We start from the raw sequence: 72089 nt of genomic DNA on the forward strand, positions 1-72089 counted from the left end.
AATGACTGACCTAATCCCCTCCTTCCAAGAATTCACATTATGTAACAATATGCCCTGGGAGTCCTTGCTGGGCTGTTCTCACAGACATCGTGCGGCTGCTGTGTTAAGGCCAGGGTTTCTCAGCCTCTAGGACTACTGGCATTCGGGACCCACAAATTCTGTTTGCGGCAGCCATCCTGAGCTCTGTAGGATCTTGGGTCATCCCTGGCCTCCATCCACTAGGGGTCAGTAGTGCACATTGGCCCCCAGTTGTGACAACTAAAAATGTCTCCTCTGGGATATGCAGGAGATATCCAGGATACCAGATATCCTAGGAGGCAAAATTCCCTCCAGCTGAAAACCACTGGATTCAACAATTCAAAAATTGTTTTATTTTCCCTATTTCTTGCTGTCTTGTCCTTTAAATCCACCCCAAGGCAACTGCATACCAGGAGGTGGGAGTGGTCCCCCAGCTTCCCGAAGAAGGAGTGCTTTATCACTAACATTGATTGTTCAATTTTGCCAGCACGGGGATAATAAAAAGCAGATAAACTATTGTTTACTACTGTGTTTACCTTCTTTATAGACAATGCACCCCTTTATTGCAGCACCCAGTGTCCCCTTGGTGTGCCGTTGTTCTATGTGCCTGGTGTTCCCCTGGTCCTGTTACTCTTATGTAACAAAAAACATCCTGCTGTCCCTTTAAGTCACTGCATATGATCCAGTATGTCAAGTCTTAAGAAATTGAAAAAAAAAATTATTTCAGTTTGCACCAGCTGCAGACTAGACCTTTGAGAAGGGACATCTGGCAAGATTGGCTACTTCTATTTCCTGGTGTATTTGCTTCCTAGAACGGCTATAAGCAAGGACCACAGACTGCATGGCTTTGAAGCAATGTAAAGTTTCACAGCCTGGAGGCTGGAAGTGTTGACAGGCGGGTTCCTTCCGAGGGCTGTGAGAGACACTCTGTGCCAGGCCCCTACCCCAGCTTCTGGGGGATTTGCTAGCCATTTTTGGTGTCGCTTGACTTGTAGATGCACTACCCCATCTTTGCTTTCGTCTTCCCATGGCTTTATTCTCCCTGTGTGTGTGTCTGTCTCTATGTCCAAATTCCCCCTTTTTATAAGGACCCCACCCTAATGACTGCATCTTAATTTGATTACTTCTGTAAATATCTTATTTCCAAATATGCTTACATTCTGCGGCATTGGAGATTAGAGCATTAACCTGTCATTTGGTAGAAGGGGGATGTAACAGACAGAATTCAATCCATAACACCTGCCTAAGTGCCTACCTCTATTCTTCCATAAGTAGTATAAAAATGTAATTTGTTATCCAAAAGGAGACCCTTTTGGAAGTGAAAGAGGGTGCTGTCGATACTTATACCAGGGCCTCAGATGTAAATCAGAACTGTCCTGGTCAAACTTGGCCACATGGTTCTCCCCACTCACGAAGTATCACACCTTAGAGGTGGAGAGTGGGGTATGTGAGCCACAAAGTGGTGACTCAACCATCATTGCCGATAGATGCTGGCACTTTCTGGGTGCAGCAGATATTTCATGCCGACTCTTACTCTCATGGACCACTGGCAATATCTCAACAGTTCACTGGATTGGGGCCAATGCCTCTCTATTTAAGGCAGGTGACTTGAGGATTCCTTCCTTTAGAATCGGAGGATCCAGGAGTCCATGGTCTGCTGAGGTCTCCTCATACTACCAGGAAGCCTCCAAGGATGAAACGGAAGACAGTCCCACCCCAGTTCCCTCCACAGATGATCCACAGCCCAGGGGACCCCTTGAACACACTCAACCATACTTGGCCTCACAAACCATGGGCACAAAGACTGTCCCTAGTGTGGTAGTATCTTCTCATCAGAATAGCTAGCCAACCTCATGCCACATGTTTTAGATTATACAAGCAGGAGTCCACTGCATCGCTCAGCCTCTCCGAGGGGTTCATTTAAAGCCCCTTTCCCCAGCTTTAAGCTGACAATTAGGTACCCCCACAAATCTCCTCACTGGAGGTGAGGGTGGGGGAAGGGCTCAACTCACCAACAGCTGTCTCCAAACACTGTCCTTTCCTTTAATTTCCCTCTCTGGGCCCCTTTTCCACGCTCTCTGGGGCGAAGGGCTCGGCATCTCAAAGCCATCCCTTCTGCAAGTACTGCAAGGCGACCTCACGTTTCACGTTGAGATGTGACCTTATTATTTTGGCACTTCGGCCAAAACCAGAACAAAATGGTTTCATCGTAACCATCTTGTACTCGATTATTATGGACCAGACTGAGGCCGGGATTATCTTGCTCAACCTGGCACCCCAGCGTCCAGCTCTGGGTCTGACATCTGGTTAGGAAGGTCTGCAAGTGTTTCCCAATGAGGGAAGTAACAGCCGGTTTCCGGTCCTCTCAACAGCGCGATCTGTCTCTCCCTTGACAGCGTTTCCATTTGGTTTGATTGAACTCCTAAATCAACCTTTGATAATGGAATAAAGAGACAGGGGTAGAACACGGAGATATACGTGCACTTCTGCCCAGCTTCGGAAAGGACCCCTCCCATTTCCGCTGGCTGGCTTCGCCGGCAGCCAGCGGGGCCGAAGGGATGAGCCCCCGCGGCGAGGCTTCCCACGGTCTCCGCGCCGACGCCGCTGCCTTTTAGCTCCAGCTGGCGGCTGCAGGGCGCACTGCAGGGGCTCCTCTTGGCTGCGAGAGGCTGGAGCCGCGTTCTGACGCGCAGTGGGATCGTCGGGAGGCTGGGGAAGGTTTTCATCCGCTGCCAAACCAAGTTCAAAGGCGGCCTGCAAGCCTTCAGGATGGACACGTCGGTCTAAAATACCCCAGGCGTTGACCAGGCCTAGGCAGGTGGTCTGCTCTGCCGATGTTCTGGGGGAGGACTGAATCAGGGCATCCAAAGAAAACTCTGTTAATAACATCTGGCTCTGCATACTGCTCTGGGGCCAAAAATATGCTATGGAACAGAAGCATTTATTTATTTATTTTAAAAGATTATTTATTTATTTAAAAGAGAGATAGTGAACACAAACAGGCAGAGCAGCAGACAGAGGGAGAGGGAGAAGCAGGCTCTCCGCTGAGTAGAGAGCCCGGCTGAGCCAAAGGCAGCCGCTCAACTGACTGAGCCACCCAGGCACCCCAAACAGAAGCACTTAAAGAGACGTTTAAGTTTTTTGTTGTTGCTGTTGTTTTTAAGAGTTCGTTGTTATTTTGTCGGGGAAGATAAAGGCACCTGGGAAAATAAATTTTGGCACAAGAGGTATTTTCTAGAAAATAATTTACATAATTTGTATTAGCCCGAGGGTCTGATTGGTGTAAAATACTTCCAACAGCTCAGATGTGTGTGATGTGAAGTAGAAAATACACTCACCATCCCCTTCCTCACCCTCCAGCTTCACTTCCTAGAGGTAATTTCTCCTGACAGTTTGGTTAGTTTTCTTAGTAACAGTAGTAGTAGTATCTGTAGTAGTAATAATAATAGTTTTCTTTAGGAATGGTAGTAGTATCAATAGTAATAATAATAGCAAAAATGGATCAAGGACTCACTTCTGTGTCAGACACAAGCCAACTGCTTCATATAGACTGTTTGATTTAATCTTTACATCCTTTCTATGTCAGAGATACTCTTAGTACACCTGCTTTACAAATGTAGGAACCAAGGGTTAGAGAAGATTGGTAACTTACCCAAAGTTATGCAGCTTTCTGCATATTTTTAGCATGTGTTTACAAACATCTATTATGTGAGTACATATATATGGGCTTATTATGTATATTTTCTATTAATGAGATTAAGTATAACATACTTTTTTGAACCTTGCCTTTTTGCATTGAACATATAGACCCCCCCTTTTTTAAAAAAAGATTTTATTTATTTATTTGTCAGAGAGAGAGAGAGCACAAGCAGGGGAAGTGGCAGACCGAGGGATAGGGAGAAGCAGTTTAGCCACTGAGCTAGGCGTCTGATATGGGACTCCATCCCAGGCCCTTGGGATCATGACCTGAGCCGAAGGCAGATGCTTAACAAACTGAGCCACCCAGGCACCCTCATAGACACTTTTATATCAGGATTTATGACTGCCTCCTTCCACTGAGCAAGACAGTCTCTCTAAATCTCAGTTTCCCTGTTATTACCAACCCAAAAGTTAACCTATGTATATATAATACCTGGCTGGCACAAGAAATTACGACTATAAATATAATGTTTCACATTACTAGTTAATGTTCAGGCAGACATCCATTAAAGGAGGTGTTTTTTGTTTGTTTGTTTGTTTTTTTTTTAAAGATTTTATTTATTTATTTGACAGACAGATCACAAGTAGGCAGAGAGGCAGGCAGAGAGAGAAGGGAGGAAGCAGGCTCCCTGCTGAGCAGAGAGCCCGATGCAGGGGCTTGATCCCAGGACGCTGCAGCGGCTTTAACCCACTGAGCCACCCAGGCGCCCCTGTTTGTTTTAATTTAATGTGATCTTCCTAATGCAACTAAAATCTACTTAATTTAAATGACCTGCTAGTTCCCTCCGAGTGTTTTGCTTTGAGGGTTTTGTTGTTATGGACTCAGAAAGAAAAGAGGGAAAAAATAAACATCTGGGAATGAATGTTTAAGGAACTAATCGGGCTCAGAGAAGCAAATGAAAAATGCAAAACAAGCAAAATTCTGAGAAAAAACTCTGACAACAGGAGATCAAGACCAAAGTGTCTCCTTTCATCTATAAATCCCTCTGGTCACTTGAGATGAGTTCTTGGGTTTAGGTGAACTCTGCCCAGAGCCCATCACCAAGTGAAACTTTAATTGGAGCCTCTCTCACAGAGCTCAAATGCCATCTAGAATAATGTGGACACGCTTATGTTTTTGTCCAATCTGTAGTATACTGTTCCTTCATGAAATAGGAAATTGCAGCTGGCCTTGATCAGGGATTGCAAACCGCAATCACTGATTTTTAAGTTCCAATGGAGATTCCCACTGTTGCAAGGGGTAGGTATTCTGGATGCTGTGGCTTCCATGTAGGAAATATATTTGTTACCTCCTGCTAATTTCTTCTTACCTCTGCTGAGATAAAACAACAAATCAAGAATCCTTTGAAATTGTGGTTTCATGCAACAAACATTTTTTGAGCATCTGCTGTGTTCTAGGCACTGTTCTGGGCAATGAGACATCAGTGAACAAAACAGAAAAAAAAAAAAAAGAAAAGAAAAGCTTCTTGGAGTGTCCATCCTCATGGTCTGAATTTCAAATAGCTAGGAAAATCACAGTTCTTGATGATCTGTTTTCATTAACACAACAATCCATCTGCGGCATACATAGTAATTAAATTAAAAAAGTCATTTCTTATGCTTATTTAACCAACATGAATTGCCTCATGATCCCTGGGTTAGTAGCGATTTTATGTCTTTATTTTTGAAATTGAATTAGGACCAGCTCATGGCCTTGTATATCAAGATTAAAAGGGAGTCTGGTATCTGTCTCTTGGGGTGTTCTCTCTACCTTGGCATGTCAGGATTCCAGAAGGGACCTCAAAATTTAAGAAAGGGGTCTGCTGGAATTCCAATAAGTAGCATCCTGAATTCTCAGTCCAGAGTTTACCCAGGCTGCTACTGTTCCAAACTACCATTTGATATTATTGTCAGAAACAAGTCACCCACTACAGATGTAACCTAAAATAATCAAACCATCCATAGAACATGGGCACCAACCAATGAGAAGACAAGCCAGCTGTAGTGCCAGCTCAGGGTGCCAGAAACCCACCATGCCTGGCATTTGCTTTTATTTTTTTTTTTTTAAGATTTATTTATTTATTTATTTATTTGACGAGAGAGAGAGAGAGAGAGAGAGAGAGAGATATCACAAGTTGCAGAGAGGCAGGCAGAGAGAGGGGAAAACAGGCTCCCGGCAGAGCAGAGAGCCTGATGTGGGGCTCGACCCTGGGATTATGACTTGAGTCAAAGGCAGAGAGCCAACCCAATGAGCCGCCCTGGCGCCCCCTGGCCTTGGCTTTTGATCACTGGATCATGGACACTGGAGGGAGCTGGTTGAGAGCAGTAAGAGAGAGGGAACAATCAAGGGGTGGGGGTTGAGGCAATGGCTACTGAACAACAATTACAAAACTATTTCAATGCTTTGACTTCTCATATAACTGTACCTTTGCATATAGTTCAATAGCCTGCTCACGGCTTGTCTGTTAAGTGCGGCTGCTTACTGTGGGAGTGGGTTCTTCCTTGCCCAGTTTCATGGCCTAGACAGTGGGTCCTTTGAAGAAAGGTAGATCATGCCTGTTCTTTTCCTTTGATGCCTACGTTGACCCAAGGAGCCCTTCACTACACTCTGTAATATTTGAACACAATTCTTACAAACATTCTCCTCAAAAGGTAATCCCTTCTCAAAAGGGCTGCTTCTGTGTGGGCTCAGCAAGGATTTGCTGATTTTACTCACCTTTCTAGGCCATATCATTGGCCCCACCACAAAAGCCCTTGACACACAGGTTGTGCATATGCCCTACACACACACACACACACACACAAACACACACACACACCATTCAAAGAAAGCTACCTGTATTACAGGGGTTCTCAAACTTCAGTGCACACAGGGACACTTGAGGAAACTTAAAATGTAGATTTCCAGGGATTTCTCTCCCACATCCCCAGAGTTTCTAGTTAATTAGGTATTGAGTGGTAGATGTGATACAGACAGCAGACAGAAACAAATACCAGTGGGTCATTAGCAAGGACTTCAGCTCCGTTTATAAATCACTTTGTTTTTTTTGCAAAGCAACAGATGTGTTTCCCTTTCCAAAGCCCTAATGCTGAACAGAGCAGTAAATGACAAACTTCATCTTTGGTTCTTATGTTTCATTCTATTAGCCTGTTTCCTTTTAAGTCATCTGTGCTAAATATGCCCAGAAATTTACTTTGAAATTGGAAGTTAGCGCAAGGGTACAATGGAACTAGAAGTAGCATGGTACATTTCCCCAGCCATACAATCTCTCTACCTCATGCTGCTTTGATGGATATCCATAGAGACCTGAGGCTCAGGAGGTAACTTGAGTCAAGTACCCATCCTTATGTTTGTTCATTTAGTATATATATTTCTTATGAAAGAGGTCATAATTTGTCTCCACCACACAAAGTGGAATGCTTCTTCTGAATGGTTTCATGCCCCATACAGCCTCAGAGGGTTGAGCTGCATATTTTCAGACAGTTTTGGCACAATGTCTGATCCAATGAGACATGGGCTGAGATGTGAGTTGATTTTTCAAATAACATGACAGTTCTTGGAAGAAAGCCTCTCATGGGAATATTTTCCTCAGAAGGAGCTAAGAACAAGACAGTCTCTTGAAAGTTCATGGAGGCCTCCTAACTTCTCCATGTATTCTCCCATTGACTGGGGACATATGGCATATACATGCAATGGAATGTTATTCGACCTTTATTTTTCTGTATGTATGTATGTATGTAATCTCTACACCCAACATGGGGCTTGAACTCATGACCCTAAGATAAAGAGTCACTTGCTCTTCCAACTGAGCCGGCCAGGTGTTCCCTATTTCACCATTATTGAGAAGGAAATTCTGCCACATGTGACAGCATGGATGAACTGGAGGACATTATACTAAGTGAAATAACCAGTCACAGACAGACAAGTACTACATGATCCCACTCGTATGAGGTATCTAAAACAGTCAAATTCAGAAAATCAGAGGCTGGAATAGTGATTCCCAGGGGGTGGGGGACAGGGAAATGGGGAGTTATTTATCAATAGTCAAAAAGTCTGGGATGCCTGGGTGGCTCAGTCGGTTAAGCGGCTGCCTTTGGCTCAGGTCATGATCCCAGCGTCCTGGGATCCAGTCCCACATCGGGCTCCTTTTCCTCATGGAGCCTGCTTCTCCCTCTGCCTCTGCCTGCCACTCTGCCTGCCTGTACTCTCTCTATCTCTCTGACAAATAAATAAATAAAATCTTTAAAAAAAATAGTCATAAAGTCTCAGTTAAGATGAATAAACTCTAAAAATCTATAGTACAACATTGTATCAATAGTCAACAATAATGCATTGTTGACTTATATTTGTTAAAAGAATAGATCTTATGTTAAGTGTTTTTTTTTTAAGATTTTATATATTTATTTGTCAGAGAGAGAGAAAGAGAGAACAAGCAGGGGGACCAGCAGGCAGAAGGAGGGGGAAAAGAAGGCTCCCCACCAAGCAAGGAGCCTGACACAGGGCTCGATCCCAGGACTCTAGGGTCATGACATGAGCTGAAGGCAGATGCTTAACCAACTGAGCCACCCAGGCATTCATGTTAAGTGTTCTTATCAAAATAAAGAAGGTTTTCAAACCTGAACATTGCATTCCATCATGTTCATCGTTCACTTCCCTCAATTCTCAGTCCAGAACTTCAAAATTCATTACTTGAGATTGACCAAAAAATTCTCTTCATTCAATTATTTCATCCCCCTTCTTCCACACAGATTTTATTCCATTTTGAAAATGTGTGTGTGTGTGTTACTTTTTCAAGATTTCTAGTCAAGTGAGCATAGGATTTGGTCTTCCAAGCTCTATTGAGAAGACAAAAAAGATTTATTTTATACCACTGAAACTATAACCATGAAAGAAAACAAAATAAGGGAGCCAGGAACAGAATTAAAAATTTGGGGGCAAATCTAAAAGATAGAAGGGAAATGGAATTTGATGAATGGAGAGGAGAGTGGAAGGAAAGCTCTTGAATAAAGAGCAACCCTTCCCAAAGCGAAGGAGAGAAAGCTTGAGAGTGGGAGTCTGCAGGAAAAGATGGTTTGAAGGCCATGACTGGGATTAAGAACAGTGTTCTGGTTATCTACTCATTGTTACAGACTACCAAAAACTTAAAATATTACTACTTATTTAGGCAGAATTCAGCAGGGACATCTTGTGTCTACTCCTCTCAGCACTAGAGCAGTTTCACTGTGGGGACTGGACCCCCAAGGTCTTACTGGGCATCTCCATCCCTAGATGGTCTCTCCAGTGTGGTGGCTTCAGGACAGCGAGGCTTATTACACAACAGCTTAGGGCTCCAAAGGGGGATGTCCTGAGAGAGAGCCAGACAGAAAATGCATTGCCTTTATGATTTAGCTTCGGAAGCCATGTGGCATCACTCTCATTGTAGACAGGCCCGCCTCAACTCAAGCAGAGGGAACATAGATCCCACTTGTTGTTGTTGTTTTTTAAGATTTTATTTATTTATTTATTTGACAGAGAGCGAGAGAGAATACAAATGGTGGGGGGGCAGGAAGAGGCAGAGGGAGAGGGAGAAGCAGGCTCCCCACTGAGCAGGAAGCCCAATGCTGGGCTCAATCCCAGGACTCTGGGATCATGACCTGAGGTGAAGGCAAATGCTTAACACAGGTGCTCCTCAAGATGGAACTTAAAAAAAAAAAAAAAGATTTTATTTATTTTCCCATGTGTACGCAAGAGAAAGAGAGAGAGAGAGCTTGCACATGAACAGAGACGAGAAGCAGAGGGAGAAGCAGACTCCCCACAGAGCAGGGAGACCAACACTGGACTGGATTCCAGGACTCTGGAATCATGACCTGAGCCAAAGGCAGACACTTAATAGACTATGCCACCCAGGCACCCCTAAATCCCACCTCTTGATGGAATAGTGTCAGCATCATGTGATGAGAAGAGTACATGAGATGGGATATATTTATATGGCCATCTCTGAATAACACAAACTGCCACAAATTATATTTAGACCAGGTGGACCTGGTAATTAGGGAAAACCAAAAACAGTGAAGAGAAGGATCAAGATGGATATACAATTGACCTGAGGGAAAAAAAAGTCCAAGGAACACAAATCCAATTTTTAAATAAGAACAAATTAGTATCATCAAAATTATTTGAGAGTATTTTATATCCATAAATAATTAAGTTGATATGGAAAAGAAATAAGCAGAATAAAAGAAGGGGACCAAAAAAGAAAAAAAAGAATCTGACCAAAATAGCCAAAACTAAATATTGAATGGACTGAGTGAACACTAGAACAGATGAGGTGAGGGCTGAGACACTAATCTAAAACATAAGCTGGAATAAATCCCCTATGATGTAGAGCAAAAACAAAGAGGTAAAAAATACTTTCTCAAAGTTAAAATTGGGATTTACCCAAAGGAGTTAAAAGCCTATATCCATGAGGCACCTGGGTGGCTTGGTTGGCTGAGCATCTGACTCTTGATTTCAGCTCAGGTCATGATCTCAGGGTCATGAGATAGAGCCCTGTGTTGGGCTCCATACAGGGTGTGAAGCCTGCTTAAAATTATCTTTCTCCCTCTCCCTCTGCCCCGCCCCCTGCTCTTTCACTCTAAAAAAGGAAATTACAGTCTGGTAAGTGATGTTGATAATGAAGGAGGCTGTGGGGAAAAAAAAAAAAGGTAACATACAAGGTAAGTCCACTGGGTCCCAACTTGTGTGTAGTAAAAGGATCAGAAACAGAAAGCAGAGACAGCAGAGCAGAGGAAATCATCCCCACAAAGAAGAAAATGTCCTCAACATGTCTTCAACGTGAAGAAAGGTGTGACCCTTTGGGAGTCCAGAAGATCTCTGAGTGCTAAATTGGATGAGTAAACATGGGTTTTATACTGTTGAACTTTCGGAAGTTGGAGGACAAAATAAAAAGAGAAAATTGTTCAAGAAACATCCATATTCTTTGTACCAGAAAGGTTAAATAGGTGACCTACAAAGCAAAGAACCACACTGGCATTAAACTTCTGTACAGCAAATGTGAATTCTAGAAGTCCGTAATGTTTTCTAACTATAAAGGAACAGGTTTTCAACCGTAGATTTCTATACACAGCCCTCATGAATCAGACAACATGAAGATATATCCATATATGCTAAGATGCTTGTTCTCCCAATTTAAAAGTAAAATTATAAAAGAAGTATTCATCTGCAATAAGATACTACTGTACACATACCACAATGGTTACAATGAAAAAGACCAAACTCTCAGTGTTGGTGAAGATATGGATCAGTTGGAAACCTCATACACTGCTAATGAGGGTACCAAATGGTACACCACAAGAGAAAAACTCTATGGCACCTTTTTCTAAACTCCAACATGCACTTACTCTATAACCTAACAAACAGCACTCCGAGGTACATACACAAAAAGAAATAAAAGCATAGGTACACCAAAAGATTTGTACACAAGTGTTTATAGTAGCTTTATTCCTAATAGTCAAAATCCAGGAAAAATTTTAAAAAATAAATAACTCAACAGAAGAACAGAAAAAATTTTTTGATATACTCATGAAATACAATTCATTTGTAGAAAAGAATGAAGTACAGACACTCTCAACAACATGGGTAAATCTTTAAAACACGTTGAGCAAAAGAAGCCAGACAATACAGTACATAGGTCTGGCTCCATTTAAATGGAGAAGGCAAAAATAAACTGTGGTGAACTAAGTCAAAACAGTGGTACCAGGAAGGGAAGGGAGCATAATTGACTAGAAAGGAGCACAAGGGTGTTCTCTAGAACAGTAAGAATGTTGTGTGTGTGTGTGTGTGTATGCATGTATGTATGTATACAGACATACAGACATACATATGTTGAATGGACTGAGTGAATACTAGAACAGATGAGGTGAGGGGTGAGACACTAATCTAAAAGATAAGCTAGAATAAATCCCCTATGATGTAGAGCAAAAACAAGAAAAAAAAATGTGTGTGTGTGTGTGTGTGTGTGTGTGTGTGTGTGTGTGTGTATAAAGTTGAGTCCATGCCCAGGGTGGAGCGCAACATGGGGGCTTGAACTCACAACCCTGAGATCAAGACCTGAGGGGAGATGGAGAGTCAGACACTTAACCAACTCAGCCACTCAGGCACGCTGAGCATGTTATATGTCTTGATCTTGGTGTTCTGTACATATGTAAAAAGTTAATAAGCTATATACACTTAAGATTTTGCATTTTCCTGTATGTAAACTATACCTCCATAAAGAACTGTTAAAAGAAAAAAAAAATTAGGAGATAAAAATTCATTAGTTTTAAAGACTGGATGTAAAAAGGGAAAGAGATGGGAGAGCTGAGTTTGTCACTTGAAGATGATTCTCAGGAATCTTTGGTGTTGTCAGTTGAGACAGAGATGAAAGGACCATAAGCAAGGGTCTGAGAGCTGGAGTTCTTAGTCAATAGCACAGGATGGCAGGGTGGATTCTGTTGCAAGTAATTCCTTACCACCACTAGCTACCAAAGTTGTAAATAGCATGTTTTAGTATCTTTAAGTCAGCAATTGTGAATTTTAGATTATTCCTATAATGAGAACATTCTAACATACTTACATTCCAGTGTATAATCGCTCATGGGAAATCAAGGGGTGAAGTTCAGCCAGCAAAATAGGAATGTGAATCATCTATAGTTTATGCCCAAGTGACTTGCTGGAGAGATTAAAGTACTCACATGTTTATAGGACACCTTGATGGTTACTATGCAATAAGATAAACCAAAATACAGAACAAAATAAGTGAAAATGAGACATGCAAACACAGTGAGAAAGAAATTTGGGAAAGAAGGTAGGGTAGGATAAAAGAAGCAGTGGCAGTTAACTAAGTCCCAGAAAAAGAGAAACCCAAGAAACAACGAAGGGAAATAGCCCTGAGCACTGGTGCTCAGGACACCTGCCAAGTAGCTGAAGTTGAAGGGCACAGAATTACATTCCCTTCTCTATGGGTCTGATCAGACTGATTCATTCTGTGATAAATGGTAATTGCTTATGGTAAGACTGCAATCGTTTTCTTCAGTTTATAATTTTAGAGGAATAATAAAAGAATTATAATCTTGTCAGTAAAAAAATAAAAAAGATGAGAATTGGAGAGCATGGTGGAGGTAAGAATTGGATGAAAATGTTAATGGGCTAATTTCCATTTTGTTCACTGGGGAGTATCAAGAGGTAACTGTCTAAATTTCAAAAATAAACTGAGATTGAATTATATTATTTTAGGTCATAAATATCACCACTGTAAGAATTAAAAATAACACCTAAGGGGAAGAAAGAGTGGTGGATATATAGGCGACAGAGAGGCCCCACTGAGTTCTTCATAACTCCTGGTGTGAAGGCAACAGATTCCACCTCCAGCTGATGAAACAGGATGAGAGTTTACTATTTGAAATAAATATTAACTACTTGTAGGATTTCCAAATATCATGAGAACTCATTTCAAATACTGTGACATCTCAGGGAAATTTCGTGATACATGTCCCAATCTCATGAGATTTCAGTCAAATCCCATGAGATCTCAGTCCAGATCGCCAGAGATTGTGGTGAAAATCTTGTGAGATCTCAGACCAAATCTCGTGAGAACTTGAGCACATCCCACAAGATTTCTACACAAATTTCATGAGAAATCATTCCAAATATCATGAGATCTAAATCAAACCCCATGAGATCTCTGTCAAAATCTCATGATATCTCAGTCCAAAAACTCCTGAGATCCCACGCACATCTAACAAGATTTCTTCCCAAATCTCGTGAGAGCTCTGTCCAAATCTCATGAGATCTCTGTCCAAATCGCATGAGAACTCAGTCAAAACCTGTGAGATCTCAGTCCAAATCTCAAGAGATCTTGGTGAAAATCTCATGAGATCTCAGACCAAATATCATGATTACTCAGACACTTTTCATGAGATTTCTACCGAAACCTCTGAGAACTAATTCCAGATCTTGTGAGATGTCAGTTCAGTCTTGTGAGAACTCACTCCAAATCTCATGAGATTTCAGGCAAATCCCATGAGATCTCAATCTAAATCTTCTGAGATCTCAGTCCAAATCAGGTGAGAAGTCAGGCTCTTCTCACAAGATTTCTATGCAAATCTCATGAGAACTTATTCCCAATATTGTGAGAACTCAGTGCAAATCTCAAGAGATTTCTGTCCAAAAGTCTTGAGATCTTACTCCAAATCTTGTGGGATCTTAGTCAAAATCTCCTGAGACAATAAGGCTAAGTCTTGTGAGAACTTGGGGACTTCCTACCAGATTACTAAACAAATCTTGTGAGAACTTGTTCCAAATATCCTGAAATATCATACATACATACCATACATATGTTCTCCAATAACCAACCTAATTTCACATGGGAAAGAAGTGGGAAAGAACGCCCCATAACAGTAGAAATAAGGAAGTAACAAAAAAGTAACATAAATCCAATGGAGACAAAAAAGACAAAAGATCAATGAAAATACAATCTGCCCTTTTTGGAAAGATAAACAAAACTGATGAACCTTTAGCTAGACGCATCAAGAAAGAGAGAGGACTCAAGTACATTGGGAAAGAAAGATAATTGATTCCTGTCTCACATCAAGTTCCTAGAGGAGGACACATGCAGCAACCTCTTTGACCTTGGACACTGCAACTTCTTGCAAGACATATCTCTAAAGGCCAGGGAAACAAAAGCAAAAATGAACTATTGGAACTTCATCAAGATAAAAAGCTTCTGCACATCAAAGGAAACAACTAACAAAACTAAAAGGCAACCTACAGAATGGTAGAAGATATTTGCAAATGGCATTACAGATAAAGGTCTGGTATCCAAGATCTACAAAGAACTTCTCAAACTCAACATGCAAAAAACAAAGAATCCACTCAAGAAATGGGCAGAAGACAGGAAGAGACACTTCTCCAAAGAAGACATCCAAGTGGCCAACAGACCATGAAAAAACTGCTCCACATCACTTGTCATCAGGGAATTCAAAACCACAATGAGATAACACCTTCCAGCAGTTAGAATGGCTAAAATTAACAAGATATGAAAAAACAAGTGTTGGTGAGGATGTGGAGAAAGGGGAACCCTCTAACACTGTTGGTGGGAATGCAAGCTGTTGCAGTCATTATGGAAAAGAGCATGGAGGTTCCTCAAAGAGTTAAAAATAGAGCTGCCCTATTACCCAGCAATTGCACTCTTAGATATTTACTCCAAAGGTACAGATGCAGTGAAAAGAAGTGGCACATGCTCCCCAATGTTCATAGCAGCAATGTCCACAAGAGCCAAACTGTGGAAGGAGTTGAGATGTCCCTCAACAGAGGAATAGATAAAGAAGTTGTGGTACATATGTACCATAGAATATTACTCAGAAGGGATGAATGTCCACCATTTGCATCAACATGGATGGAACTGGAGGGGGTTATGCTGAATGAAATAAGTCAAGCAGAGAATGGCAATAATCATATGGTTTCATTCATAAGTGGAACACAAGAAAGAGTGTGGAGTACCACAGAGGAAGGGAGGGAAAACTGAATGGGAAGAAATCAGAGAGGGAGACAAACCACGAGAGACTCTTACTCATAGAAAACAAACTGGAGAGAGTTAGGTTGTGGAGTGGGGTAACTGCGTGATGGGTATTAAGGAGGGGACATGGGGCACCTGGGTGGCTCAGTGGGTTAAAGCCTCTGCTTTTGGCTCAGGTCATGATCCCAGGGTCCTGGGATCGAGCCCCGCATCAGGCTCTCTGCTCGGCTGGGAGCCTGCTTCCTCCTCTCTCTCTGCCTGACTCTCTGCCTACCTGTGATCTCTGTCTGTCAAATAAAAAAAAAAATTTAAAAAAAAGGAGGGGACATGTGGTGATGAGCACTGAATATTATATGAAACTAATGAATCATTGACCACTACATCAAAAACTATACCTTGGCTAACTGAATTTAAATTAAAAAATGTGAAAAACTTAAAAAAAAAAGAAAGAAAGATGAGCTATTACAATGAATACCACAAAAATAGAAAGGGTTGTAAGAGAATACTATGAGCAAATAGACACCAACACCTTGGACAACCTAGAAGGAATGGGTAAGTTCCTAGCAACAACCTAGAATGACTGAACTGTGAAAAAAAAATCTGAACAGACTGATTATTAGTGAAAAGACTGATTCCATAAGCAAATCCTCCCAAAAAACAAATGCCCAAGACGAGACAGTTTCATTGAGGAGTTCAACCAGACGGTAGAAGAATTAATACCAACACTTATCAAACTGTTTTTAAGAAAGGAGAGAAGAGCATACATCCAAACTCATTTTATGAAGGCAGCATTACCCCACTACCAAAACAAGACAAGGATGCGACGAGAAAAGAAAAGCCCAATATCCCTCATGGACAGAGATGCAAAAATCCTCAACAAATTATCGGCAAAATTAATTCAACAATACTTCAGGAGACTCACACAACAGGATCCAGTGGGATTTATTCCAGGGATGCAAGGATGAGTTCACATCTGCACATCAACCAATGGGATACATCACCTTAACAAAACAAAAGATAAAAATCCTAGGATTGTTACTATAGATGCAGAAAGAACACTTGACAAGATTCAGCATTTATGATAAAGACTTCAAACCATCTGGGTATTGCGGGAACACACCTCAACCAAACAAAGACCCTATATGAAACCTCGGCTGACATACTCAAGGGTGAAATGCTGAAAACTTTTCTGCTGTGATCAAGAACAAGATAAAGATGACCACTCTTAGCACTTTCATTCCTCATAGTATTGAAAGCCCCAGCCAAGCCATTTAGACAAAAACAAAACAAAACAAAACAAAACAAAAGATATGATATCTAAATAGGAAAAGAAAACAGTCACTCTTTGCAGATGACATGATACTATGTATAGAAATCCCAAAAGAGTCTACCAAATAACTGTTAGAATAAACAAATCTCAGTAAAGCTGCAGGATACAAAGTCAATAAACAGAGAACTGTTGCATTTCTGTTTTTTAAAGATTTTATTTATTTACTTGACAGAGAGAGAGAGAGAGCGTGAGCACAAGCAGGGGGAGAGTTGGAGGGTTAGAGAAATGCAGACTCCATGCTGAGTGAGGAGCCCAATGCTGGGCTCAGTCCCTGTACCCTGGGATCATGACCTGACCTGAAGGCAGACTCTTAACTGACTGAGCCACCCAAGCAGTCCAACTTGTTGTATTTCCATATACTGATTACCAAGTTTCACAAAGAAAATTTAAGAAAGCAATGCCATTGACAATTGCACCAAGAAAAAAAGAATCTAGGAATAAAAGTAACCAAGAATGATAAATACCTGGTATCATGAATACATGGTGCAAAAGAAAGGAAAAATATGTATGTGTTGGGGAAGGGGTGACTGTATGGGCCAAATATTTGGAAGAACACAAATGAATGGAAGGATATTCCATGCTCATTATCTGGAAGAGTTAATACTGTTAACATGTCCACTGTACCAAAGCAAATCTACAGATGTGATGAAATCCCTATCTGAATCCCAATGACATTTTTCAAAGAAATAGAAGACAATCCTAAAAGTCGTATGGAATCATGAAAGACCCCAAATACCCAAAGCAATCTGGAGGAAAAAGAAGAAAGAGAGATTTCAAGATGGTGGCAGAGTAGGAGAACTTAATTTCGTCTGGTCCGAGGAATTCAGCTAGAAACCTATGAAACCATTCTGAACACCTGCAAACTCAAGCAGAGATCAAAGAAAAGAATAGCTGCATCTCTACAAACAGAAAAGCGACCACTTTCTGCAAGGTAGGAGGTGCAAAGAAGTGAATCCCAGGTAATACATGGGAAGATAGACTGCATGGGGAGGGAGCCTCTGTCAGCCAGCTACTGACAAGTGCTAGTGGCAGCGGAGCACCAAATCAGAACTTTTAGAAGTCTGCTCTGGTGAGAGACATCACTCTGGCAGCTAAGCAGAAGGTGGAACGTTTGATGGGACAGTGTGGTCTCGGGATCCTTGGGGGTCCCAGGAAGACCAAGGGTTCTTGAGGGCAGCAGAGCTCCCAGGTATCAGAGTGGGGAAGCTGGCTGCAAAGAGTGAGCCCAGAAGTGGGCTCTAAGCTGGAGGTTGCCATAAAGTGTGATCCATGGCACAGTGTGGCCACTGCTCTTTGAGAAGGGAACCAAGAAGCGGCAGAACCAGGGAGAGTCCCTTCCTCCCCCAGGAGGAGCTGTGCAGGGGCATGCTGCAGGAGTCTGCTGGGTTTGGAGACTCCAACTGGGTTTTGTGCCACAGGTATAAATGCTTGGTCACAGGCCCAGTGAGCATGGAGTGTGAACAGAGACCAGGGAGACACAAATGACTGACCACTTTTCTCTGAGGGTGCACTGAGGAGTGGGGCCCTGAGCTCTCAGCTCCAGGGCCAGAGATTGGGAGGCTGCCATGTTCATGCTCCTCCTCTAAGGCTGTGCAGAAAGCCTTTCAGGGAACAAAAACTACAGAGAGCAAACCTGAGCAGAGTACTTAGCCTGGACCCTGGCAAGGGCAGTGCAATTCTGACTTGGGCAAAAACATTTCAGAGTCAATGCAATAGGCCTTCCCCCAGAAGATCAGCAAGAATATCCAGACAAGACCAAGTGTACCAATCAATGAGAACTGCAAAACGCCAGCACTAAGGGAATACAGCACATAGAATTCATGGCTTTTCCTCCAATGATTCTTTGATGATTCAACTTTAATTTTTTAATTTTCTTTTTTTTTAAATTTTTCCTCTTTCCTTTTTCAATCAGCTTCTCAATGCCTTTCTTCAAATCCCTTTTAATTTTCATTTTTACTGTCATATTCTATCCCTTCATTGTATTTAACCTTATTTTTGTATATATATACACATACATATATTTTTGTATATATACATATAATTTTTGTGTATATATACATAGACATATTTTGTATATATGTATACATATGTATTGTTTTGTATGTATGCATATACACACATATATGTGTGCATATATACATGTATATGTGTGCATATATACAAGTATACGTGTGCATACATGTATGTGTGTGTATATTTATGTATATATACATATATCGTTTGTTCTTTCTTTCTTTCTTTCTTTAAAATTTTGGGATGCTATTTCTTCTAACACACCAATACTCCCCAAATCTAGTGTATGGCTTTGTTCCAATCACCTGCCTGATCATATACTCATTTCCACCACCGCCCCCCTTGGTTTTGGGTCTCTTCTGTTTACTGTGTATTTCTCTGGGGTTGTTGTTACCACTGGAGTATTTTTGTTCTCTTATTCATCTCTTCTTCTCTGGACAGAATGACAAGATGGAAAAACTCACCTTAAAAAAGAGAACAAGAGGCAGAATTTACTACTAATCAATATGGACATTCATAAGATGTCAGAATGAGAGTTCAGGATAACAACTATAAAGACACTACCTGGGCTTGAAAACACTAGAGAATCCCTTTCTAGAGAAATAAAAGAACTAAACACTAACCAAGTCAAAATCAAAATGGCTATTAATGAGGTGCAATCCAAAATGGAGTCTCTAGGTGTGCCTGGGTGGCTCAGTGAGCTAACCATCTTCCTTCAGCTCCAGTCATGATACCAGGGTCCTGGGATTGATCCTATATTGGGCTCCCTGCTCAGCAGACAGCCTACTTTTCCCTCTGCTGCTCCCTCTGCTTGTACGCTCTCTCTCTTTCTGTCAAATAAATAAATAAAATATATTTTTTAAAAAAAACCAGAGGCTCTAACTGCTAAGACAGATGAGGCAGAAGAGAGAATTAGTGATCCAGAAGACCCAATGGTGGAGAATAAAGAAGTTGAGAGAAAGAGAGATAAACAAATACTGGATCATGACGGGCTAATTTGAGAGAGACCTGATACCAGAAAGTGAAACAATATTAGAATAATTGGGATCCCAGAAGAAGAAGAAAGAGAGAGAAGGGCAGAAGGTATATTGGAGCAAATAATAGCAGAGAATTTCCCTACTTTGGGGATGGAAACAGGCATCAAAATCCAGAATACACAGAGAATGCCCCTCAAAATCAATCAAAATGGGTCAAATCCCCAATATCTACTAGGAAAACTTAAAAAACTCAGAGAAAAAGAAAATCCTCAAAGCAGGCTGGGACATGAGGTTGGTAACCTACAAGAGTAGAAACATTAGATTGGCAGGAGACTTAGCCACAGAGATCTGACAGGCCAGAAAGGACTGGTATGATCTATTCAGGGTACTCAACAAGAAAAATATACAACCAAGAATACTTAATGCAGTTAGGCTGTCCTTGAAAATAGAAGGAGTGATCAAAAGTTTCCAGGATAAACAGAAACTCAAACAATTTGTGGCCACCAAATCAGCCCTCCAGGAAGTATTGAAAGGGGTCCTCTAAGCAAAGAGAGAGCCCAAAAGAACATAGACCAGAAAGGAACAGAGACCATATACAGTAATTGTCACCTTACAGGCAAATACAATGGCATTAAATTCATACCTTTCCACAGTTGTCCTGAATGTAAATAGGCTGAATGACCCAACTAAAAGACGCAAGGTATCAGATTGGATCAATATGCAAGACCCATTGGATATGCTGTCTGCAAGAGATGTGTTTTAGACCCAGAGACACCTCCAGATTGAAAGTGAGGGGGTGGAAAATAATTGATCATGCTAATGATCACCACCAAAGGCAAGGGAAGCAAGGGAAAAAATGAACTATTGGGACTTCATCAAGATCAAAAGCTTTTGCACAGCAAAGGAGACAGTCAACAAAACCAAAAGACAACTGACAGAATGGGAGAAGATATTCTCAAAAGACATATCAGATTAAGGGCTAGTATCCGAAATCTATAAAGAACTTATCTAACTCAACACCCAAATAACAAATAATCCAGTCAAGAAATGGGCAGATGACACGAACAGACATTTCTGCAAAGAAGACATCCAACAGATGGCCAACAAACACATGAAAAAGTGCTCCACATCACTTGGCATCAGGGAATTACAAATCAAAACCACAGTGTGATACCACCTCATACCAGTCAGAATGGCTCAAATTAACAAGTCAGAAAATGACAGATGTTGGCGAGGATGCAGAGAAAGGGGAACCCTCCTACACTGTTGTAGGAATACAAGCTGGTGAAGCCACCCTGGAAAACAGTATGGAGGTTCCTCAAAAAGTTGAAAATAGAGCTGCTCTACAACCCAGGAATTACACTACTGGGTATTTACCCCAAAGATATAAATGTAATGATATGAAAGGGCACCTGCACCCCAATGCCTATATCAACAATGTCCACAATAGCCAAAGTATGGAAAGAGCCCAGACATCCAAGGACACATGAATGGATAAAGAACATTTTATATATTTATATATATACATCCATCAAAAAATGAAATCTTGCCATTTGCAATGACATGGGTGGACCTAGAGGGTGTTATGCTAAGCGAAATAAGTTAATCAGAGAAGGACAATTATCATATAATCTCACTGATACGCAGAATTTAAAAAACAGTACAGAAGATCATAAGGGAAGAGAGGAACAAAGGAAGCAAGATGAAACCAGGGACTGAGACAAACCATAAGACACACTTTATCTAGGAAGCAAACTGAGAGTTGCTGGAGGGGGTTGGGTGGGTGGATGGGGTGGCTGGAAGATGGGCATTGGGGAGGGTAAGTGTTGTGGTGAGCACTGTGTGTTGTGTATGACTGATGGAAACAGGGTCCCATGTGGTCACGGCCCTGCAATGGCTTTCTGTCACCCTACTGTCACCTCCCTGAGGTCATGTCCTAAGCTGTCTCCTGTGGCCACAGGGCCTTCTTTCTGTTCCTGGACATACCTGGTATGCTCTTGCCCCAGGGTCTTTGCATATGCTTTCCTTTCATTTAGAAAGCTCTTGATGTGATATCACTCACCTTCTTTAGAACTTGACTCAATGGTGAGTAGGTTAAAAAAATTAAAAATACAAGAATCATGAGAATGAGTTTTAAAAAAAAGTTGTATCTATGAAATATACAGGCTTTAGGGCAATACCGGGAGCTTAATATATTATTTTCCCTGATATTGGGGTTTTACAGTTTTATGGGGACCCTGTGGTGGTAGTCCTCTCATTCTTTTGGCTTGTCTCCAGGGGGAGGAGCCTGCTGAATTGCTCTCCTGTCAATCTTGCTTGGGTTGAGTCACCCTGCAGGCTATCAAGGGGCTGGGCTCTGTGAAAACTGGTTTTTCAGGCTTTTGTTCTCTGGAGATTTTTGTTCTTTGGCAGCTTTGTGGGTTTTCAGAAGGTTAGAGCAAAGAAAGAATCTGTCTGCACCCAGACCTCCGCCCCAGAGAGAAGCCTCAGACTGTTCCCCTCTGGGTGGTCCAGAACACACTGACTCCCTCTCTGCAAACTCTGCTGCACAGCGCAACCTCCCATAGGCAGTGCACACCCCCAGCCACAGTTCCAGTGGTCACCCGAGGCCCCTGCTTGTCTCTGCACCCCGTGCCACTAAAACTGCAAGTGATACTGGTCTGGGAGCCCATTTCCTGTGGCTACCTTTGCCAAGACTGCTGTGTGGAGTCCAGGCCCAGACCGGGTGCACTCAGACCCTGCAGTCACACAGGTTTCAGAAGGCTGCCCACGGAGGGATCCCGACCAGAGATTGTGCCTGGTTCTCTCAAGCACAGGCTGGGAGTGTTCAGTCACCATGGCCAGTAACAGAAGGCTGTGGTCCTAAAGACCACCAGCTGGTGCCCCCACCAGGCTCTCTCAGGCATGGGTGGGAGTGTGCCCAGCCAAACAGTGGTGTAAGCAGTGGAAAGCAACGGGCTCAGGGACTATGGAATGAGGGCCCCACCAGACTCTCTCTGGCATAGATGGTCTCTGGCAATGACTGTTCTGGGAACATGGGCTTAGGTCCATGCCTGCAAGCACCCAATTCTACTAGTTGCCTCTGAAGATCTTTTGTTCTTTTTGAGTGCTTTTAACCAGACTCCAAGTTAATGCTGGTCCCCAATCACAGGGCACTTTTGTATTGAGGTATTACTTTCTAATGGGTCACTTCTGGTGGCTCCCTCCCCCTTCTGTTTATCCTCCGATATCAGTCCAAGTGCTCCCAATATGGTTTACCTCTCCACTGGTGTCTTCTGCCCCCGTAGAGATCCAGAAGTGTATAATCTTACATCTCAGGCTGTTTTCATGGTGTTCAGTGTTCTGGTAGGTATTTGGCTCACTTTAGGGGACCGGTTGAAATAGGGTCTCCTACTTCTCCACCATCTCATCCCTCCTCTCAAGTGCTGGAACAAACAATCCTAAAATTTGTATGGGACCAGAAAAGACCCTGAATTACTAAGGAAATGTTGAAGAAGAAAAACAAAACCGGGGGCATCACGTTGCCTGATATCAAGCTTTACTATAAAGCTGTGATCACCAGACAGCATGGTACTGGCATAAAAACAGACACATAGACCAGTGGAACAGAGTAGAGAGCCCAGATATGGTCCTCAACTCTATGGTCAAACAATCTTTGACAAAGCAGGAGAAAATATACAGTGGAAAAAAGACAGTGTCTTCAATAAATGGTGCTGGAAAAATTGGACAGCTATGTATAGAAGAATGAAACTTGACCATTCTCTTACACCATACACAAAGATAAACTCAAAATTGATAAAAGACCTCGAAATGGATAAAAGGGTCTATCAAAATCCTAGAGAAGAACATAGGCAGTAACCTCTTTGACATTGGCCACAGCAACTTCTTTCAAGACATGTCTCCAAAGGCAAAGGAAACAAAAGCAAAAATGAACTTTTGGGACTTCATCAATATCAAAAGTTTCTGCACAGCAAAGGAAGCAGTCAACAAAACAAAGAGGCAACCCACGGAATGGGAGAAGATATTCATAAATGACACTACAGACCAAGGGCTGATATCCAAGATCTATAAAGAATTCCTCAAACTCAACACCCAAAACAACAGATAAAATGGGCAGAAGACATGAACAGACACTTCTCCAAAGAAGACCTACAAATGGCTAACAGACACATGAAAAAATGTTCATCATCATTAGCCATCAGGGAGATTCAAATCAAAACCACATTGAGATATCACCTTACACCAGCTAGAATGGCCAAAATTAACAAGCCAGTAAACAAAATAGCATTGGAAAGGATGTGGAGAAAGGGGAACCCTCTTACATTGTTGGTGGGAATGCAAATTGGTGCAGCCACTTTGGAAAACAGTGTGGAGATTCCTTAAGAAACTAAAAACGGAGCCCTGCAATTGCACTACTGTGTATTTACCCCAAAGAAATAGATGGAGTGAAAAGAAGGGCCATCAGTACCCCAATGTTCATAGCAACAATGGCCACAATTGCCAAACTTTGGAAAGAGCCAAGGTGCCCTTCAACAGACGAATGGATAAAGAAGATATGGCCCATATATGCAATGGAATATTATGCCTCCATCAGAAAGGATGAATACCCAACTTTTTTTTATCAACGTGGACAGTACTGGAGGAGATTATGCTGAGTGAAATAAGTCAAGCAGAGAGAGTCAATTATCATATGGTTTCACTTACTTGTGGAGCATAAAGAATAACATGGAGGACATCGGGAGATGGAGAGAAGTGAGTTGGGGGAAATCGGAGGGGGAGACAAACCATGAGAGACCGTGGACTCTGAGAAACAAACAGCGGGTTTTGGAGGGGAGGGGGTGGGGGGCTAGGTGAGCCTGGTGGTGGATATTAAGGACGACACATATTGCATGGAACACTGGGTGTGGTGCATAAACAATGAATATTGGAACACTGAAAGAAAAAAAAAAAGAACTTGACTTAAGCATCACCTTCCTAGTGATGTCCCACTTGGCCCCTATCTGAATAGCAAGCACCACCACCACCTCCCCTTCAGCACCCAGCACTGTCTACTGATTTCTATTTCCAGAGCAGTTATCACAGTCACCAGTCCATCTCAGCAAGGGAGAAATGGGGGCCTACTCAGATGGCTTCACCACTGACTCCCTCCAATTTCCTAGTCCAGAGCCCCAGGTGAAAAGGTGACCAGAGCTCTTGCACAGCCAGGATGCCAGGGACAAGGGGTCCACCGACTGCACCCTGAAGACCATCAGGAAAATGAGCGCTAAGAGGAATGCACTTGCACATGAAACCTGAAACCAGACACCTTCCTCGATTCCAGGTAAGCACACACACTTCCTCCTCTTGCCTGATGTGCTCACCTGAGAAAGCTGAGCAGAGAAGCATCCCAGGGTCCAAATCTCCCTCTGGCCGAGGTCCTGGGAAACAGACAGCTCTCTTCTCTGCACCAGCCAGCTGTGATTGACGTCCGGCATCCTCCTGTGCTGGGGCAGAATGGTGCACCTGTCCCTCTTTTCTGGGATGTCATCACAAACCAGGCTTTGCTGCACACTTTTCAGGAAGGAACCTGCAGCAGCACCAGCAGGCTGCCCAGGATCAGTCTCAGTCTCACACGTCAGGCCCCAGGTGGAACTAGAGCTTCAAGGAGACTGGTGTGATATATGGCCTTGGAACCTAATGGCAGGAGATGAGATTTCAGTTAAAAAAAAAAAAAAAACTGGCCTCTTCCACACAGCACAGGAAAGTGGAGGATTTCTCAGGATTGAAGCTCTGGAAAAAGGGCTTCTGCTGGCTGAATTCACAGACACCAGGCAGAGGACACCTGCACTGGGCAAGAATCCATAATGCTGCCTGTGGGCTGCTTCCCATCAAGCCCCTGCTGAGACGAGGGCTGGAGAACCCAACAGGAAGCAACTTTCATATCATTTGCAGCAGGGGGGCTGGCCAGGAAGCAGAGCCCTGTCCCTGGAGCAAGCTGGTCTGCCCATCCAGAGCGATGGCCCACCACCATGGCCTTGAAGTCTCCCGGCTATCTGATCTGACTGCTCTGCCAGGCTCACACCTGCTGACGTGGTGACTCCTAAGACTCAGAGATGCTTTCCACCCCAGCTCAATGCTGCTCACAGAGAAGAAAACTCCAGCCTCAGAAACGTGTTGATCATTAGTTCTGGATTTCCCTGGGTTTGTCTACACTGGCCCAACCAGGTGCCCTTCCAGATCATTCCTCAAGTGCCCTAGGGTTTTAAGCCACTTTCAGGCTGCCCTTCAAAAGGCAGGAACTAGGGCGCCTGGGTGGCTCAGTGGGTTAGAACCTCTGCCTTCGGCTTGGGTCATGATCCCGGGGTCCTGGGATCGAGCCCCGCATTGGGCTCTCTGCTCTGCGGCGAGCCTGCTTCCTCCTCTCTCTCTGCCTGTCTCTCTGCCTACTTGTGATCTCTGTCTGTCAAATAAATAAATAAAATCTTAAAAAAACAAAACAAACAAACAAACAATCAAAAAAGCCAAAAGGCAGGAACTAGTCCGATGAGGCAGACCAGCCTAGAGACAACTCTGTGTGCAGGAAACTCAGACCACATCTTCCCTGAACACCAACGCTTCCAAGTCCAAGCTTCAAACCCTCACTCCCTGGACATGGAGCACCATGTCAGCATGAATACTGCTCTTTCAAATATCTTGTCTCCTATTCCTTCAAATCAGAAACCAAGCTCCAGTCACCACTCCATTTTCCCTTCAGAAAAGAAAGGGAAAGAATAGCATAAAAGTCCACATGTGCACAGCACACTTCTATCCAAATAGAATTCCTTGTTCTTTCTCATACGGGCAGCCCTGCATTACCCATTCTAATGAGAGATACCACAAGTTCAGTCCTTATATATATCTATTTGTCCTTACTTTTTCCTTTGGATATTTGTATCTCGAAGTCAATGTTTAGATTGCCTTCTTAAAATAACAAGAATAATAATGACATGGTCATGTAAAGGTCTGGATCTCCATAACCAGACAACATGGCTCTGGTTCAGATAAAGATGAAGACACAACTTCATCCCATGAAGCAAAGCCCACAGCCTCGGAGACCCTGACACGACTCACAGGTGACAAGTTCCTTTGCTCCATGGAGTTGTCCAAGTGCAAAGAATACTGGCACCCTCCAGGGTTCCTTCTGTTTTCTTCATAAATTCCCCAGTTCAAGTCACAAGTGATTCACCGGGCCAGGTTTCAGAGCCCAGGATGGGCCACCCGGTGAGCAGTACCCTCCCCGCCACTGTCAGGGAAGGCAAACAGGGGCTTGAGCTCCAGTGGGAGCACAATGAGCCACTCCACAGGCTCCTAAACAACCTACACTCCTCCTCCATTTCTCACAGAGGGCACTGCACCCAGTTACAGCTCTGAGGCTGTGCTTTACTTTAAAAACTAATTTCTATTTTTAAAAAAGATTTTATTGGGGCACCTGGGTGGCTCAGTGGGTTAAAGCCTCTGTATTCGGCTCAGGTCATGATCCCAGGGTCCTGGGATCGAGCCCCACATCGGGCTCCCTGCTCAGCGGGGAGCCTGCTTCCTCCTTGCTCTCTGCCTGCCTCTCTGCCTACTTGTGATCTCTGCCTGTCAAATAAATAAATAAAATCTTTTAAAAAAAGATTTTATTTATTTATTTGACAGAGAGAGACACAGCAAGAAAGGGAACATAAGCAGGGGGAGTGGGAGAGGGAGGAGCAGGTTTCTCGCCAAGCAGGGGGCCCAATGCAGGGCATGATCCCAGGGTCCTGGGATCATGACCTGAGCAGAAAGCAGATTCTTAATGACTGATCCACCCAGGCCCCCCTAAAAAATAATTTCTAATATCAGAAAATGGTTCATGGAAGAGAAAAACATGAACCCCCACAAAGGATTCTTTGACAATTTCAGAAGCCTGTTTTCCCATTGTTTCATGAAAAGAATCCACTAGCAGGTCTGATTCACTTCAGTGATTGAAAGGAGAGCAGGAAATAAAAGAGTAACAGATGTTTGATGACCCATCATTTCTACCATCTAACTTCTGAAACTTCACCCACACACAAAGAAAGAATCACAAACCAATGTCTCTGCCTGGTAACGTGGAGAAGTCTGGATTGGAGTGACAAGGAGAGACGATGAGGCTGTGTGTGTTGCTGAGGCTTGTGGCACAGAAGAAGGTGCTCTGCCAGTTCACCATCTGGGCCTCACCTGTCCTCAACCAGGAACCTGCTCACAGCCCTGACCTGTCACAACTGTCACACGGGAGACACTCAGCCACCCCTGGAGCCAGCCTTGTCCACAGCCTCCTGCAGAATGCGCTCGGCTCTCCTCTGGGACCCCTGAGAGCTTTACGCAGACCTAGAACTCCCTTGTCTTCTGCAAAGCTCCAGGATCTCCACCCCCTTCCAAAATTACACTGGCCCACGCCTTTCATGAGAAAGACAGAAGGCAACCTCCTGAAATGTTAACACCTTCTTTCCTTTTCTATCATATTCCTCTGCACTTACCTTCCTACATGCAAAATGTACATAATATATCAATGGAACCTGCACATGCTCTGAGATCTGAATCTTTCATTGCAGCTTTCCAAGGACCCCTTATGTAATAGGAAACTAGAGCATTCTACCACAGTGTTTGAAAGCTATCATCTACAGAATAGGAGAGTGAAAATCACTGCATTTTAACCTCACTCTTCATGAAGCAGGACATGGTCTTTTTCTTTTCTTCATGGACTTAAATTCCAGTTAGTTTCCACGCAGTGTTAATTCCTTTGCTTCAGGTGTAGGATTTAGTGATTCCTCGCCTGAATGCAACAGCCTGTACAACAAGTGCCCTCCCTAATAGCCATCACCCATTTAACCCTCCCCCTCCACGCACCTGTGCTCCAGCAACACTCGGTTTGTGCTCTAAGGCTGAGTCTGTTTCCTCATTTGCCTATCTTGCTCCCTGCACTATGTTTATCTGTGTTCTTTCTGAAATTCCAGAGGAGTGAAGTCAGTCATTTGTCATTTGTCTTTCCTTGCAGACTTTGCTTAGCTTAATCCATTCTAGATCCATCTGCATCCTTGAAGATGGTAAGATTTCATTCTTTGTGAAGCTGGGTCCTATTCCATTGATTATGTATCTCCCACATCTTCTTTCTCCATTCCTCAGTGAATGGACACTGGGACTCCCTCCATAGTTTCACTATTGTTGATAATGCTGCTGTAAACATCACGGTGCTTGTACCCCATTGAATGTGCATTTTTGTCCTTTGGGTAAATACCTAGGAGTGCAATTGCTGGATCCCAGGGTTGTTCAATTCTTAGCTTTTGGAGGAACCTCCATACTATTTTCCGGAGTGGCTGCAGCAGCCCACATGCCCACCAACAGGGTAGGAGGGTTCTGCTTTAAGCAAAACCTTACCTGCCAGCAATTTCCTAAGGAGGAAATGGAAAACCTGTAGGATAACCTAAGTCACCCAGTGTCAGGCAAGTAGTTCCAGAAATTCACCCCAGGGTTCCTGATGCCAAGCCCCTTGAACCACCAGCATGCCTCTATCCAGGAGAATTCCCAAAGACTCTCCTTCTGACTTCACCACAAATGAAAATACAGAGAAAACATGGCATGTCCACATATCTAGATGATCCATTTAGTGAAACGAGAAAGTCAAGCTTCACTTTTAAATCATAAAAGGCTCCTTGGAATCATTCTGAATTTTCCCTCTGCCCTCATTGTAACTTTTTTGATGAAAAGACTAATCAATTACGAAACATCACCTTTGACAAATGATAAGACATCATCCAAGTCTCTATCTGACTGCAAAAAGCCACCTAACTCTAGATGCTGGTCACTCCACCACAGCCTAGGCCCAACAGAATAAACACGGCTAGATGAAAGAACAAATTACATGTTAAAAACACACACAGAATAAATCTCATCTTCTCTTTCTAATTAAAGTGATTTCCTACGAAAGAGTTGTTCCAAATACCTTCACAAGCAATAAATTAACAGAAAATGGGATCCCTTGCCATGTGCTCCCTGCAGGGAAACTACGGAACTCTCGCACCCACTCTAGATTGCTGACAGCTGCTTCAGTTTGACTTTGTGGCTCCACTACAGCCAAGAGAAAAGCCCAGGAGGTTTGGGGTTAAAGAGAAGTTTTACCTCCCGTCCTGACATGGATGTAACATTGTGCGCAATGTACCTGTTGCTGTCTCTGAACGCTGACGTCCCGTGATAAGCTGCAGGACTGACTCAGACGCTGATTTCAAAACTTCAGGTCTCATGGAGCCAGAGTGGAGAAGTGTTGTCAGGTGGGGAGAAGAAGGCACCTCTGACCTAAGGCCTGCACACCTGCTCCAGTTCCTAGGAGAAGGGGAGACACACGCTTGTTTCCTAAGTAGCAATTAGCTTCATTCAAAAGTCAACGAATGCCATTGTCCTTTTCAGAGAAGCGAAGTTACTTTTCCAAAAACATGCTCAACTCATCGGTTCCAAATGCAATATTAAGTCGGGTCTGGCTTCCTCTAGACTCCAGACCCCCACTGGGAGGCCCCTCCCATTACCACCAAACCTGGGGACACGGGGCACAATGCTGAGTTGGCAGATGGCTTTAGGAGTTGTTACCAGCACTCTTGAGCTTGGGGAAACAGAGACTATACAGCTCCCCACTGCCTCCTATAGAAACAAGCTGCAGTGCGTGGCCTTTCAGGGTCTCACCCAGCACCTCACCACTACCCTCGGTGCGACAGGTTGCACTGACTCATCTTCCTGCATCTTTCACACTGACATCTTTTGTCACTGCCTCCAGTGGTGGCAAGCGGCATAGCCATGCTTTCCAGTGACTCTCCCACTGCAGCTCACCACTCCCTCCAGTGGCATGAACCTGCACTGCGGGACTTTCCAGCTTCTCGTAGTGTAGTTCACAACCGCCTCCACTGGTCTCAAGCCGCACTGGCATGTCTTCCACCATCACTCAGATTGCAACTCCGCACTGCCACAAGTGGTGGAAATCCGCACTGCCTCTCCTTCCCACGCTTTGCACTGTATCTGTCCACTGCATCCCTTGCCGGGAAGTTCCATTGGCACATCTTCCAGCCTCTGGTCCACTGCAGCTCAGCACTGCCTCCCTTGGCGGCAAGCTGAACTGCCCCAACTTTCACCATCTGTTGCACTGGAGCTCAGCACTGCCTCCAGTGGTGGAAAGCTGAATTATGAGAGCCGCTTGATGGCATGGCAGTGCAGAATTCTGTCACTGGAGGCAGTGCTGAGTTGAACTGGAAAGCTGCCTGGAGACATGCCAGTGCAGCTTGCAGCCAAATCTCATGAGAACTTGGGCAATTCTCACAAGATTTCTACCCAAGAGATTTGGGTAGAAATCTCACAAGAACTCATTTCAAATATCAAGAGAACTCAGGGAAATCACATGATCTCAATCCAAATCTCTTGAGATCATGGTCCAAACCTCGTGAGATCTCAATCTATATCTTGTGAGATCTCAGTCCAAATCTTGAGACATCTCAGTCCAAATCTCCTGAGAACTCATTTCAAAGATCATGACATATCAGGGAAATCTCTGGATCTATGTCCACATCTCATGAGATCTTGGTGCAAATCTCATGAGACCTCAGAACAGATCTTGTGAGAACTCAAGCACTTCCCATAATATTTCTACACAAATCTTGTGAGAAATCTTTCCAAATATCATGAGCTCTAAGTAAAATCCCATGAGATCCCTGTCTTAATCTCCTGATATCTCAGCCCCAAAACTCCTGAGATGTCAGGCACATCTAACAAGATTTCTTCCCAAATCTCATGAGAGCTCAGTCCAAATCTCCTGAGAACTTGGGCAATTCTCATGAGATTTCTGCCCAAATTAAGATTTGATAAATGATCATCTTTAGGAGTGAGTGATAGATTCAGGATAGGAATGTTGGTTGGAAAAGTTAACTCTTTAGTCCCTTGTGGGTGGCTAAAATTGGGAACATGATGGAGCAGGTATTTACTTTCATATTTGTTTGGAGTATGTGATGGGAGAGACAAAGCCTTCCTGCACCTGCCCCCCAAGTTTCCCGTTGGTGTGTTCCATACCTGCCCTCTCCTTTGGTTTTAGCTTTCCCGAACCTCGTCAGGATTCAAACCACCAAGTTTCCCATGTGTCTATCCTACTATCACATGAGAACTACAACTTGGAGGGCTTAAAAGGGATTACAGGCATATCTGAAGGCTGGCTGACTGTCTCACATTACTACTCCTGATAGTCCTTGTCCTGGATGCCACTTAGGGAACAAAATGAGGCCAGCTTGAATCATTATCATTGTAAGAAGTTATTTAAAAACTGAGAAGTTTTTAGTAATTTTTATATAATAATAATTTTTAAATATAATAATAATGTTTTTTTGCTGAATGGCTCAGTAAGTTAAGCAGCTGGCTTCGGCTCAAGTCATGATCCCCTGGTCCTGAGATTGAGCCCCACATCAGTCTTCCTGCTCAGTGGGGAGCCTGCTCTTCCTGCTTGTGCACTCGCTCTCTCTCTCGCTCTCTCTCTCTCAAATGAGAAATAAATAAAATCTTTTTAAAAAAGAAGAAGAAGATGCATGCCTGGGTGCCTAAGTCAGTTAAGCATCTGCCTTCAGCTCAGGTCAGAGTTTCTGGGTCCTGGGATCAAGTCCCACATTGGGCTCCTTGCTCAGCAGGGACTCTTGTTTCTCCCTCTGCCTGCGACTTCCCCTGCTTGTGTTGTCTCTCTCTCTCTCTCTGACAATTAAATAAATACAACCTTTTTTAAAAAAGAAAGTTAATAATAACAAAGGCATTAATGTTAGCAAGGAACTTCCACTTCAGCCCTCTCCCTCTCACCCCCTTTCCCCTCCCCAAACACACACACACACATAGCCCTACTGTTTCTACAAAGGATGTTCCACTCAAGCAAGGTTGTCAACCCTGAGGGATACAGAGGTGCACTTGGATGTCCAAATGGGCACATGGGCATTATTGTGGTTATTCAGTAAGTAACCCATAATTCAAGGATATTGAGGATCTTACAATGTATAGGACAATTTAACCAACAACTGTCCTGCCCAACATACCAGTGGTAATCATTAAGAAACACCTCACAAAGGTGACATTCCTGCCTCTCTGTCCCACTCCATCCCAGCCCCAGGGAAGGAGTGATTTCCCTTATGGGTGGTATTGGGAGGAGGACTGAGCAGTGTGGCTCAGGTCCTGCTGGTGTCTATTCTCTTGAGGATCTGCCATCCTGAAGAGAGTTTGAATTTGGACTTGTTCTTCTCTGGGTGGTAGGCTGTCCAGCAGGTTCTGGCCCAGTGAGAAGTTCTGGAATCCATTCATATCAAAATCTGGGTGGGAAAATTTGCTAATCCCAGCAGAGCGTTAACAAGACCTTTGGAACACCGTTTGGAAGTCGTGGTCTGTTGTCACCTTTATCAATAATAAAAATGACATTTTAGTATCCATTTATGGGACATCTAGGTGGCTCACTTGTTTAAGCATCTGCCTTCGGCTCAGGTCATGATCCCAGGGTCTTGGGATCCAGCCCTTTGTTGGGTTCCCTGCTCAGTGGGGGGCCTGCTTCTCCTTCTGCCTCTGACACTCCCCTTGGTGTGTTTTCTCTCTTGCTCATTCTCTTTCTCAAATAAACAAATAAAACCTTTTTAAAAAAAATCTCCATTTATCCAATTTTTGTGTGTTAATTCCTAATTGTTTTGAACTGGGGAGGGAATCAAGGAATAGTTTTTATTGGCTTCAAGACTTAAGTCTCTCAAACTACTTCTTGTTAAGAGAAAATACTGAGGGATATAAATGTCAATATTCTTTAGATTTTCCAGTGATATTAAATTTTTAAAAGTCCATCAGTTGGAATGATTTATGTTACTCCTGCAGATTTCAGGATACTGAAATAGAATTTTTATTTTTAAAATTACACACAGCCTAACTCTAAAACAGACTGAGCCACCACCTTCTCCTCCTCTTCCTCCTCCTCCTTCTAGGTTTATTTATTTATTTATTTTAGAAGGAGAGACCCTTACAGGGGGCTTGATCCAAGGACCCTGAGATCATGACCTGAGCCGAAAACAAGAGGTAGTTGCTTAAACCACTAAACCATCCGGGCACCCCTGATTTGAGGCTACTTCTTTAAAAAGTACATACAATTGTGCAAAATTTTATTTCATGCTTAAGAATAAACTAGGGAAAAATCATAGTTCAATAACAAGATAAAGCTAATGAAGTGTTAGTACATGTTCTCCAGTGCTGTACAATTATTAAAGGTAGGCAGCAAATTAAGCACTAAACTTCCAGGTAGCCAAAGAAAAAAGGAAAGTATGATTATTTTCAAGACTGATTTTGCCCAATGAACATAATCTTAAATTGTATTTTAACTGACACACACACCACATATACATATACATATACATATACATATACATATACATATATATCAACTTTGAGGAGAAAGTTAGAATTACTGGCAGTGATGTGTGCTAGAACTTTCTTCAGGAGTTCTCTTACAGAGCATGCCAGCTGAAGTATTGGAGATAACTCCAACAACAACTCAAAAGAAAATATAACTGTGACTTACTTTCAGCATTTTTAATGGTTTCCTTCAATGCAAGCCATGAGCATTATGCCAAAGCATAATTTAATAAATGAGCTCTTTCAGGGACCAAGATAATCCAAGAAAACTGCTCTCTGATGGTCTGGCTCGATGCCCAAACTTACAAGAGATGGATTGTTTCACATCTATAAATATTTTTTTGGAATAGCAGTTATTATCTTGTGTATGTGATAAATGTTCAAATTCTATACTGCCAATTTCCCATCACCCTCGCAAGGACATAAATCATTCCAAATTTTGGACTTTGTTTTTTATTAAAAATCACTTGAAAATCTAAATTAGTGTTTTTGGCTCAAGATCACACTGCTTGAATATTTTTTTCCCAACAGTAACAATTTACTCCCTCTGTTATCTTTTTCTTGGTTGTCTCAATTGTCTGATCTTCAAAGTGTGAATTCATCACATGGGTATTGTACAAAAGAATGTTCACTGAGGTGAGACAATAAATCATTATAACTCCCTATTTATGTATAGGGGGGAAGGGGAAAGAAGGTAGACAGGGAAGGAGGGAGGAAGAGGGAATCAATCAACCAGTCAAGCTTCTCTTCACTCAGTATCCAAATGACTATGTGGAAACATGGTTTGGGAGGCACTCTGAGAGAGTTCCACAGAGCTGAGAGATTGGAAAGGCCACTCTTTTGGGGCTTCATCTGCTGTATTGGACACTTCCTATGCACTACTTCCAGATCTCCTGGGCCCCCTGAGATGTAAGGAGTGAGCTTCTGTGGAACCAGGATCAGACGAGCACTGACATTGCCTGCACTATGGATCTTTCTCTCTTGTTCCTTGGGAAACTCCTCTCCACAGTCCAGAAAAGCATGGTTGTTTATGCCCACAAAGCCACTCTTGACCAGTGCACAACAGGAGCCAATGGCCAAACGTCTGCTTCTCTTTTGTCTCATAGGCACACTGCTCTGAGGTGAACTCTATAAGCCTTCCTGTAAGGTCCCAGTGAGATGAAGTACGACCTCCCTTATCTGGCATAGTGGGAGGAGCGACTTGGTAAAAGATTCTTGTACTGGTTTTCCCTCCTTTTTCTCTTCCCCATCCTGTATCACTGCTCCCTGGCACCCCATTCCTAAATGAACTAGCTGCAAGCAAGACTGTACCAGGCCCTATTTCTGGGGGTATCCAAATAAGACATCTGCTTCTGGAGTATTTTACTGTGTTCCTGATTATGGGGATTTACAGATTTTTGTCCTTCAACTTTAATAAAATTAACTTCCACATAATGAGTAAATGCTTTTTAAAAGATTCCTGCAGCAAAGCTACTGACTATGGACAAACCAAGAATGCAAAGCCGTGACAATAAGAAAATAGCAAAGCTGCGTCTTCTCTTACTGGATGAATTCCCCCATCAGACACAGAGAAGAAATAGATTTTTAGCCTTAATAATAAAATATATAATTTGAAATATGCTTATATTTATTTTATTCTTTTAAAATTCCATTTTAGGTAGATACTAGGTTTTATAGAGTATAAGTAGAATAGTCTGTGTACAATTCACAAATAAATGAATATATATATGTATATATGAATGTATATACATTGGGATCATGTACTTAAAATTTTTTTCTAATAGGGTAAAAGATCAAAAAAGTTGAGGGCACTTGTCTAAATAAATTCAAATGAGTACACCTTTCCAGTTATTTTTTAATAAGCTTTGTTTGAGGATGATAGTACATAAGCAAGCTTGAGTTGTCTGCAAAAGTTGCCCTCGATGAACTATACCGACAATCAGAGAAAAGTCACTGATCAATATATAATTTATCTTCTTTTTCAAAATAAAGACTTCACTTTTTTTTTTTTTAAAGAGAGAGCATCCATGCGAGTGGTGGGGCTGGGGGGAGGAGCAGAGGGAGAGGAAGAGAGAAAATCTTAAGCAGGTTCCACACCCAGCGTGGAGCATGACATGGGACTCAATCCCAGGACTCTGAGATCACGACCCAAGCTGAAATCGAGAGTCAGATGTTTAATCCACTGAGCCACCCAGGTATTCCTATGCTTGTGGAAATTTTTGTGTGCTGCCAGGTGTTAAGAGCCCTTCCTGCATTTCTTAAACATTTATTTAACATCTAAGCACATTAACTAAACCAAAATAGCTGTATGCTAAGTCTTGTAAGGAAATAAAATACTAATATATTTATGTGATTCCATTTATATGACATTCAAGAACAGGCAAACATAATACACGATATAGAAATAAGAATAGTGGTTTTCTTTGTCATGATTTTGACTGAGATGAAGCTCAGGGGATATTTCTTTGGTGCCAGAATGTTCTAAGTATCTTGATTATACACACTTGATATTTCTTGTAGTAAGTTATACCTCAATAAAAAGTTTTAAAAGATAAATAGGCTTCTTTTTGTTTGTTTTTGAGAAAGAGAGAGAGAGAATGAGAATAAGTGGGGAGGAGGGGTAGAGGGAGAGGGAGAAACAGACCCTCTGCTGAGCAGGGAGCCTGATGCGGGACTCAATCCCAGGACCCTGGGACCATGATCTGAGCCGAAGGCAATTGATTAACCTACTGAGCCATCCAGGTGCCCAATAAATATGCTTCTGCCCTAAAATATATTATAATCTAGTTGGAAAAGTAAGGCATGCTGAAACTAACCACCACAGAAGGCAAGATACGTTAAAAGTGGTGGATTTAGGCAATGGTATGACCAAGAGGGACATAGGACCTCCACATCAGGTGGTCTCGGATTTGAAACCAGCTCCTCATTCTCCAGCTTTGTGACCTTGAGCCCATCACTTCATTTTGTGAACCCATTAGAGTTTCCCTGGCCTATAAAGTATGAGTCATGGTACTTGCCTCCAGGAGCACAGGGAGGATTCCATGAAATCCCTTCCTTAAAGCACTTAGCTGGGGCCAGGCACACAGCTGAGTTCCTCGTGTTTCAGCTTACATTGTGATTGTTCCTAAAAACTCTCACAATATGGTGAGTACAAATTCTCACAGCCACAGTAGCCTGCAAGCCTCAGGTGTCCCTTTCTTTACTTGTCCATAGTTCCACTAAATCTCTGCCCAGCCCTTGTTCTGCTACCTGGAAAAATGCAACATATCAGTTGTAGGTTTTCTCAGTGATTTTAGATTTAAGTCCAGTCACTCCATATTTTCTGCTTCCCAGACAGAGAGGCAGTTTAGAATGCATCATGGCCCTGGGGACATGGCTGGTGCATGCTGGCATCCAATATGATCTAACTTATTCCATCAGAATTCTGTCTGATGGGGCACCTGGGTGGCTCAGTGGGTTAAAGCCTCTGCCTTCGGCTCGGGTCATGATCTCAGGGTCCTGGGATCGAGCCCCACATCGGGCTCTCTGCTCGGCGGGGAGCCTGCTTCCCCCTCTCTCTGTCTGCCTCTCTGCCTACTTGTGATCTCTGTCCATCAAATAAATAAATTAAAAAAAAAAAAGAATTCTGTCTGATGGAAGGGCCTGGCAGCATCCTCCCTCCACCCTGCCCCTGACCCCCGACCCCCAGACTCCAGCCAACCACTGGGTACATGCTCACCAACACGGAAGACATAGGCATGTTCTAGCTAGACAGAAGCTAAATGTTCTCATTGTGGTGAGCATATTGTAAAGCATATCATTGTGGAATCACCATGTTGAACTGCTGAAACTAACATAATGTTACATGTCATCTATGCTTCAATTAAAGAATAAAACGAAATAGACAATAGATGCTTCATTTTTAAAAAACATTTATTTATTTATTTGAAAGGGGTGGGGAGGGCATAGGGAGAGGGAGACAGAGTCTTGAGCCCTGACTTGGGGCTCAATCCCACGACCCTGATTGAGATCATGACCTGAGCGGAAGCCAAGAGTTGGACGTTTCATTGACTGCGACACCCAGGTGCCCCTAGACACTTTAAATACTGGGAAATGCTAGGCCCACAAAGCATTTAACCAGATGCTCACCATTACTATTCTACCACTTTCTTTTTATCACTCATCTCTCTTTGGTTGCCCAGTGTTTCCATCCTCAAAAACAGCTACCGAAAGATTTAGGAATAAAAAAAGAATCACAAACTGGATTAGCACATCACTGGAAGGCTTCATTTTCCATAGAAACAGAATCAAAACAATGAGTGAGGCAAAGGGGTGTGGGGAGGTAAGGAAAGAGGATGATAATGTTAATTGTGATAAAGGAAATATCTGTTATATGCTAACTACCATGCTAAGAACTTTTCTTTTTTTAAAAAAAAATGGGATTTTTTTTTTTTTTTACTTTTGGTATTGTCTCGTATAATGTCTCTATTTTTTTCCCTTTAATGGGAAACAATAATGGATTGCAGGAGGAAATATTCTAATTCTTTTAACACAATCAGTCTTGGTGCTACTCAGTCCAAAGCAGGATTTTCCCCTTGGTCAGGAGGTTCTCATGCATTAGTTCATTGCATCTTCAAAATACCAAATGAGCAAACACAATGATCATCTCCACTTTAAAGATGAGAGCAGAGAGGATTTTACGTGAGACAGAAACGCACTACTCCTGTTTAAGCCACCCTTATTTTGGGGCTCTGTGTCTCATGCCCAAATCTAATACTGTCTGAGACAATAATTGGCTATCTTGTTTTTCCCACCTAGGCCTGTGTCCTCCTTTATCTCCATTATTCTCATGATGCCATTGTTACTCACCGTATACCCAGTGGGTATGCAGCAGTCATGGAAAGAGTACACTCGGTTGGAATTTTATTTTTTAAGATTTTATTAATCTATTTGACAGAGAAAGAGAGATCACAAGTAGGCGGAAAGGCAGGCAGAGAGAGAGGAAGGGAAGCAGTCTCCCCGCTGAACAGAAAGCCCCCAGGACCCTGAGATCATGACCTGAGCCGAAGGCAAAGGCTTAACCCACTGAAGCCGCCCAGGTGCCCTGGAATTTTTTTAATTAATAGATTTTATTTTTTGAAGCAGTTTTAGGCTCACAGCAAAATGGAATGGAAAGTGGAAAGGGTTCCCATATCCTCCCTGCCCTCACATACCTACAGACTCTCCCGTGATCAATGTCCTAACCCCAGAGTGGTGCCTTACTTATAATTGATGCACTTACCTTGACACATCATTATCACCCAAGTCTATAGTTTCCATTAGGGTTCACTCTTGGTGTTGGACGTTCTATGGATTTGGACAAATGTACAATGACATTCCTATAAATTTTTAAAAAGACTTCAAATTCCATGGAAAAACCCTAAAGCCAGACATTGGATTTATCAATTTTAACAGCCACATGTCATTTTTATAGAGTACTCAATAACAGAATTATATCTTTTTAAGATTTTATTTATTTATTCGAGAGCAAGAGAGGGAGAGCATGCAAGAGTGGAGTGGGGGGAGGAGCACAGGGAGAGGGACAAGCAGAGCGCAGAGCCTGACGCAGGGCTGGATCTCACAACCCTGAGATCATGACCTGAGCCAAAATCAAGCATCAGACACCTAACTGACTGAGCCACCCAAGTCCCCTCAATAACAGAATTTTCTACCCTATATTCCAGGGAAGCCTGTCTTTGATATTATTAGGTGCCTAGAATAAAAATGTTTTTTTTTTAAGTTTTTATACTTACATTTATATTATTTGTAAAAATACATATGGAAGTTTGGGAAACAATCCATATGCTCTCCTCACAGATGTTCTACTCACTTACTCACCACACGCACGTTGGAATATCACGGATACTAAGAAATCATACGAGAGCAACCGGCATAACCGGACTTAGCAATTCTTTTGGAGAAACCCGTATCGAGCAAATCTACTGCTGTGCAGCCCCAGTTTTTGAATCCTGCTCTCTACCAGGTTTGCTCGGTCCTTCTCAGGGAGTGTCGTGCCCTTACTCTATGGATGAGGAACGTGGATGCTCACGTCCCACAGCTGCTGGCAGCACCTGTTACAATCATAACTCGGGTCGCCTGGAAACTTTTCCAGAAATCCTTGTGATAAAATTGGCGGAGCTCTGAGAGGTTAGCACGTGTTCTAGTATTTCACAGCTGAAGAAGAGCCGGCCGGAACCACACCTCATTCCTATGCTTGGTTCAGGTCACGAGGTAACTTTGTGGATCACAGTGAAATATTCAGTCTTCCCTGAGGACCAGTAACAAACCCAAACAGTCTCTTAACAGGAGAATGGTTATCTTCAGAGGATGACACAGCTCTGCCCTTGGATCCTAATATTCTCTGCTATGAATCACCTATGGGGGCCCATGGGGAGCAGTTCCAAACATCTCTCTGCAGCAGACACTTCAAACACCATCCAATGGGCTGCCTCAGCCTCTGCCTCAGGCTTCTGATGTTCTGGGCCCTGCATAAGACTGACACAGATCTGAGGGTTATACAGTAAGGGTGAGGCATGAAGCTTTGGGGTCTGCCACGGGGCCACACCAACATTCTTGCTAAAGGCAAAGGGAATATGGAATGGGTAGAGACCAGCAGTTAGAAATATCAGCTATGACCATGTGATCATTTGCAAAAACCAAGACTGGGACAGTTATGAGCATTCTACCTTATTTTGATGTGACTATATACCAACCAATTTTCCCCTCTTCCATTGCCCTGTCACCTAACATAAGATACATTAATAGTAGTAAACCTTATATTTCAGTATTTAAGTTACAGAATATCAAAGATTCAGTGTGATTTACCTAGAAAATAAATGATCACTCAAAAAGTGGATAAAGGCACTCTGGATACTTTATTGAGGAGAGATTTGGCATGTTTTTGGATCAATGAGGCAAACTGTACTATGTTTCAACCGTAACATTTCTCATTGGTTAAATTTCCAGCTACCAAAAATATAAATATGAGATGGGAATGAGACTCAGCTAGTGCTCATTTAACTTAGAAATAATAACTTAGAAATATTGTCCATGTGACATAATTCAGCATCCTTTGAAAACCAAGTGTACAACAAAGTTCAAGGAAATTGATACCTTTGCATTGGAGGATCAATAACCAAATGCCACTTGGGGGAACTCATGCTCTCAGCCTTCTTAGAACTTAGAAGCAGAAGAGGCTTTGCGTTGATACTAAGAGATGGGGTGAGAGTGGGGGGACGTTCTGTGCAAAAATGGTTTTTGGTGCCAGGTGACTCATTTTTAAACAACTTCTACATTTGGCAGATGGTGATAATGCCAGCACTTAACGACAGAGCTGAGTAAATCAGGACGGCATGTTTCCACACTTCTCAGATGCTTATTTCTAAACATTATGTAAAAACCATGTCTTTGAGTCCCTCTCTCCAATGAGTCATGGAGCCCAAGTGAGGCTGCTGCCTCCAGAGTCCATTCTGCCCTCCTGTAACGCAGCACATTGCCTGGAGCCTGAGAAGACGATCTAGGTACTCATTTTCAGATGCTGAAAACATCAGGCCACAGAGTGTACTTACACAGACACTTTCTGTCTTGATCATTTCTCACACAAATACCATCATATTGATAAGACTTTTAAGTCTTCATCAAATTTCCATGCATCACAGGCCAATGAAGTTATGAAACCATAGACCTATGGGATAGTATGAACTTATGGTCATCGAGGCTGGGGCAGAAATAGCTAACTTTTTTTTTTTAATTTATAATTATTCATGTTTCTGTCAAATATCTCTTTTTTTAAATTTTTTCCACATGTTCTTTTTTTTTTCTTTTTATTTATTTGACAGACAGAGATCACAAGTAGGCAGAGAGGCAGGCAGAGAGAGGGGGAAGCAGGCTCCCTGCTGAGCAGAGCCCAATGCGGGGCTCAATCCCAGGACCCCAAGATCATGACCTGAGCCGAAGGCAGAGGCTTTAACCCACTGAGCCACCCAGGCGCCCCAGAAATAGCTAACTTTTGACCAAACATTTTATGCTCCCTCTTCCACGGTGCAGGGTTGCAGCTAAAAAGTGGCTACTCAGGGAGTTAATACGTTTCCCAAAGCCCTTTCATCTGTGAAAGACCATGTGACTAGTATTGGCCAATAGAACGTGAGCAGAAGTGATGTGTGTCACTTCCGGGCAAGGCAATTAAGAACAGGGTGTGCCATTTCTTCTCTTTCCCCTTCCTTCTAGATTTGGAGGTCTCCAAATCTCTAAGAAATGTCAGAGCCATGAGGTGAGATAAACCTGGGTCCCTGAAGCACTACATGGAGGAAGGCCACCAGGAACACTTTTATCAGATTGTTAAATGAATAACACAGACATTTCCACTGATTAAACCACTGAAATTGGGGGTTTGCTCTTTATAGCAGCTAGCATTTCCCTAACAAATACAGAGGCCAACGTCCATCTCCCTGTTTAATGCTTTAATTTTCTTTACAACTCATAGGGAGATAAGTAGGAATATCCAGAAGGGGTATGTATAATGTCAAGATGATGGACCTTGGGATCAGGCAGACTAGGGCTTGAATTCCATTTTTTTAAAAGATTATTTATTTATTTATTTGACAGAGAGAGAGATCACAAGTAGACAGAGAGGCAGGCAGAGAAAGAGGGGAAAGCAGGCTCCCTGCTGAGCAGAGAGCCCGATGTGGGGCTCTATCCCAGGACCCCAAGATCATGACCTGAGCCGAAGGCAGAGGCTTAACCCACTGAGCCACCCAGGTGCCCCTTGAATTCCATTTTTAATGCTACATTGTGTGCTCTTGGGATGTTCAATTAACTTTTTCAGGGCCCTGGTTACCTAATCTGTAGAATGGGCATAATAATAGTACTTAAGGCATAAAGTTGTTGAGAGAAGTAAAAGAGCTCATTCTTATAAGATGCTAAGTATTCAAGAAATGAAGACTTCTCTTTTTTTATTAATTTTTTTATTTTTTATTAACGTATAATGTATTATGAGCCCCAGGGGTACAGGTCTGTGAATCGCCAGGTTTACACACTTCACAGCACTCACCATAGCACATACCCTCCCCAATGTCCATAACCCCACCACCCTCTCCCTACACCCCCACCCTGGCAACCCTCAGTTTGTTTTGTGACATTAAGAGTCTCTTAGATCTCTTATGGTTTGTCTCCCTCCCAATCCCATCTTGTTTTGTTTATTCTTTTCCTACCCCCCAAACCCCCCACATTGCATCTCCCCTTCCTCATGTCAGGGAGATCATATGATAGTTGATGAAGACTTCTATTCTTACTGGCATCATCTTACAAGTGATCATCCTACCTATGCTGGTGGTAATATTAGAGAGATCAATTTGCAAGTTTTTGTTGTAATCAGTCACTATCCAGAGGGCCAGTGGAACTTAGGGATACAAGTGGCTTCCCAAATTAGATACTAGGACCTTAGAAAACAGGTTGTGGGTTTTGGAATTGGAATCACTGATCCTAGCAGACTCAGGCACCAAGAACTCAGAGGCAATAAACATCAAGGTCTCTGGGCACTAGTACATCTTAGCAATGCCCAGGGTCCTTCAGTGCAGAGGAAACGGAGCTGCTGTTTCCAAGATGTATAGGTGAGGTCGTGTGGGATGTAAGGACATGGGGGTCTCTAAGCACAGGGCTGTTCTCCAACAGAGCCTCAGGAAATGGGGCCCTTTCTATGGAAACCCCAGAGATATTCTCGGGTGACACTGAGAAGAGAAAGTGCCAGCACCAATAGGCTTGGGAGGAATTCTGCCAAGTGCACAGGAGTAACATGGAGAAGAACAAAGGACAGGGCAAGTCATCAAAAGAATCAAGTCTCAAGTTTCCTGACTTCAATTCCTGTACTTGCTTCTTCAGCTCTGCTCTGAGCCCTGGGGCCCTCTCCCTTTGTCCTTCTAGCAGAAGTCTAGAGCACACATGTCCCCTGTAGCCTCAGGGCAGTCTTCGTTTGGCATCAGGAGTCTGAAAGAAGACTCTCCCTTCCCTTCCTTTGCCTAGATGCCAAGGGTTGGAAAAATCAAAAGCAGATGTTTGGCCCAAAACTACTACAAAGAAAGATGAGAACAGCCTGGTTCCTGTTGCCCCCAGGAGTGATGATGGGGAGAGTGATCATTTAGACCGTGTCTCTGTCCAATTCCAAGATCCCTCGGGCCAGGCTATTGAAGCAGACGTCAGGAACCTGAACCTGGACCCACCATCTGCTTCAGACCCATTCCTTGAAGAAAAAGGAGGAAAGAAAGGAAAAAACAGGAACAGAAGCTCCTATTCAAAACCTCGGGCATCCACTCAGGCTGGCTTAGGCTAACTTCTCCATCTGATTTTCTTTTTCTTCTGTTTTTGTATTGCTGTTGTAATTTATAAGTATTGGAATTTGGACAGATTAGCTCTGATGGGACTGGGGCATGGGGAAAGGGTCTCCATAATGTGAGTGAGAACCAAGAGAATTTCAGAACAATGTATTTTCCAGATTTCTGTCTTGACACCAAAATATTGACCCTCAAAGGAAGGAAGGAAGGAAAAGAGAGAAGGAGGAAGGGAGGGAGGGAGAAAGAAACAAAGGGAAAGAGGAGGAACTCTTCAGAGTAAATAATAATTTATCTTGTGCTTATCTTATATTCTGGTTTTAGTGCCTGCAAGACTGATGCCCTTGAAGAAAATGAGGCCATGAATTAGCACATAAGTGACCCTTCCCCCCAAAAAATACACACCAGAGGCAGCTCATTTCAGCTCTGGACCACTCGGTTGAACATTTTCCTTTACACTGAGACAAAAATCTATCCACCTCTCTTTTCTACCCCTGGTCCTCTTCCCTGTTTGGATCCACACAGAACAAGTCTAATTTGCTTTCACATGTAAAAATCCACAATGAAGGCCTGTCCATGCAGGGACAGAGGGAGAGGGTGGTCTTTGTGGAGGATTAGTTCTCCATGGGCAGTTTTCTTCTTTGGTGCAGTAACAGGCAACTTTATCCATGCTCTTATTTGGGGGATACTAAAGGACTCTCAGCCCCAAGTCTTCCTTCTAAACTCCCAGACTGACCTCTTTTATTGTCTTTGGTGTGTCTCTATGTGGAGCATAGTCTGGAGGGATCAGGACTCAAGATAGCCAGGTTTAGAGGTGAGGGCATGAGAAGTGACTCACTTTGTGTTGGAGTGCAGCAAGAGAGACCCCAAAATACTGGAGATGTGTATGTTCAATCAGCATGGAGTGCAACTACTCCATCATCACCAAGGTCACCCAGCTGGGAAAGGACCAGGAAGCCAGGAACACCTCCCTCTACACATTCTGTTCCAACATGTATCACTGAGCCCAGCTTTCCTTGATCCTCTCACCTCTGTCTATTGTCTTCTTTTTCTAGAATGTTACTTCCAACAACTGTTGCAGATGTTAGTAGAGAGAAAAGATTTGAGGGAGAAGAAAAGAAAGGGTATGTATTTATTAAGGATCTTAAACCCCTTAAAGTTTGTTCATTGTTAATTCTCTTCATACAGAACTTACTCTTCTGACCACTTCAGCCTTATCCTCATATCTTCCCAAACTGACAAATATTATTTGCTGATCTGTCACTCTCCATTTTTTCTTCCTCATGGTAAAAACTTTCCAAGTTTCCTCTGATGAAGTATCTTTCTCAGTCCACATGGTTCATTCAGGACTGACCACACACAGCTCACTCCCCCAGGGATGAACTGAAGCCCATGACCAGAGTCATGGTGATTGGCCTTGGTGTGGAAACATGACAGGAGCCAGTGATGGTCATTGTCACCCCCTCCTGAGGAAAGCCTGCTGAGCAGGAAGACAACGTGAAGAGAAGAAGGAACAAGGGATGAAGAGAGACAAGTTTTGGCTTATGGGTATTCAAGCTGAGTATCTCTCTTGCATCCAAAAGAATTCTGAGAAATACATGATCCCAGTTAAGTCTCAAATTTTGGGGTTTCAAGACCCCTTTGCACTTTCAAAGTTTATTAATGACCCCAAATAACTTTTACTTATGTCAATTATTTATATTGATATTTATCATACTAGAAATTAAAATTGGGAAATTTGAAAAATTGGTACTAAGTAAAACTAATAAACCCTTCGTATGTTAATAGAAATAACATTTTTATGAAAAGTAACTATATTTTCCAAAACAATATCTTTTGTGAGAAACGTGGCCTGCTTTACATTTTTTCAGTTCTTGGGCAATGTCCAGCTTACTAGGAGATAGCTGAATTCTCAAACATGCTTCTATATTAATATATTGCCATATGTTGTTTTGGTTCAAGTGTGTAAAGAAAACACACCTCACAGAGCTATGTATCATTGGAAAAGAAAAGGATATTTTAAAGATTTTATTTATTTATTTGACAGACAGATCACAAGTAGGCAGAGAGGCAGGCAGAGAGAGAAGGGAGGAAGCAGGCTCCCTGCTGAGCAGAGAGCCCGATGTGGGGCTCGATCCCAGGACGCTGGGATCATGACCTGAGCCGAAGGCAGCGGCTTTAACCCACTGAGCCACCCAGGTGCCCCAGAAAAGGATATTTTAATAAACTTTTCGGGGAGTTATGAATATTCTCATTTGATACACACCCAAACTTACCAAGGGTTACATCCTTTTTTAAAAAAAAAAAAGTATTTTTTATTTATTTTTAAAGATTTTATCTATTTACTTAGAGAAAGGGACAGAGAGCATGAGGGAGGGTGAGCACAAGCAGGGGGTGAAGGACAGAGGTAGAGAGAGAAGCAGGTTCCCCCTTGAGCAGGGAGCCTGATGTGGGACTCAACCCCAGGACTCTGAGATCATGACCTGAGCTGAAAACAGATGTTTCACCAACTGAGCCACCCAGGTGGGCCCCCTCCCAAAATTATTTATTTATTAGAGAGAGGGAGAGAGAAAGGGCAGAGGGAGAGAATATCCAAATACCTGAGAAGCCTCCCTCTGAGCACAGAGCCTGACATGGGACTCTATCTCACAGACCATGAGATCAGGACCTGAGCCAAAACCAAGAGTCAAATGCTTAACCAACTGAGGCAGTCAGGCACCCCGGCAAAGGGTACTTTCTTAAAGATAAGTTGACAATGTGGAATCTGAAACTGTAAAAATGAACTTTTCATATTCCGAATACTCATGAGAGAATGGGAGTGATAAAAGTCAAAATAATTACCTCAGAATTAGGAGGAAAACAGTTTTTGATTTTGTGAACTTTCTGAAAGGTCCAGGGGTCCCTGGACCATACTTTGAGAATCGCTGCTCCCTTCTAATCCTCACCAACTCTGACTCTCTGTGTATTTTTCTAATACAAACTTCTAAAGAAGCGGGAGCTGGTTTGGCTAATTCAGCCACCACTCAATAAGAAGAGCCCTGTTAGTTATTCAGCAAATACTCCTGGGGGCTCCCTGGCACCATGCTCACAGAGGTGAGCAAAACAGAACTAGAGTGCACGCACGCGTTACCAACAGCCTAGTGCAGCGTACAGACACCCAACCTGGAGTCTAGGTGTAACAGCATCTGTTAAAACTGATTTACAGGACTAGCATCATGAAGGAAGCTACCCAGAGTATCAAGTTAGAGAGTGTTAAGGGATTGGTTCCTAAATGAAGGGACTTTTAGGAGATAAAAAGGATGTGTAGTCATCTGCTGGAAAAGCGGGGTAGAGGCATGGGGGTGGGGGGTGCTGGTGTAGGAATGTAGCCTGCTTCGGGGAGAGGAGATAGCATGGGAAATGTCTTAGGGAAGGAGAAGCTGCAGGAAGCCGGCATGAATGGAAAGGGGAGGTGGAGAAGGTCCCATTGCAGGAAGAGTCTGGAGAGGGAGACAGATGCCATCTGTTAGAGCACTTGCAGAAGACCATCTTGTCCGCAGCTAGCCGACCTATGGAGGCTGCCTTTGAGTCAGGCCCCTGTCGCTGGTCCAGTCACCTGGAGCCACAGATGCAGGGCAGTAGCCCAAGCCTGAGGGACCCCTCAGAAGGGACTGTGCAAGTATGACGAGCACTCCAAGTGGAGTCACGGTCCCCTCCCAAAGTCATTTTCCACCTCTCGTCGATGCTCAGTTGCCCAATGCACATCCGTCCTCCACTTTGGCAGCCTTGAAGACCTTCTACATGTGCTAGTTCGTCCATGCTTGATTTTCAGTAGGGCCACTGCCACAGGAGGCGCGCTCAGGGGCGGATTTTGAGACGGAGGTCAGCAGCAGGGTGTTTGTTAGATAGTGATTGTGGAGACAACCCTTGTGAAAGGGAAGGACAGAAGTGGGAGTGGACAGAAGGAGCGCTGACCTGCAAGGCGGTCTCAACAAAGGTCACAGGCAGCTCTTGAAGATGCTCTGGTCCTTCTGAATTGTCCCGAGTTGCAGCCGCTCCAGAAGGAAGCACGACCTAGGAAGGAAGCATGACAAGGCAAGGCTGTTTTCCTCAGTTAATGCAGTCCCCGATGTGGGGTGGTGACAGACGCCTGTCTTCCACCCTCATTCCCAACTCCTGGGGGAAGAACCCTTCTTTCCTGAAGGAAGCTCTGAGTGGTGCCTCACAGAGCCCACCACGCTTGTGGATCCACTCAGTAAGAATCGTGATGGGGTTTATGATGACAACAGTGGCCAGAAAGTCAGAAGGACTGAGTTCTAGGGCTGGCTTTCCATAAATCAGTCACACAAAAACTCATAGGTGCTGACCTGGATCCACTCTGCTTGTCTCCCCACTTTATCCCATATCCTTTCTACGTCATGAACCCACTTCAGTGCAGGTCTCCGTTCTCTTCTCTCAGCCCTCCGAGCTCTGTGCTACTCTGGGGCCTTTGCACGGCTGATGGGAATTATCTTATTTGTGCACTACACTAGGATATATGCTCTATGAGTGTAGGGACTTGGTGTCATTCATCTTTGTGTCCTCAGAGCCTGGAACACAATAGGCACGAAAATATTTAATCAATAGCTGAGGAAGCACCTCGGTGGCTCAGTTGGTTATGTGTCCAACTCTTGATTTCAGCTCAGGTCATTCTCAGAGTCAGGGGATCACATGGGGATTCTTTCCCTCCCCCTCTCTCGGCCCCCCCCCCTCCAAATAAGTAAAATCTTAAAAAAAAAAAATCAATAACTGAGGCCCAGGCAGAGTAGGAATATGGGTTTGCTGAGGCTCCTGCAAAGTATCACAGAGCAGGGGGCTTCAACCACAGAAGTGCATTTTCTCACAGTTCTGCAGGCTAGGAGTCTGAAATCAAAGTGTCAGGAGGGTTAGTTTCTTCTGAGGCCTGCCTCCCGGGTTTGCAAATTGCTGTCTTCCCCTTCTGTCTTCACATGGTCTTTCCTCTGTGTCTGTTTATGTGTGTCCAAAGTTCCTCATTTTAGAAGGGCACCAGGGGCACCTGGGTGGCTCAGTCGGTTGTGTCTGCCTTCGGCTCGGGTCATGATCCCAGGGTCCTAGGATGGAGCCCCGCATCGCACTCTCTGCTTAGTGGGGAGCCTGCTTCTCCCTCTGCCTGCTGCTCCCCCTGCTCATGCTTTCTCTCTTTCTCTCTCATTTAAATAAGTAAATGTATAATAAATAAATAAAATCTTAAAAAAAAAAAAAAAGACAGCATCATACTGGATTCGGACCCATCCTCGTGATCTCATTTTCCCTTAATTACCTCTTGAACGACTCCATCTCCAGATGTAGTCACATGCTGAGGTACGGGGGGATTACGACTTACACACACACATTTGGGAGGAGGGGCGTATGACACAACCCCTAACAGCCGGGAACACAAAAAAGCCACGTTATGGATTTTCTTCTCTCAAGAGCCCCGCTATGTCCCACTGAAGAAGGGAGGAGTTCTGAGTCCTCATGACACCCCAGGTACTGTGCTGGTACTTCACAGGCATAATCTTATTTCTCCTCACAGCCATCGGCTGACGGGGGTAGTACTCTATCTGTTTTACTGGCAAGGAGGCAGGGACTCAGAGATCTTGAGTACCTGCTCAAGGTCACACAGTGGACAAATGGAGAAGCTGGAACTTGAACCTAGATTTCCTGACCCTGTGCCTACACACAGTCAACCGTTTCTAGAGCATACCTGTTGTTTGTCCTCACGGCCTCCAAACCCCATGATTTAAATAATTGCTAGCATCTTGCATCCACAGAGCTATAATCAGCTTAATTACATGGTATTTTCTGATGTTCTCTCTAAGTCACCTGTAGCCTTCTCCAAGGAGAAGGGAATCATCTTGGGGGCGGGGGGAGGGGGGGACAAACAAAAAACCAGAAGCCTCGATGTTGCCTGCACTCAGGGGAGAGAAGCATGAACAAACATCTTTTTTGCTCCCAGCCTTGTCAAGGCTAATTCTTTGGTCCCCTCCCTGAAACTTAAGCCAAAATCAGAACTTAACTTCATTCTCTGTTTCATTAGCTTGGAATAGGCCCAAGATAAGGTTAAAAATCATAGAGTCTGTGAAAACTGCAACCAATTACCCTGAAAAATATGCTAAGCTTAACAGATTTATTCAACGTTGCTTAGTGGGTGGCTTCACAGGACGGAGGCCAAGATTTATCATCTGCTTGGCTTTGCCTCTGATTATTCATTGACTGGAATGGCTTTCTTACCCTAAGCTGATGCAGTCTCCCGTCTTGGAGAGAGGGGGGAAAAATACAAAACACCACATTTACTGATTCATTTCAAACAGAATGTTTTTTAAGAGAGACAGACCTGTGGTACTAATGAATATTCCCTGTTTTTCCTTTTGAATTCACAGCAGGAGATTAATGAAAAATTTAGTGAGGGGTGGAGAGGTGCTGGTGGAATGTTCTACTGATTCCATTGGGTGTTTATCTAAACACACATTATAGCTGCCTGTTACAAGCATGCACTGTGTTAGATGTTGTCCCAGATTATCTCATTTTGCTTGCATAACACCCCCCCCCCCCCGGGAGCTATTCCCATCCCCATTGTACAGATGAAGAAACTGAGTCTTTAGAATTGCATTGTCCAATACGGTAGTCAGTAGCCACAGACGGTTATTGAAACTTAAATTTAAAGTAATTAAAGTTTCTTTTTTAAAGATTTATTTATTTATTTGAGAGAGAGAGAGAGAGCAGGGCCTCCAGGGTAGAGGAGGGGTGCAGAGGGAAAGGGAGGGACAGAATCTCAAGCAAACTCCCCTACTCAGCATGGAGCCTGATATAGAGCTTGATCTCACAACCCTGAGATCATGACTTGGGCCAAAATCAAGAGCAGGACAACTAACCACTGACTGAGCCACCCAGGCGCTCCATATTGTAATTAAGTTTTAAAAGTCGGTTCTTTATTTACAATAGCCACATTTCAAGTGCTCAACAGCCATATGTGGCTAGTGGTTACCCCACTGCACAACACAGATCTAGAACACTTTCATCGTCATGAAGACCTGGGTGTGAAGTGACTTGTTCTTTTACTGGACACACTGCCCTAGGATTTAGAGGCAAAGAGACCTGCCCTTTGCTTAATCAAAGGCAAGATTCAAATCCGGCTTTCTCTGCTCCAAGTCCAAGTTCTTCCCGCTATCAGAACACACCCCCGGCATCTATGATCTGCCGCGACATTGACCCTGGTTTCTTTGGTAATTCCTCGAACTAAAAACTTTTTTTTGCCTTGAAGGGTGTGTTGGGAAATTCTAAGAAATGGCCAGCAGGTGGTGTGCGAGTCCTATGTCTCATAACTTAGACCATCTCAAGGCACTGCTAGCAAGGCACTGCTTGCAAAAAGCCAAGAATTTGTTTGTTTCGACAGAGGACTTGTATAGATATTTCCCCCCAAACAGATAAACAAATGGCCAATAAGCATATGAAAAGATGTTCATTGTCATTAGTCTTTGGGGAAATATAAATCAAAACCACAATGAGGTACCAGTTCATACTGGTTAGGATGGCTATAGAAAGAAGGAGTGAAAGAGAAAAAGAAGAAAAGAAAAACAACAAAGCAGAATAATAACAAGTGTTGGTAAGGAAGTGAAGAAACTGGAACCCTTGTGCCCTGTTCGAAGAAATGTAAAATAGCACAGCCACTGTGGAAAACAGTGTGGCAGTTCCTCAAAAAAATTAAACAAGAATTGCCATAAGATCCAGATTCTATGTGGAGGGATATACATGAAAGAATTGAAGGCAGGGACTCGGAGAGATCATTGTACACCAAGGTTAACAGTGATATCACAATAGCCAAAAAGTAGAAACAACCCAAGTGTCAATCAATGGATGAATGGATACATAAAATGTGATACATTCGTACAATGAAATATGATTTGGGGGCACTGGGTGGCTCAGTCGGTTGAGCATCCACCTCAGTTTCGACTCAGGTCATGATCTCAGGGTCATGAGATGGAGCCTCACATAGGACTCTGCACTGAGAGAGGAGTCTGCTTGAGATTCTCTCTCTCCCTCTCCCTCTGCCCCTCCCCCTGTCATGTGTGGGTGTGGGTATGTGTGTGCATATGCTCTCCCACTCTCTCTCTAAGAAAGAAAGAAAGAAAGAAAGAAAGAAAGAAAAGAAAGAAAGAAGGAGAGACATTACTTGGCCTTTAAAAGGAATAAAATTCTGATACCTGCTACCATATGGATAAATCTTGAAAACATATTAAATGAAATAAACCAGATACAAGAGGATTAATATTGTATGATTCCATTTACAGGAGGTACCTAGAGTAGTCAAATTCATAGAAAGTTATCAGGGGTTGTGGGGAAGGAATAGTGAAGAGTTAATGTTTAATGGGTACAAGAGTTTCAGTTTGGAAAGATGAAAAAGACTTGTGCACGAACAGTAGCATGTGAGTGTACTTAATGGCACTGAGTTGTATACCTAGAAATGGCCAAAATGGTAAATTTTATATTATGTGTATCTACCCACAATAAAATTAAAAAATAAAATAAAACAAGGGTGGGCTCCTGGGTGGCTCAGTCAGTTAAGCATCTGCCTTCAGCTCAGGTCATGATCTCAGGGTCCTGGGATCGAGCCCTGCATTGGGCTCCAGGCTCAGCAGGGAGCCTGCTTTTCCTTCTCCCCCAGACTGTGCTCTCTTTGACTATCTCTCTTTCTTGAGTAAATAAATAAAATCTTATAAAGAAAGAAAGAATGAATGAATGAAAGGGCAAAGAACCTTTCTTTTTTAAGATTTTATTTATTTACTCAAGAGAGAGAGGGGGCGAGCATGTGAACAGAGAGAGAAAGGGAGAAGCAGATTCCCTGCTGAGCAGGGAGCCCAATGCAGGACTTGATTCCAGGAGCCTGGGATCATGACCTCAGCTGAGACAAACACTTAACTGAGCCACCCAGGCACCCCAAAGATCTTTCTTTCTTCTTGCAGTTTTCTACGTGGCATTTGGTTGCTAGGTGGGGAGAAAATTCTCTAGGAGTATAGAAAAGAGGGAAGGGCTTCAACCTCAGTGCCATGTCTGGCTCTGCCCACATTAAGCTCTTTTGAACCGGGAAGGCTTCCTACTTTCTAGTGCCTGCATGAGGCAGAAAGAAAGATGGGGCAGACATTAGTCTAGCATCCCTACCTCACACCTTTGATGGCCAAGTCCAACTTTGCTTGCAAAGATGCCTTCTTCTCCCAAGATGTGGACTTTCAGGAACTCAGAAGATACCTGGAACCACAGATGTCCATCACACATCTCCAGAAATGCTGATGTGAACAGTGACACATGGTCTTTAAGAATTATTCTGGGGGCCCCTGGGTGGCTCAGTTAAGCATCTTCCTTCAGCTCAGGTCATGAGCCCAGGATCCTGGGATCGAGGCTTGCATTGGGCTCCCTTTTCAGTGGGGAGTCTGCTTCTTGCCCCACTTGTGTGCACATTCCCTCTCTCAAATAAATAAAATCTTTAAAAAAAAAAAAGAATTATTCTGTCTACTGCCTCCCATGATTAATAGGCACGAAATTTAATGCTCCTCCCCACCCAGGGCTCCCTGTTTGTCAGGTCCACAGTAACAGCGGTCCTCATCATCAATGATATTTTCCTCTCCATCCCCCTCGCCAAGATCCAGCCTGAGATTCACCTGTCCCAGAGTGTTGTGACAAAGGATCTCCCAGCCCTGGTAATTGCTCTTGCTGTGAGATGTGATCCAGGACAGGCAGGGGTTGTGAGGCCCAGGGAGGCTCTGGCTGGGATCCCACTTTCAATCTCAGAAACAGAGGACTATTTCTCAGAAAGTTGCTTTCGTTCATGCTCCTTATCTGAGCTCTTGAAAACTTCCACATGGTGAAGCACCCACAAAGGATTCTGATCACGGTGGTTCTTGTTTTGCAGGAATCCGTAGTCCTGCAGCCCATATTGGCAGCCACAGATCCCAGAGCAAGACCACAGGAAGCGCAGAATCCTCCTCTCCAACATCACCATTGTGGCCAGACCTGGGCCTTCCCGAACTTACCCGTTCACGGGCCACCTGCCCGTGTGTGTCATCCTTCACGGCAATAAACAGGTGGAGCATAAGCAGTGCGGTGATGATGGCAAAGACAAAGTAGACGATGCCAAACGTGAAGGGCAAGTTCACTTCATAGTTGGCAGGCCCATCAATGATGGTGAGGAAATGCTGAAAGGAGCAGCATTGGAATTGTCCCAGATTGGCTGGGTCCTGTGTCTGGAAAAGGACATAAATGCTAAGGCAAATCCCAGAATAACAAGGCCACCAGCTGGCAGAAAGGCTTCAGGTCTCCAAATATCATCTTTAAGGATAAAGACTGCCTGGCTGGTTCAGTCTGTAAAACATGCAACTCTTGACCTCTGGGTTATGAGTCCAAGCCCCATCTTGGGTGTAGAGATTACTTTAAGAAATAAGAGAAAAGAAAAAGCAAAATAAGACCAAAAATCATCTTTCTGGATCATGATGGTGAAAGGACAGAGCGTCTGGAATTCTCCAGCAAAGCACCTAACACTGCACCAGCCTAGCACCAGGGCAACAGACATGGGCACCATCTCTCCCTTCATGTTAGACAGCCCCATCCTCATGTTCACCAGCACCATGTAGGCATAGGTGATGACAATGGCATGGAACAGCCCCCAGAGGACTGTCCCAAACAGCAAGAGACACCAACACTGAAGATGCCCAGGATCTCTAGGAGCAGGATGACCACAGTTCCAAGGACGGTCACCAAATCCCTCACCAGCCAGATTTTATCCCGGCAAGTCACATAGGCATTCTGGAGGGTTGCTGTTGGAAATTGGTGTTACCTGAGGAACCTGTGCCATTACCAATATGGAACTTGATGGGGCGGTAGACATAGCAGATCATACAGAGTGGGTACAAGGCACTCAGAACATAGAAGTGCCACTGCCCATATTTCTTCCACTTGAAGCTCACTAGCTGTTTCACTGGGGTCTCTCCCAGGATCTGGTGAGCCTCCTGCTTCTGGGGGGAGACAGGAGCTCTCTCCCCAGGAGTTGACCTCTGTGAGGTCACCGTGAGTGGAGGTCAGTGGCCCATAATTCCACCGGATGTGCTTTGTTTTCTGCCTCAGGTGCCGGAACATTGCAGTGTTGCCCTCCACTCCGGCCAGCTTGAAGGGGGTGAGACCCTGGTGATTGGGCATGCATGAGGTCCAGGACTGCGGGTGGTCACTGCACCATCGGAGGACAACAGCAGGGTGTACATCTGGCAGGCAAAGGTTTGGTTGGGGTGGAGGATGAGCAAGATGGTGTTTTCCAGGGAGTCCTGGGCCCACACGCTGGCTCCATGTTCCATGAGCAGCCTCACAATCTCCTCACTGCCCACACGGGCCGCCAAGGACAACGGGTGCTCCCCAAAGTAGATAAGCTTGCAGGGGCTATGGTGGAAAGTGGTGCCTGTAGCTCTTGCAGAGACGCTGCCCTGTGGGCAACCAGGGCCCGAGGGCACATTCTGGTTCACGATGGCTGTGTGCCCAGCAGTCCGACCTACAGACGCCTTACCCATGGTGGGCTCCTTGACCAGCTCCCGGGCAGCCTCGGTCAGCACTGTGGCTGCCCTGAGACTGTCCCAGAGGACTGCTGTGTGCAGTGCCATCTCCCCCAGGGCTCCTCCTGTATCAAGTTGCAGATTCATTCCAGTAGAAGTTTCTTCAGGAAACACAGGTCATTTTCCTTGGCTGCCTGAAGCAGTGGAGACTCTTGAATCCTCTTCCATGGCAGCCTCTGAGCCTTGTCCAGAATTTGATCCCAGTCCCGCTCTGCGACCAGCTGGGAGACCAGGAGTTTCTGGAGTCGGATCCATCCAAGGCAGAGGAGCCCCCATGTCTTTGCCTTTCAGGCACGGATAGGTGATGGAAATGTGGTAAAAGTTGCCTGTCCAGGACTTAGCAGGAGCTGAGGAGGAGGCAGGGTCTGTTTGGGGTCGGGACTGAGAGTGAGTGTATCTTCTACATGACTTTTGTTTGCAGCTTGCAGTTTGCAGTTTGCAGCTGTGGTGTGTGTGTATGTGTGTGTGAGCACACACGTGTGTGACCATACACTTAGTTTGCAGCAAGACCTAGTTTATAGACACCATTGGAATTGTGCATGCTTTCTCTTTCTCCCCTCCCTGCCCCCTCTCTTTACATTCCTTTTCTTATCACTTAGAAACTTGGCAATAAAGATGTTTACAAACTGGAAAATACAGAGAGCTACCTTTGAATGTCAACTCCCTTGGCTTTAAATATACCCGCATGTGGATAATTCTGAAATGTACACCTCCAGACAGACCCATCCCAGAACCTCTCTGTATTTATCTGTCAACTTGATACCACACTCGAGCTTCAAAGAGACATTTCAAAATGAATTTGACTGAAAAGAAATTCTCATTTCCTTGACCCTTCTGCCTCCCAAACTTGTTCTTTGCCTGCTTCCCTATTTCTATAAATAGCACCATCACCCACACAGTTATTCAGGCCCAAACCCTAGGCGTTGGCCCTTTCGTGATCCCTTTCTCACAGGCATGCACGCACACACACACACACACACACGCACACCACATCACTCTGTCAGCAAATCTTGGTGAAGGGCATCTCAAGTCCATTTACTTCTGTCCATCTCCACAGCACCTCCCTCATCCAAGCTGTCACCCTCTTTTGCCTGGGCGGTTGCAATGGCTTTTAACTGGTCTCTGTGCTTTGACCTTTGTCCTTCTCTAAAATCAAATTAGAACAAGTCACTCCATTTATTATTTATTTATTTAAAGGAAATTCTTAGAGTTTCTTTTCTTTTTTAAGATTTTATTGATTTATTTGTCAGACAGAGAGAGAAAGCACAAGCAAGGGGGAGGGGCAGGCAGAGGGAGAAGCAGGCTCCCCGTTGAGGAAGGAGCTGGATGCGGGACTTGATCCTAGGACCCTGGAATTATGACCTGAGCCAAAGGCAGACGCTTAACTGACTGAGCCTACCCAGGTGTCCCGAGTCACTCCCTTCAGAATAAAACTCAAACTCCTGGAGTTCTTGTAGGCCTACGAGCCCCTATAAGGTGTGGTCCCTGCTTGCCTGTCTGATTTCACCTTCTAGAACTCTCCTCTGTGGTCACCGATCTGTCGTTCCTCATGGGGCTCCTCAAGTACCCCTAGCCCATTCCTACTTCGTGGCCTTTGCATGATCGCTGGTCTTGATTCAGGGTTTATCAGCACAGAGAGGTCTTCCCTGATGACTTTATCTAAAGTGGCTTTCTCCTTCCAGTCCCCAAGCCATCACACTGTTTCTATCCTTCAAAACATGTACCCCAATTGTAAAAGACACGGATGCTGTTTCCTTACTTGTTTCCTAGTTTGGTATTGGTCTCCCACACTACACCATAAGCTCTTCTTCACCACTGGAATTTGAACTCAAATCAAACCAACTCCTAAGTTCCAGTTCCAAAAGAGAAGGAAAAAATGCATCCATAAGAACTCAAATATATGAAAGCAAGTTTTCCATTGAAGTTGCCCTCTTGTCTTCCTATCCTCAAAACCCCTTTGGCATTCTTGCTCTGAATTTCCTTCAGAACAAAGCTATTCAAACACTTGACCATGACATGGTTTGAAATGGGCTGTGATACAGAAATGGAAAAGAGCACATTTGGGGCGCCTGGGTGGCTCAGTCAGTTGGGCCACTGCCTTCGGCTTGGGTCATGATCCCAGGGTTCTGGGATCAAGCCCCGCATCAGGCTCCCTGCTCGGTGGGGAGCCTGCTTCTCCCTCTGCCTGCCTCTCTGCCCACTTGTGCTCTCTGCCTCTCTCTCTCTCTCTCTCTGACAAATAATAAATAAATAAAATCTTTAAAAAAATTAAAAAAAAGAAAAGAGCACTTTTAGAACAGTATTGATAAAATCCAATTTCTTTAAATGAAAGGCATATGTGAAAATATCTCTCACTTTCCATGAACATAGCCCCAACACACACACATACACCTTCCACGGTTATATTTTAAGTCTGGAGGGAGATTCACTAAATTGTTAGTAGCGTTTGCTGTAAGTAGATGAGAACTTTCAAAACCCGCCATTAGTCCTAATAGTTACCTCTGGGGAGTGGGATTTCCCGGGGCAGGAAGAGGAAGGAGCAGGGTTAATACTCAACTGGAATGCACCAAAGCGGGCTTACCCACTGGTCACAACCAGTGTTCACTCCTACTGGACTATGCTCATGCCATACCATCTTTAGAATGTTTTCACTGACACCCAGAGGAAGTTTTACTTTGTTATATTACACACTTCTATATCATTTAAAATTCAGTACAATACAGAAACATTGATTCAATTCTCTTACCCCAAGCTTATATCACATATTTGACAAAATCCGTTTCAACCTCATACTGAGCATCCACTGTATACCACGTACCAAGTGCTGTGGGAGGTCAGAGATGGATAAAACACAATTCCTGCCCCCAAACCTCACAGTCTGCGCCCAAGAATATCACCAGTCAGCTTGATCACTGACCTTGGTCTCAACAATTTGTTCTGAAAACTGTTGGCTCTTTTCAAAAAACAAAATCTTTTTCAACAAGCAAAACCATAGAAAATTCTCTCGGAGGGGCGGGACAAATAAAATCCTGCCTGCCTCTGAAGATTGTTCCAAGAGAATACCGAAAGCCTTTGGAGAAAAAATAGCCAATAAAATAAGTCTTTGGTCGCCAAAAAGGCTTGGATGAGACTATCATTTATTGGGTATATAAATTCTGGCAGAAAAAAAAAAGCCATTCTCATTTCCTTAAAACTGGAGTTTTTAGTTCTATCACAACCCCTTTTACTTAAGACATTTTTGTTGGCTTTACATTGTCTTTACTGTACTGAACTGAAATTCATAAAGAGTACAATACCTACAAAACATTTCTAAACATCAGTACATGGCTCTAAACATCATGTGAGGAAGAAACAAAAGATAGGATTTACAGTACAATATGCATTTCAATATGAAAGTGCTCAGATGATTCAAGAAGACAGGAGAAGTCAGGTGTTTGCCCCTACTTTTAATGAATACATCAAGATTTGATAAGAGTGAGACTAATGCACAACAGACAGTTGTTGACCATTTTACTTTGTATGTGCTATTTCCAAATAAGGGCTAAAGAAGCATACATAAAATTTCCACACATGATTCAGCCATAAGTAAAGCCTGATGCGATTGTGTGGCACTAATGATTCAGATCCCAAGCATGGTACTGCCATTAATGACATCATTTTCCAAAATGGCAGACAACTCTTAGTAAAATGGTAGAGACTTGCATTCATTTATGCAGTAGTATTCTGGGAAACTTGGTAGCTATTAAAATGATACCAGTATTTATGTTTATATGAGAGAAAAAGGGTGAGGATCTATGGTAAGGTAATGAAAAAAAGTTCTCACCTGTTGTAAATGTATGGTGGGACATTTCTTTCTTTTTTTTTTTTTAAGAGTTTATTATTCATTTGAGAGAGAGAGAGAGAGCGAGCCCACGAGTGGGGTGGAGGGGCACAGGGAGAGGGAGAAGCAGACTCCCCACTGAGCAGGAAGCCCGACCCAGGGCTCAGGGCTCATCTCAATCCCAGGACCCTGGGCTCATGACCTGAATCAAAGACCAATGCTTAACAGACTGAGTTCCCCAGGTGTAATTCAGTGGGACATTTCAGATCCTCAGGGGACACAGGACAACTCTTGCCCAACAGGCCTGTCTTGCAGTCGCATGCCAAAGCAGTAGGACATGAGACTTCCCCATCTCCACCTCCACACCCCTGCAATCCCTATGAAAACCAAAAGTGCCCTCACAAGGAAACACCCCCCAAGGATGGTACTATCCCCTTTGAGGAGCACTTCCTTAAAGTCGCAGCTCTTAGGAGAACTTCAGGTCTCTCAGCCATTTTGGGGGGTGGTTACTGCAATGTCTCTACCTGTACTCTACCACCCAGCTGGGAATCCAAGGGGTAGCAGCAGAAGAAATGGCATTAGCTTCAGAAAAGAACAATTCTGCCCTTTTGAGGCTTAACCTCAGGCAGCTGGTGAAACTCCAGCTCCAAAGAGCACACAGTACTGGGGAAACACATAGTGACAGCAGGAAACTAGGCCAACACATGACACGGACAGAGAGGCCCTGTGAGACACAACAGGGCGTGCGAGAACAGGAAGGTGAGCTGTAGCCACAGGAAAACATGGGGGTGCATGGCAGGATTCCACCCACAAGACATGGCCCAGCTGTTGAAGAATCACAGTGTGAGGACACTTCTAGAAATTCAGAGAGAGGCAGAGAGACGAGTAGAGACGACAGAGGGTATTGGTTAAGAATTTGGGCCTTGGGTTTACGCACGTTCAAATCCCAGCCCCTCCACTGATAAGTGTGACGTTGGGCCATTTGTATTATTTCCCTTTGGATCAGTTTCCTCATCTATAAAATGGGCACTACTGATAGTCTCTATCACACGGGGTTGTTCTGGGCATGAGATGAGATCATAGGTAAGGTGCTTAGCATAGTGCCTGATGGGGTCCTTGAGCTGCTCAAGAGTAGGACTCTCCAGGTTTTTCCCCTTTCTCCCCAGAGTGCTTGATGCTAAGCAGGCACAGATCACCCGAGTTGTATGCACTGATGGGGAAGGTCTTGTAAGGTACCATTCTCACTATCAAGGATGATATAGAGAAAAGGAACCAGGTACCGGAGCTGGGGTAGGAAGTAGAGACTTGGTTTCTACATGGGACACAAGATCACAGGCAGCAGTACCATTCACAAGAGGAAACCAGATCAGCCTAGTAGCGAGGCTCCTTCAACCTCTCTGAGCAAGGAAGGCATTGGTGTCAGTGCCTGGGGGCCGTTGAACAAATAGGAGAAAGCCACACCAGCCCACCACGGTGGGAAGGGAACCGAGGGGCTAGACAGCCACTGGGCACCATGATGCACGAGGAGGAGGCCTCAGCCAGACCCGGGAGAGTATTCTGCTGGCCTACAGACTGTGGCCCCACGACAGGAAGGGTGGGCCTGCCTTCTCCCCTCTAGGAACTGGACATAGCAAAACGAAACGGGAGCCATACAAAGTAAGAGGAAAGTAGGCCAGCCCTGGCTCTTTTCCCTTACCAGCTCCATATCACGTCACTCTTCCCTTTATGTTCTGGGCTCCAGCCGCACTGGCCATTTCCTTGTTTCTCGAAAATCTGAAGCTTCCCCACCCACATCCCCACCACCCACTCCTTGCCTGGCTAATTGCTGCTCACCCTTCAGGTCTCGGTTCAAACATCACTTCCTCAGAAAGGCTGTCCCTGAACTCCCAGGGTAGGTGCGGGGCTCTCCCACTTCGTCTCACCCTTATCAGTTCGGGCCTTTTGCCTCTTTACATCTCATGCAATTACAGTTAGCGTTGGTATAGGATTTGGCTCGGTGTCCATCTCTCCCACTAGACGGGACACTGCCAGGGTAGATGCGACATGGAGCCCATTACCCGTATCCCCTGCTAGGTAGCCCGGTGCCTGCTAAGGGGTTAGCCCTCAGTAGATGTCAGTGGAAAAGAAATTGGATGGGAAGAGGGAAGGAACCCCAAAACTCAGAGTTGGGTTACTAGGTTTGTCCTAAAAGATAATCAGATCCATAGACTAACTCCACTCTTAAGAAAAGCAGGCCACCAACATTTCTGACTGAATATTCATTTTGCAGCAACTTCTCACCCTATTTCAAGGCCTAGCTCACAGTGAAGATTTATGTTATCCTCTCTTCTCAGACGCAAATGACTGTGGTCGCAAATACTCAGATTTATTTCCCTCTCCTCCCCGCTGTCCAGCAAGAGGCCGTGAGTGATGTCAGGTGGGCCATCCCTTTGATCCTGCTAGTGAGAAAACATATTTGGTATGAAATTCCGGACAGAAATGAAAGCTGAAAAATAGATTTCTCTCCACCTCCTTACATCCTCCACTATCCTCCCCCCCACCACCACCACACAAACCAGCCCTGCCAAGCTAACACCCGCCAAACCAGACACCTGAGCACCAGTTTCTGGTTTATGGGCAAGACATCAGTTTATTTCTAGAGATTTTTTTCAGTGTTTGTTTTTCCTCCTGTATCATCAGTGTTGGGAAGCTCAGATCCTTGCAGGTGTTCACAGGGTACAAGCCGAGAATACTTGGCCCTGGAAGTCCAGCTCTCCTGGAAGGCACAGAAATGGCACTAATCGCTAATTATCACCTCTGGTCACTGAGACCCCATTTTGAACTAGCAACTAAACTATTGCACGCTTCACCTACATGATCCTATCCAATCCTCCCAACAGCTCTACGGGAACAGTTACTTTTATTGCCTCCATTTCACAGATGAGGATAACTGAGGCAAGTGGTAACTTCCCAGACCCACATGACCAGGGAGAAGGGACAGTAGGTGTCAAACTCAGGTCTCTTTGTCCCTGCAGCCTGATCTCTTAAGCACCACACATTATTGCAAGAATAATCACTCCTTATACTCATAAATGTTAGTTATTGAGTACTTCCACGGTTAAATTAGCTCCTGAATGGACAAGCAGTAGCAACAGTACCAGTGAGGACAATGGTAGCTGAGCGCTCAATGTATGTTACCTGCTGTTGTTATTGTTGTCGTTATATTATTAGCCTGGATTTAAAAATATCATCCTAAATGGAGGGAGAGGCCATTCCTCTGAAGATTCTTCTCTACTCTTTGGCCTCTGCCCAGAGCCTGGTCACTGAGATAGGTGTGTGTGTGACCGGGCCATCTGTCAGTTGAGGTGGCCACGACCCAGTTGCTCAGTTCCCCCTGGGTCAAGGGTGTACCATCACATGGGCCCCAGAAGCACCCATGTGGGATCTGAGATGCACCCATGAAGGTGACAAACCCCAGCTTCTATTACCAGTTCCTAGAACTAGGCTGTTTTCCCACGTACAGTCCTGTTATGATTCATACAGAGTGAGAGCTGAATGACAAGTTCAGATCTTTCTTTTTTTAAATATGCTGACCTGAAGAGACCTGGGGAACGTGGATGGGGCATGTTTAATAGCAGAAGACTCCTTTAGAAAACCTGGAGTGACTTCAAAGAGAGAAAAAATTTACACACACACACACACACATATATATGACTCTCAAAACCAGCTTGTAAAGGCAAACAAAATCCTTTCTTTCATTATTTTTTTTAAACTATGGCAATTCTCAATTATAAAGAAGCTGGTTACCCAGGTGGTAGTTCACTCAGGAAGGGGGGATGCTAGGATCAGCAACTCATGTACAGAGGGAAGCAATTCATGCATGGGGGACTGTGGGTGGCGACCAAATCCTGGCTCCCCTCCTTATTAGCTGGAAAACTTAAGGCAAGCTTTTTTAATTTCTCTGAGCTGATATAAGATAGTCGTGTCCATATCCACCTGGTAGACTTCTCATGGGGGTTTAAAAAATACCCAAGTATTTCAAGTGAACAGAGAAAGTAGGGTAGAGCAGTGAAGGCCATTAAGTCTGCAATCAGACCCGAGATAAAATCCCAGTCAACCACCTCCTTATGACTTTGGGTTGGTGGCTTAGCTTCCCTGAGCTTCATTCCCGGGAAAGCTATCTACTTCCAAGGGTTGGAGTAAGAATTATGTGTGATGGTATCGGCAATGTCTTTAACTCAGTGCTTGGCACTTTAAGAAGGTCTCCAAAAAAGGTAGTGCCACCTATTAGATGTAGGCAGGACCAGACCCTGGGCCTTCTTTATGATCCGCCCAGGTTTGAAGTGAATGGCCCAGGCAGGAGCTGGGCAGCGACTGGAGCAGGCTACAAGGTCCAACATGGCAGAAAGTACTGCATGTCGGGGGACACTTCTCTGCTCTACCCTGAAAGCCCTCCTAAGACCTGCTTGCCCCGTATTTCCACCCCACCAACTGGATTCTTAAGTTTGGGCTCTTAAGACATTTATCAGTGTGGCTATCAGCAAAGGCTGAGGGAAGGGCTGAATTTTAAATTGATGCCACTATTTTTTAGGGAGATGAGGCTAAAAAAATTTTTGGTAGTTTAAGAGTCATAAGACATTTTGCCTCGACCCTACAGTAATGGAGAGTTGCTTCAAAGACAGCTTGGCCACACTCCTTTTCTAGGTAAATTTAGTCCTGGATATAGTTGCAGATTAGCACACCTGCTCTTTTTTCCTTGCCACAAAGTGGGCACTCTTCCTAGTTAAAAAGGGATCTTTAGTTGACGTCAGTGAGGAATTCAGTGAGTAGCCATTTGGATCATGGAAATCCTATTTGTACCAGGGCTGATGGTTGATGAACTTCTGCTTTCCCCAAAGGACTTTTTAAAAAACTTATTCTGACATTCCACTCTGTAAGTGAACTTGATGGATAAACAGGCAGGCCCAGTTTGGACTTTGGAGTCTGATGTACACCTAATGCCCCATTTCTTATCTCTGAAACAGGACAAGAAAACCTGTCTCGTAAGTTTAATGTGAAGATTCGGAACAGTTTTCTTTCAACTCCTCACACTCAGGTCTCCTTTCCTGGAGCCTAGGGCAGCAGGCACTGTTAGTTTTCTACTCATCTGTGATTCTGTACTCCTTTTATCTCAGAAACAAGATCCTAGTTTGGCTCGCTCTCCTTTAAGTGGCCAATGTTCTTTATTTGGGGAGACAGGAGGACTGGCCCCCTAGGCACTCTTAGGGAATGAATCTTCTTTCATTTAAGCCAGTGCTGACAGTCCTGATCCTTCTGGCAAGCGGGTAGTTTAGATAAGAGTGCATGATATAGTTCTGGCCAAGGAAATGGGGAATAGATATTGCTCGGGAGCCTCTGGGAAGGTTTTCGTTGTTTTTTGTTTTTTGTTTTTTGTTTTTTTTAAGATTTCATTTATTTATTTGACAGACAGAGACCACAAGTAGGCAGAGAGGCAGGCAGAGAGAGAGGAGGAAGCAGGCTCCCTGCTGAACAGAGAGCCCGATGCGGGGCTCGATCCCAGGACGCTGGGATCATGACCTGAGCTGAAGGCAGCGGCTTTAACCCACTGAGCCACCCAGGCGCCCCGGTTTTCGTTGTTTTTAAGAAAGGCATACAAGACAGGTATGTGTCCCTTTCTACCTCTGAGCATTGTCATCTGTACGCAGTAACTGAAAGAAGGTAGCCATCTTTATTTTTTTTAAAGATTTTTTTCATCTATCGGTCAGAGAAAGAGCGAGCACAAGTGAGGGGAGCAGCAACAGGCAGGTGGAGAAGCAGGCTCCCCACCAAGCGAGGAGCCCGATGCAGGACTCTATCGCAGAACCCTGGGATCATGACCTGAGCAGAGGGCAGATGCTTAATCAACTGAGCCACCCAGGCGTCCAAAGACAGTCATCTTTAGACCATGAGGAGAGTCATCTTACAAGGTTAAGTCAACAAACTGAGAACAGCAGAGCAGAAAACAAAAGGAACATAGGTGTTGGATGATGATGGCTGCCCAGTGAATGAATTAAGCCAGCAACTCCCTGACATTTGGGTTCCTTGTTACATAAAGTAACAAATCTCCTCATTGTTTTAGCCACCTGTGGACAGTTATTGGTGGTCAAAGGTATCCTCTATCGTGGTTATCACGGCTGTTTGCAATTATTTGCATTTTCGCTTTCTAGGCACATGACAGGTTTGCATTTCCCTACCTACCCCCTTTGACATAAGGGATACATATTTGGTATGCTTTGGTCAATGAAAAGTTAGAGGAAGTGCTATGTCTCATTTCCAGGCAAAGGCTTATATGTGCCAGTATGATTTTCCACACTCTTGCCCTACCTGGGCCATCGGTGAAATATAGTTGGAGCCTCCACCAATTTGGGTTCCCCAGTGACTATGAGGAACAGAGAGGTTCCTGCAGCAAACATTACACACATAACATAAGCAAGAAATAGACTTGATAGCATTAAACAATGAGATGTGGGGGTTATTTGTTGCTGCCACCCAATCCAGGCTTTCCTAACAGATACAAACTGATACATTCAAACAAAAGAGTAGAGATTCTGACAGAGAAGGTGATAGGAGGTATACAGATTTACCAACGAAAGGTTAACCTTTGTGCTGTGAAAAGCCTGATTCGTTTCTAAATAATTCAGTCTAAGAGCAGACTATTGTACAGAAGTCTTATCCCCTGCCCACATTGCCTTTAAGAATCGTGCCTCATCGCTCAGTGAAACTAGATAGAGAAGCCACACTAGAGACTAAATGAAACAAAGGGCCATAGACCCTGTGGGGAGAAGCATGGGAGCCATGACCGGAATGGAAGTAGGGAGCCTAGAAGATGGAGATAAGAAAAGGAAAGTTTCAGAGAGGTCCCTTTGGGCTCCTGGAGTGTTGAGACCCAAGACCTACTTAAGTGGCTGGACATGGGTTGACTAGAGTAGACAGCTTGCCCCTAAATTCTTCTGTCCTCACTTAGAACTATCCATCCAAGGGCGCCTGGGTGGCTCAATTGGTTAAGCGTCTGCCTTTGGCTCAGGTCATGATCCCAGGGTCCTGGGACTGAGTCCCACATCAGGCTCCCTGTTCAGCAGGGAACCTGCATCGACCCCTGCCCCTCCCCCCTGCTCATGCTCTCTCTCACTAGCTCTATCTCACACAAAAATAAATAAATAAGAAAATCTTAAAAAAAGAAAAAAAAAAAAGAATTAGCCGCTTAAGCACAAAGCAGACAAATCTTCTCAGTCATGGTGTATAAAGTTTGGCTCAGAGTAAGTCCCTTCATTGACAAACAATGTATCAGTTTGCTAGGGCTGCCATAACAAAATGTTACTGTCTGGGTGGCTTAAACAATGGATCTTTATTTTCTCAGAGTCCTGAAGCCTAAAAGTGCAAGATCAATGTGCTAGCAGGGTTGGCTTATTGGGAGGCCTCTTTTTTTGGCTTGTAGTTGGTCACCTTCTCTCTGTGGGTGACACGGTCTCCCCTCTGAGTTTGTCTGTACTGTAACCCCCTCTCCTTATAAGACCATCAGTCATTTTGGGTGACAGCCCACCCATACGACCTCATTTTACCTTAATCACCTCTTTAAAGGCTCTGTCTCCGTATACAGTCATATTCTGAGTTACTAGGGGTTGGGACTTCACCCTACGAATTCAGGGGCTGGGGGTGGGTGGACACAAGTCAGCCCAGAAGAGATGGTAAGCGTCTTTCCTTTCCACAATAACGGCAATAATTCAAAGATTATATATGTCAGGTGCCTGGCACTCAGTCATTCCAGTAAAAGGTAATTATTAGTACTGCTGGGTTGTGTGAGCCTCTACAGGTTCATAAATTCCCCGAGGCCAGGCACTATGTTCTTGTGCTTCTTTGTGACCTCTGCAGTCCAACATTGTATCATATACATGGCACTCAAAAAATACACTGCAGTGGGTAAGAGCATGGGCTTTTAAAAATTAAATTAAATTTATTTATTAGAAAGAGAGATAGAGAGCATGAGTGTGGGGAGGGGCAGAGGGAGAAGACTCTCTGCTGAGCAGGGAACCCAACACAGGACTCGACCCCAGCATTCCAGATTCATGACCTGAGCCAAGGGAGACACTTGACTGAGACACCCAAGTGCCCCTAGAGCACCAGCTTTTTTTTTTTTAAAGATTTTATTTATTTATTTGACAGACAGAGATCACAAGTAGAGAGAGAGGCAGGCAGAGCGGGGTGAGGGGGGAGCAGGCTCTCCACTGAGCAGAGAGCCTGATGTGGGGCTTGATCCCAGGACCCTGAGATCATGACCTGAGCCGAAGGCAGAGGCTTTAACCCACTGAGCCACCCAGGCACCCCTAGAGCACCAACTTTAAAGCTAAGTACCCTCAAGCTCAAATTGTGACTTTGTCGTGTAGTGGCTGGGTAACTTTAGGCAAGGCACTGAAATTGTCTATGACTGTGTCCTCCTCAGTATAGTAGGTTCATAGTGTCTGTCTGCATTAGTTTCCTCTGGCTGCTGCAACCAGTTACTCCACATTTAGTGGCTTAAACAACACAAATGCATTACCTTCCAGTTGTGGAGGTTGGAAGTCCAAAGTTAGTCTCCCAAATCAAGGTGTCTGCAGGGCTCTGTTCCTTCTGGGGGCTCTAAGGGAGAATCTGTTTTCTCACCTTGAGAGGACACCTGCGTGCCTTGGTGCATGACACCTTTTCATCTTTAAATCTAGTCCCTGCATTGTCCCGGACCTCTGCTCTTGTCATTACCTCTCCTTCTCTGACTCTCCCATCTCCCTCTGTCCCATATAAGGACCCTTGCGACTATAGTGGGATTACCCAGGATAAACTCCCATTTCAATGCCAGATGGTTAGCAACCTTAATTCCATCTGCAACCTTACCACCTCTTTGCCATATAACTTAACATATTCAGAGGTTCTAAGGAGTAGGATGTGGAAAAAGTTGGCGGGATCATTGTTTTGCCTACTGTATTACCCCTCAGAATTGTGAAGGCCAAATGAAATAATATATATAAAGTGATTAGGACTGTGTTTGGCACTGTGAGTAATCAATAAATGATGTTCTTTGCTTTTCAAGACCTCATTGAAGGTCATTACCATTTGGGAAAACATGACATGGTGCAAATGAGTTACTTTGAAATTTAGGCAGAATTTGTTTTGATGTAGTGGTGTCTAGGATCGCAGTACCCTCAAAAAAAAAAAAAAAGCTATAAATCATCAAAGCCAACTCTCTAATTTTACCAAAGAACTCACTGAGGCCTGAAGATGTCTCTGCCCCTCCTCTCACTGGTGCGCGTTCTCTCTCTCTCTCTCTCTCTCAAATTAAAAAAAAAAAAAATTCTTTAAAAAAAGAGAGAGAGAGAGAGAAGCATAATGAGATCATCTGGACCCCCTCAAAAAGCCAAACACCTAGAGACACTTATTCATAAGAGCCAAAATAAATCTTTTTCTATTTTGCTTAAACCAGTTTCATCTGAATATCTACAACTTGTATCTAAAAGAGTCTTTGTTTCTTAATTTTTTTTTTAAGAAAGATAGAGAGTGGGGTGCAGAAGGGCAGAGGGAGAGGAAGAGAAAATCTCAAACAGGCTCCATGCCAGCACAGAGCTTGCTGGGGCAGGTGGGGCCAGGAGGGTGTTGGGAGCGGGGGAGGGGGACGGTGCGGCTTCATCTCACCACACTGAGATCATGACCTGAGCTAAAATCAAGACTTGGACACTTAACTAATTGAACCACCCAGGTGTCCTTTTAAATTTTTAATAGAGTATAGGTGATATGTAATATTATATTAGTTTCAGGTATACAACATAGTGATTTGACAATTACATATATTACAAAATGCTCACCATAAGAAGTGTATTTACCACCTGTCACCATACAATTATTACTTATCATTGACAATATTACCTAAACTGTACTTATTTATCTTATAACTTTAAGTTTGTATTTCTTAACCCCCTTCACCTATTTTGCCTATCCCTCACCCCCTCCCTAATACGACCGTTATCAGTGTAAAGCCTTATTTTTTTTTAAAGATTTTATTTATTTATTTGACAGATAGAGATCACAAGAAGGCAGAGAGGCAGGCAGAGAGAAAGGGAGAAGCAGGCTCCCTGCTGAGCAGAGAGCCCGATCTGGGCCTCGATCCCAGGACCCTGGGATCATGACCCAGGCTGAAGGCAGAGGCTTTGACCCACTAAGCCATCCAGGTGCCCCATAAAGCCTTATTTTTTAATTTAATCTTTAAAGGAAAAAGACTTAAAAATTGGAAAGTTTCAGTTCTTTGTAAGTGATTTATGAAACAATACTGAAAGAATTTAGGGAACCATTTATTTTTAAAACTTTAAGTGAGGTAATCCTTGGCAAATTAAAGAACTATGCTTTGATGTGACTAAAGTCTCCTACACTGTGTAACCTGGGAATATGAGTGTGCGTTCAGTTATTCTAGAAGTATTTACTGTGCACTTCCCAGGGAAGCCATCAAGATTCATTCTCTTTTTCACATGGGTAATTTATGTTCACTGTAGCAATTTAGAAAATACAGACACAAAGAAAATAAACAAAAATTATGTATCATTCAACCATACAAAGAGTTACTATTACTATTGTGGGGTACACTGACCCAGACTTTTTTCTCTGCACAGGTAATAATGACTATTATTGATTGAGTGTCTCAGCCAAGCTAAAATTAGGCTCAGCACTGTCTGTGGACCATTATTTCCTGTATCCTCACATTAATTCGGTGGAGCAGTGACTTTCATTATCGTGATTTTATAGTTTGAGGAACTGAGACACTACAAAGTTGAGGAACTTGTCCTGGATCACACAGCTAGTACACGGCAGTTCTTGGTTGAATGAAATAGTCTTTTATTATTTGAACACAAAAAATAGGATCAAAGTCTTCCGTATCTTGCTTTCTTTGCTCAAAAACATATCTCGGAGATATTGCCATGTAATAATCCTATCACTGCATTTTTAAACACTGCAGTGTTTTAGAACAGATGAACTTCAAGTCACTCAACCCAGTGCTACCGTGGACTTCACGCTGGCTCTAATTTTCCCCCAACTGCGGTGTCCACAGTCCAGGATAGGCCTGCTGGTTTCCACGAAGTGTCCTTTACCAACTAGAAATACACAGCGCTTCATAACCTGCCGCTCACTGTCCGTAAACCATGAGCTCCTTGTTCTAGCCACCCTGATTGGCTGGCCCTTTCCTGATAAGGCATGACCTTTCACATGGCTACATCTTTAAACAAAGTGCTTCTTCTATTCTGCCAGGGATTCCCAGTCCTCAGATGTCGCCTGTCCGATTTCTTGATTCCCAGCCTGGTGCTTTATCACCTGGGCTGGCCTCTCGGGACACCTACAAGATAAATAGAGGAAGACCACGCCACTGCTGTGCCTAGCGCATTATACCCTCATCATTCTCAGATGTGTTTCTAGAGTGCGCAGCATTTCTTATCCATCTTGGAAACACCAATGCCTACCAGTGTGCCTGGCACACAGTTCAGCAATTGCTTGCTGAATTAAAGGAAATTGAATTAGGATAGAACCAGAGGGCATAATGCTAAGCGAAGTAAGTCAATCAGGGAAAAACAATTATCGTGATCTCACTCATATGTGGAATTTAAGAAACTGTAAAACAGACGATGGTAGGGGAAGAGACGAAAAAATAAAACAAAAGGAAATCAGAGAGGGAGACAAACCATTAGAGATTCCTAATCACAGGAAACAAACTGAGGGTTGCTGGAGGGGAGGAGGTGGGGGGAATGGGGTGACTGGGTGTTGGGCATTCAGGAGGGCACGTGATGTAATGAGCACTGGGTATTGTGTGAGACTGCTGAATCACTGACCTCTACCTCTGAAACCAATAATACATAATGTTAATTAATTGAATTTAAATTTTTTTAAAAAGGAAACTGAATGATTAACACTAGCAACCACAGCAGTGGCGATAGCTATTTTCTATCGAGCATTTACTCTGCTCTAAGCACTATGGCTAATTGCCTTAGGTATGTTACTTTAGTTAACACACATCTATATAAAGCAGTACTCTTATTGTCTCTTTTCCTGGATGAGGAAAACTGAATCTTTGAGAGGTCAATTAACTCCCCCAAGATCACCCAACTAATAAATAAAAGAACTAGGATTTGAGTACAGTCCAGACGCAGAGCCCATGCCCTTAATCAACATAGTCGAAGCCTCCTGCAACACTATGAGCTGTATCCATCCTTTGAACAAATATTGACTGAGCACCTGCCCTTAGCTGGCCCTGGACACCCAGCAAGACACACACAGTCCTCGTCTTCCAAAACCTGACAATCTAAAGAATCAAATCAGATCTGAGTAAGGTTCAGAATTGCCT

At 43.8% G+C, this 72089-nt stretch overlaps 1 pseudogene across 1 annotated transcript; it reads right to left on the bottom strand.

The window, feature by feature from the left end:
- Positions 1 to 2282: 2282 nt before the first annotated feature.
- On the bottom strand, positions 2283 to 56181 carry LOC308348192 (transient receptor potential cation channel subfamily V member 5-like; annotated as a pseudogene). Its single transcript has 5 exons — positions 54775 to 56181; positions 53871 to 54656; positions 53474 to 53598; positions 48251 to 48349; positions 2283 to 2801 (listed from the first exon to the last, which is right to left on the bottom strand). The product of its transcript is annotated as a transient receptor potential cation channel subfamily V member 5-like (transcript).
- Between the last annotated feature and the right edge of the window lie 15908 nt (positions 56182 to 72089).

Source organism: Martes martes, assembly GCF_963455335.1.
Source record: "Martes martes genome assembly, chromosome: 1".
NCBI lineage: Eukaryota > Metazoa > Chordata > Mammalia > Carnivora > Mustelidae > Martes > Martes martes.